Here is a 72,089-nt window from a genome sequence, read left to right on the forward strand (position 1 = left end):
AATTCCATTTCACCTAAGAATGATGTCAATGTCTTTAGTTTTAAATATTTGTTAATGTGTAATTCTCAGCTAGAATCCATCAAGATGTATATAATGAAGTGAATCCTAGATGGAATGTGAATTACTTTAATTCTAGTGGAAATGGCGCGCGTTAAACCATATGATTTAAAAAAAAATAAACTTCGTATATGCTTCTTATTTGCATGATAGCTCACTCATTTTACACGTAAAAAACTTGTAACAGCACTCATTTTAAAGCTTATGTTGAGCACTATAAAACCCAATTTTACCGAAATGCATAAAATGTAAAACCTCGACACTAGATGGCTTTAAATACAACAATTAAATCTTGAACAAAATAAAAAACGACTTTGCTCTTTCAAATCTTGCTTAATATTTTTCCTAGAACACTTTATGTAATCCGATTTATTAAGATTTTTATTGACATTATTTTGTTCATTACATGATTTTTGTTAAAATGTATATTTTAGGAGATATTTGCAAAAAAACGAAGAAAAACGCCAAAAATATATGAATCTTTAGTGGCCAGTAACTTGAAAAGTATTAGTTTTTTTGAAAAACTTTAAAAGACATTTTTTTCTTATAATTAGTTATTCTATCGATTTCCGACGTTATTTTGAAAAAATGTAATTACACAATTGGGAAGGGGTGTCATCCCCCCCGGGGTGATGACGAATTGTTTTCACTTTTGAACTTGAGGGTAAGATGAACCTAATTCCAAAATTTCATTCAATTCGGAGCACAGTAAAAAAATTCAGAGGTTATACCCTTTTTCCTCTCCGTTTACTGCACTAAATATCTAGTTTAGGTAGATAATTTGGTATAGGCGGAAATACAAATCCATTAAATTTACACAAAGTGGGAATTTTACCCGAATTTAATGCCTTTCGACAAGTTTGACATCCAACCTGATTATTTGAATCAATATTCAGAAAACCATTATTAAGAATTTGTTTTTGAGCTTCATTTAATTTTTCAGTCACTTTGAAACCAAAGTCTATCACACACAAAACATACATAGCCAAAACTATCATTTGCGAATGTTTTTCAAACAATTTTCGTGCATTCCTAAACAAATTGAAGTCTTTATATGGAAGTTCGAATACTTCATTTGACTCTTGCAAAAGATCAGTTCTTGTCACATTATTAGTCAAATTATATGAAGAATCATTAAATTGCAATTGACGTGATGTAGTTGTTGTATCAGAAAAAGTTACAGCCATAGATAAATAAACATTACAGTTACGGTACAACAGTACTTTCATCTAAAAAGATAACACAATAATATGTTTAAATCTAAATTGATACATGGCTCAAGATTTTCTAATAAATTGGCAGTAACCGACTATTTTCCTGCAGTTGTTTTCTTTGACGATGTAATCCTGATCTTTCAGAGTTTGTAAGAGGCTTTGAACCTGCATCAATAAATTAAAATTAGCTTTCATAGCCACCATAAAAGAGAAACATGTAAACGTTCTCTAAATTTCCAATAAAGAAATATTGTTTTTATAATTTCACTTATCATGTAATTGAGTTATTGATTGCTTGTTTGTTTTGACAATTTCGCTTGCGATACAGTTTCATTCTTTGAGCAAATGTAGTATCTGTCTTGCCTATAAAAATATTTTCCATTTTAGTAATAACCTCAATGTTATATAGTTATCGAAAAACTCGAATAATACAAATTACTTCAATAAACTTGCATTTCTTACGCAGCGCAGATTTTTCATTTGTTTCATTATTTGCACTACAATTATTTATGGGGGACGGGATAAAATATTCTTCCGATCATGATATTTTTATTAACTCACGATTTATACTATTATTTAGCCTTAAAATGTTTTGACATAAAACACCGGAAATTGACCAATATGCTTCACTATTTCGGTGACGTACGCCCGTATAAAGTCACGCTTTCGGTGACGTACGCACGTATAAAGTCACGCATACCAAGAAGCCTTGCACAAATACGACCAATCAGAATCAACCCGTATAGAAAGCATATCATCAAGAGCGAATGACTCTCACTTGACCTTGCCGTAACAATTTCCGTTGCATTTGTACGGATTTACAACCATGTCGCGCCTAAAGAAATTTACTTCAATAAAAAATATTGCTCTGCCATATTTATTAATATCAAAAAGCATTAGCAAGGTTTGGCATCACGGTTTGGTCTATAAAATATCAATGTTCAATGTCTATCACATGAACTATCATCTTTACTGAAGTCCTACTTATCGAACAGATATTTCAGGGTCAGAGTGCAGGATGAATCATCTTATATAGAAACAATGAAAGCTGTTGTTCCTCAGAGTAGTGTACTCGGACCAATCCTGTACCTAATCTTCACTAATAATATACCAACGGATCCCAAAATATCCCTTGAAACATTCGCAGATGACACCATGGTTTTATAAACTCATGAAGACACCACAAAGGCCTCGGTACAGCTGCAAAATTATATACACAAATAAGAAAAGTACACTCAGGAAAATTACTATTAACTCAACTAAGTCAGTCCACATCACATTCACCAAAAGAAAGGGAGTTTGACAAATATAAAAATCGACAATGTAGAAATTCCAATAAGCAACTTTGTAAAATACTTAGGACTTCACCTCGATAGAGGACTCACATGAAGTACCCACATCAGAGCAAAGCGTAAGCAAATAAACAAAAAAATTCATGAACTCTATTGGGTAATTAGAAGAAGCCTTAAGATGTCATATGAGAGCATGATCCTAATATATAAAGCTTTATTAGTACCAATATGGAAATACGGTATCGAGCTATGGGCATGTGCGAGCGCGTCCAATATAAAAACCATTCAAAGAGCACAGTCAAAAATACTACGAGCTATAGTGAACGCGCCCTGGTATGTCTCCAACAAAACAATTCATCGAGATCTAAACATCAAATATGTACAGGAGGTTATCAAGGAGAGAAGTACGAAATATCATCAAAAGAGCGCATACCATCCAAACACTCTAATAAAAGACCTCCAAAAACAAGTTCCTATGAGAAGATTAAAAAGAAAGGGACCGCAAGATTTAATAAATTAACAATCTATATATTTATGTAAGGAAATTCTCCACAAGGGGAATCAGCAAGTAACCTCATTGAACCCAAGGTTCAGATTGGCTATAAGAAATAAATAAAAAGAAGAAAAAAAGAAAAAAAAGAAAAAAAAACTATGGTTTACAATATTGTCTCAGGTAATTTTGCGATAAAACTGACTATTTAGCTAAAAATCGCAAAAGGGTCATTTTGTGACCTTTGACCTGGTGCCATTTTTTTTAGCTCCCTTCGGATCGATGAAGACTTTTGTGATTTCTCTTATAATTGTATTTTACACAATTTTGCCAGGTTACGCTAATTGTATTTTAAACAATTTTGCCCATTATGAATTATAGTTTATAATTATAGACCAGGCTCAAAAGGAAAATACCTCGAGATTTATTATAGTTTATTTTTATATTTATATTTTTTTCCTCTATATTTGTCTTTAGTTTTTTTTTTTTTATATATTAACTATAGTAGATACACCACTGGGCGTATGTGCTAATTTGTAAACAACCAATTGTAAACACTTGTCAGCATTCTCTGCTAAATATAATTATTTTTATAGATTGCAGAATAAAAATAAAATAAAAAAAAAAAAATGAATTATAGTAAACCTTAGCCCTGATTTTAGGTTTAAATTTACAGGGCTTTTAATATTGTCATGGAATGGCAATGCGGCCACATAACGTTCGTCAGAGTTGCGTACAGTGGTGCACTCATGGACCTATGCGTAATAATCACTTATAGAAACAATCAAGTCCGGTACATCTTCTACTCCAAAAAAGTCTTAATTTGTTAAGACAAGGAATCATATGCATTTCTCAAATTTGAATCGGCGATGAAACGCTGAGAATAGATCCCATTATTACATAACCCATTTTATATCCATTAGTATAAGTGAATCAACTGTTTTGATGTAATTTGATAAAAATATTGCATTAAATGCATCACAACCTAAACTTTCGTCCGTTGTTTGTAGACTAAAAAAAATATCCGGTGTAAGGATAAGAATTTGAGAATGCAATCGAAGAAAATTTTAATAGTTGGTTGTAGTTCGGCAATTTCACGTTTGGCATAGGCACATACAGGTATTTGAAAGAAACAATAATTAGACATATTAGTTGAATTTGCCATGTCCGTTATTTTTTGTGAGGAGTTACCTATATAGACGAAGTGTTTCGGTCACAAAGTTTCGATCGCTTGGGGCATAAGTTATCAAGCAAGAGACTAGTTTTAATATTTTAATATCTCCTACCTAAACGTAAACATTTCCGATCGGCCTAAAGCATAGATAAAGTTTATACAATGTGATAAATTATTTGACTAGGAAATATCATACTGCATCGAATCTTTGGAATATCGGTTTGAAACTGTTTTGTTTTGCAAGCATTTATGTTGGAATGTAATAAAGTGTGATATTTGGCTTTACAAGATAGACCAGTGTTTTTGAATGGCACGGACTATTGCGTTTGCTACCTAAACAATTGGTACAAAAATTGGCTTAATTGTAGGAATTGTGAACAGTTGAAAACATTATGATGCACAAATGACAATTACAGAATTTGATAAAGCTGGAGACGAATAAGTGGGAAGTGTTGGGTTTTAGTAAATCCAATAAAATTGATTTTAATTTTTGACAGTAGGTAGTATTGTATTATTAATGATTATAAGTACATGACCTTCCAATGCGCCCATTGGAAAGCGAATGGAATTCGGACATAGAATCGATCTCGGGATTATCAAGAGTAAGCGTTTCAAATGTTTCGTAAAACAGCGGCCTTTTTTTAAATCGCCCGCTCGTTTTGGTATTTATATGGTAAGAAGACGGGATTTTGAAATGTATTTCAATGTGGAATCTTTACTTTTATTAATTGAAGATGTTGTATTTATTTCTACAAAAATAACCGATATATTGAATATTCATTTAAATATTATTTAATTTGAAGAAAAAATTATTTTGAAATATTTTGGAAATTCAGAACTTTTTAACATCCCGTAGGGTAAGTTATTGTGATCGTCCAAAAATCGAAATCAAAAATGTTTGCATTTCTCGACGTTTCGAAGGTTTCTGAACATTTTGGCATACTTAAGAAAAAATGGATGTGTGTGTGTGTATGTATGTATGGATACAATTTTTCGTCCACGTTTTCAGGCGCACGGATCAACCGATTTGAATGGTTCAAAAAACATTCGATTCCTATCGATAGGGAAATGTCCTGATTAGTTTTTGGCAGAGGAAGGTCCAGCAGTTACGGAGATAAAGAGCAAAGAGTGCAGAAAATAGAAATCGAGTTTTTGAGAGAACGGAGCATCCGATTTGAATGATCTAAAATCATTCAATTAGTAATGATTGGGAGAAGTGTTTATTAGTTTTTGGCAAAGGCAGGCCCGGCCATTTCGAAGATACGGAGCTAAATGTGCAAAAAATGGCAGTTTTTGAGAGAACTAAGCGTCCCATTTGAATGGTTCAAAGAACTTTCTGCTTGTTTTAACAAAATAATCGATTTTAGTAAAAAAAAATTTTTGTTTCAAAAATTTTTTTTTTTAATTTTTTTTTTTGTATATCGAAAATAAATCAGATTTTTATTTTAATTTTTTTCTAATGTACTTTAAACAAATAATTTCAACTTTCCAATTCAGTTTATATAATTCTTATAAATATTAGACAAATTTGCCTTAAGGCATGATGCCATACACCCACTAGTTTTCAAAGCAATCGTACTGAAGAAAGGGTAAATCTGTCAGAATAGGACTCTAACCATAAAATGATAAAAATCATAGAATTTTTCCAAAACCAAATGCCTTATTGATCCGGCCTACCGAAAAAGTTAATTATTCCGAAATCTTACGTTGTATCAAACATGATGTCCCTGATGACCAGGTGAATACGACAGTAGACAAAATAAATAAAACCAGAAATGGAGACTTGTTGATAACCATTTCCAAGAAAAGTGGGGACAAAGGCCAAGGACTACAACAGATTATTGCAGGTGTGTTAAAGGATGAGGCCGAAGTTATCTATAACGGGCACCCAGTAACTATAAAAATAAGGGATATTGATGATGAAACCTCAAAAATTGATATCTAGTCAGCACTACAAAAAGCAACCGGAGGAGCCTGCAACGCACCAGCATAAGCAATTAAGATTCGTAAGGCATACAGAGGTACCCATATTGATACAACAGCTCTACCAGCGCAAATTGTACACGATCTGCTCAGAACAAGTAGCAAAATACAAATTAGATGGGTCAACTGTCGAATTAAATCCATCAATAAACCAATCCGGTGCTTTAAATGCTGGCTATTTGGACATTATGGATCACAGTGCAAGAGCGATGTGAATCGGATCAATCTATGCATTAGATGTGGACAAGAAGGTCACCAAATAGCAAACTGTATAAATGCAGCAAAATGTGCCAAGCCAACCTTTGTCAAGGGCAGTGCAAGTTCAATAATAGACCTTACTTTTGTTAGCAATAGCCTCGTCAGAGGAAATTGCGATTGGGAGGTATTACATATCTATACTGCTAGTGACCATAATGCATTCACCTGGGCAATATCAACGAATAGAAACATTAGAAGACATGTGAAGATATCTAAAGCCATTGGGTGAAAAATAAAATCTTTTGATGAAAGCGCCATGAGAGTTGCCTTAAATTGCAAACCTATAATTTCAGAATACACAGATGAGCATACTAGAGAGCTGATGGAGAGAATAACCGAAGCCTGTGTATCAGTATGAGTTCTTAAGCATGGCATAAATCAAAGATAATGTGCACTGGTGGACTGAAGAAATCAGTTCTCTTCGTAAAGTGTGCCAAAAGAAAAAAAGGATCCCTCAGCGAGAATATAGTCTCACAAATTCTGCACAACTAGTAGTGGAATACAAGCAGGCACGTCGGCAACTAAATAAAGCTATCAAAGAAAGTAAAGTTGGGTGCTGGAAAGAACTTCTGGATGAAGTCGCGGAAAACCCATGGGAAAGGCCTTATAAGATTGTAATGTCTCGCCTCTAATTTGAACAATCAGATGTCACATGTAAAACTGAATAATATTCCACCTATAACACTGCAAGAACTGATGGAAGCTTGTCATCGGGTTGAAAATAGTAAGGCACCGGGATTAGATGGAATTCCTAATATTGCCTTAAAAACATCAATTATCACATCACCGACAATGTTTCTTAATGCCTATAACACATATCTGAAAGAAGGGGTTTTTCCACGAGAATGGAAACAGCAAAGATTAGTACTTCTTCCCAAAGAAAAAAAAACACCAGATGAACCATCATCGTACCGTTCGATATGCCATCGTACCATTCGCTGGATACAACGGGTAAAATTTTTGAAAGAATAATTTACCAAAGAATAGATGCAGTAGTTGACCCAATCATTGCAGATAATCAGTATGGTTTTCGTAAAGGGCGATCAACTATCAATGCTATAAACTGAAACCGTCATAAAAGAAGCTGATTGTGAACAGCTAGGTAGATTAATTCAGCAATATCTGCACAAACTGGCACTAGGCTGACTTTCGAATCCTATTAGACTCGAAGCAGGCTGACTAGGAAGAACAACTCTAAACTCAACCAAATACGTCAACAAGACCGAATTCGTCCGAAGACTAATTGAGACCGAACTCGGATACAAATTATTTGAAATTAATTAATAATCACATGAAAATTGCAGAATGATTGAAATTAATTAAAACCAATATAAGAAAATATAAGAATTGTAATTAAAACCAATATGAAAGTTGTGATATTAATTGAAATTATTTATAAACCTTAATGAAAATGCTGAAAGATGCAAGGCCATTCAAATTACTTAAAATTCATGAAAATGATAAAATCTTAGTTAAAATTAATTAAAAGCCATATGGTAAATGGAATTGAAATCAACTAAAACTCATATAAAAACTTATGAAAACTGCAAGATTATTAAAATTAATTGAAAATCATGATACATGCAAGATAATTCATGTTAATTAAATCCTATATTGAAACTAATGAAAAAGACAAAGTCATTTAAATTAAATAAAAACCATATGAAAACTTGGAAATTACAGAACCATATTTTAATTATTTAAAATTTAGTTTAATGCTTAAATTTGCAGGGTCCTTGAAAATTAAACCAAATGAAAATTGAAAACCTGAATCAAAACAAACCTCATATCAAAGCATGAGTCAAACAATTTTTTGCGAGGAAAGAGACAGGTAACCTGGATTAAAAAGAAATAGTTTTGTTGATACATTGCAAACCTGAGGTAGCAACTTGATTAATATCGAAACACAATAATCCTCAATGTGGAGTTACCAGAATTTATTTGTTGTAAGTGTTATAGCAAATGACTGAATAAAGTGAATTGAGTGTACTTTTTAAGTAAGGAAGATTCTTTTATATACCTTAAAAACTATGTAAACCCTAAAATTAAAAAGTATTTCAAGTTTAAAATCTACTTTTATTTGGAAAATAGTACGGCAATATCACAAGGTAATAAAAAATTCATATAAGGCAACAGTTTACAATTTAACAAGAATATATTTAATATTCAGTAACAGGACGTTTGGCCACCCATTCCTTAACTTTTGGTAGAGCGAGTACATTATCTACAACTGCTTTGAGGTTTGGATGTTTTGCTAGTAAGTCCAGCCTGGCCATGGCATTCATATAATCGATCATTCCAGCCCAAGCAAAATCAGCCCATGTTAACTAAATATAAAATAAGACCATGTACAATGTAATATAAATTGTTAATATCAATTGTGCACAAGATATGAACATGGAATATAAAGAACATGATATGTGCATTATATGAATATATATATATATATATATATATATATATATATATATATATATATAAACAATAGTAAATGAACAGAGTAAAGTTGATACCTTTTTCAAAGCTAGATGGCCATCATTGGATTTAGCAACAGCATCTAATTTATCCAAATAATAAGGAATAACATCTGCTAAAACTTGCTGGTATTTTTTTTCTTTTACTGCCTCATCTGCCTCGTAATGTGCTGCAGCTAGCTCTACAACATAATTTCAACAAATTACACCAGGATAACAAAATACTTTGAGAAATAAATTTTCAAAGTATGAAAGCACATTTCAAATTAAAACCAGACATATCTCTGTAAGTGTGATTTACAGGTTCTTTTAATATTTGAAGATGCGTACTTTTTTAAACTCGCTTTTTATTTTAACAGTAAAAAAAATATATGGAAAATAACATATATTCAAAATTGCCTGAACTATAATTTAGAGCAAATAATCTCGAATGATCTGTACATAAAGTTAAATCAATTTTTAGTTTAGTTTCCTGGTAAGTTGCAAATATTCATGTGGTACAACACAAAAAATTGCTCGAGTACCTTGTATGCAAGACAAATAATTCCACTGTAACTATTCAGAGAAATGTAAATCATTTTAAAATATCAACATACTTGCTCTAAAATCATGAACTGTGTCCACAATAGCATCAATTTCAAGATTCTCAAGATCAGTACTTCCTGCAAGATTGTATTTCTTTCCTAGGTAACGACACAAGGCAACACTTTGGTTCATTTTACGGCCATCCCATTCAAGAACTGGCACTTGACCAAAAGGCATAGCTGTAAACACAGTTTAGCATATAATGAATCCATTAGAAACATTATTAGTTGTTTTATAAGCACTATTATGTAACTTTAAACTATTTAATATCAGTAATTACACATTGCATGTTGTGTACATAAATGTATGTATTGTGTAAAATAAACATATATTGAATAAAAAATTTAAATCTATGTTAGAACAATTAAGAATTGGCTTTTGAAAATAATATATCTGTACAAATATCTAATTTAATTCATACTTGGTTTGATTGAAGGCCAATCTTCACGATTGAATCGGTAATCTTCAAAATCTTCTCCTCCATAAGAAATTAGCATACGTAAAGGTTCAGCAAGAGCCTTCACAGGGAAATAAGTTAACTTGTAGGCTGGCATTGTTAACAATCTGTGAATGTAAGATATTTTATACAAAATTCTTATAAATAACAAATATAGATATAGATTAAAGACACTAATTAAACACTATTGTAATAATGTACACAAAAAAAAAACATATCATTCATACATTTATATCCATATAAAAGAGAAAACAATTGCGTGACCTCTAAGTGATATAAAAAGAGATAAGATCCCTAATCTTTTAGGACATCTTGTTAGATATCTTTTAAATTGAATTTATTATTATAGCTATACAACATATATGACAAATATCGAGTAAAACATTATTAATTTGCAATTATCAGTATTGTTTGATAACGTTTGCAATCACAATACCACTTAATTGAAAGTAGTACCGAACAAAATTGGCAAGGGTACGCACAATGAATAATCAAAGCAATAATATTGTGCAATAAAATATCATTATTATAAAATATAGAACATAAATACCTTTAATATGTAGCAATGTATCGAAAAATAAAAGGTCACACAGGCCGACAAATGAATCGACTGAACTGGACTGAATCAACAAGCTAATTTGATTTAGCGATATCAATGAGTATCCAACTAAAACAAACATCAGGTCCATAGATAAGAAAAATATAATAGATAGCAATGTCTGTAGCTCCACAATTTTAATTCTCCATACTGGTCATAGGGGCGCGACATAAGTAGCACGTGAATTTACCACTTCTTGACAAAGTTTTTATCTATTGTATTTATATTTTGGAAAATATATTATTATTATTATATATTATATTATATATATATATATATATATATATATATATTTATATATATATATATATATATATATATTATATTATAAAATATATTTATCATGATATGATATGTAATAAGCAAAAATCGGAATAATTTTATATGATCAAACATTCAAAGCATACAAGAATAAACTTTTAACTAGTTGAAAGTGGCATTTAGCCTTAAGGCAAGTGCATGAACCGAAATGTGCAATATATAATTAACTTAATCGACCAAAATTTAAATTTAGATATTTAGACAAATGATTTGATATATCTCAAACACATTTAAATTAACTGTAATTATATTAATTGTAGTGCACAGACATATGCTTGTATGTAGCAAAATTTTAACTTTGTTGGCTTGGCGTTCTTTTTGCAAATCTGATCGCGGCTCTTCCTCTTCGAATTCATTCCAATAACTTATTTTAAATTTGTGAAACACAAATATTGACTTATCACATCACAAAAGCGAATTTTGATTCATATCAATAATATTTTTTCAAACTTTGACGAATTTTTAAAATCAAACGACTTGTCGTAGGACCAAAATATTTTAGAATGATCTATAAGACTATGATATCTATCGATAAAATTGATTCAGAATTGTGAGCTAAAATGTGGACGAAAAATTTCACATTTTTGCTAATCACAAAGAAACGGCTTGGCCGATCGTCGCGCAAAATTGAGAAACGTTAGTCCTCATCGAAATACATGGAATGGCTTTTAAAATTTTGCAATTGGTTCAGCTGTTTTTGAGAAAACGTTAGACATCCATCCCCAGACAATATTAGAATACCCCGTGTTCGTGGCCATGGCGCTGCATCTATCCATTCATACATACACACACATCACATACACATACTTTTATCAAATTTGGTCTCATTCGATTCAGAATGGCTTGCAGCTCGAGAAAAATAAAATAGCAAATCGGATTTTGTCGCGAAAAATAATCTTCCCTTTTTCGAAGTTAACAATATTACAAATAAATATTTATGAAGTTTTAAAATGATATTAAGATGGTAAAAACTAAAGTCAAAAAATCGCAACGATAAGCATTAATCTAACTAAGTAAGCAATGACTTTTTTATCATAACTTAAATTAAAATGCTTCAATGTTGTTTAGTAATATTCTAAACAAAAAATAATTTTAAAATTTTATGAAATTAAGAGTAAAAGTGAGATTTGATTTGATTTGATTTGTCAAAAGAACAAATAATTCATGTACAATAAAACCATATGAACCTGAAATTTATATTGATATAAAAAATTAAATATAACAAAATCTCGATGTAAAATTTTCGAATTTAGGATTAAGTATAAGTATAGCTTATTTACGAGACTGCCTTTTTTGTTAACTATATATAGTTATAAAAGATTTTAATGAATTCGAGAACATTCTTTTAAAAAAGCAGAATATTTTATGTAAATTGCAGAATCTCAATTCGATATTTGGACGATTACAATAACGAAGAATCAATGATTAATTTATGAAAAACGATTGCATATGATGTATATATGATATGTATATGATATGCAATCTATGCGTTAACTATAGTTAGCTTATTTATGGGACTGCCTTTTCTGTTAACTATATATAGTTATAAAAGATTTTAATGAATTCGAAAACATTCTTTTCAAAAAGCAGAATATTTTATGTAAATTGCAGAATCTCAATTCGATATTTGGACGATTACAATAACGAGTAGTTAACGCATAGATTGCATATCATATATACATGATATGCAATCGTTTTTCACAAATTAATCATTGATTCTTCGTTATTGTAATCGTCCAAATATCGAATTGAGATTCTGCAATTTACATAAAATATTCTGCTTTTTTAAAAGAATGTTTTCGAATTCATTAAAATCATTTATCAATAGGATTTCCAATTGATGACTTTGAAGCATACTTCATATATAATATCTGTAATTGTATATATATAATAAATTAATCTGTTCAACACATTTCTAATAAAATGTATTTTATTTAATGGTGGACGTCAAACTGTAATCCTAGGAAATACAAAAAACGTATATGGCTCAGCACAGATTCTGATCAGAATCGATCATGCTCGAGGCGAAATTAAAAACTTTGGTGAATTTTTTTACGCTGAAAGAACTGAACCAATAACTATAATGTATTTTGCATTCTCATTCTTTCCTATTTTATTCATCGTTATTCCTTTTTTTTATTTGTAAAATTTATTTAAAAGTTCGAAGCCGGCAAGTCTTCAAATTGCATATTTTTGAGTCGTTGAGGCTTACCATATAGTTTTAAATATAATAACATTGAATGAAATACTGAGAAAAATAAAGAGCATCATGACCACTGAGGGATGTTTTAATAATTACGCGGAGTGTTAAATTTCAACAGCATAAAATCAAGGTTGAATAATTTTAAACAGCATTACATATAAGTATATATAAAATGTAATAAGTGTTCACACAAACTATACATTTTTCTAACTGTTTCTAAAATAATAATTTATTAACTTCCCGTAGGGTAAGTTATTGTAATGGGCCGAAAATCGGAATTGAAAATTTTTACATTTCTCGACGTTTTGAAGGTTTCTGAACGTTTTGGCATACCTCAGAAAAAATGGATGTGTGTGTGTGTGTGTGTGTGTATGTATGTATGGATACAAATTTCCAGTCACGTTTTAGGGCGCACGGATCAACCGATTTGAATGGTTCAAAAAACATTCGATTCCTATTGATAGGGAAAAGAGCTGATTAGTTTTTGGCAAAGGCAGGTCCAGCCGTTTCGGAGATACAGAGCAAAGAGTGCAGAAAATAAAAATCGAATTTTTGAGAGAACGGAGTATCCGATTTGAATGAGCTAAAAAACATTCAATAAGTAATGATTGGGAGAAGTGTTTATTAGTTTTTGGCAAAGGCAGGCCCAGTCATTTCGAAGATACGGAGCTAAATATGTAAAAAATGGCAGTTTTTGAGAGAACTAAGCGTCCGATTTAAATGATTTAAAGAACTTTCTGCTTGTCTTAATAAAAAAATTGATTTTGGAAAAAAAAAATTTTCCTCTTTTTTTTTTTTTTTTTTTTTTTTACTTTTTTGTATATCGAAAATATTTCAGATTTTATTTTTAATTCTGACTATAGTTCTAATATACTTCACAATTAGTTTCAACTCTGCAATTCAGTTTATATAATTCTTATAAATATTAGACAATGTTACAATATTTATAATATTTGTTACGGTACGGGAAGTTCCAGCAATTTGCCTTAAGGCACGATGCCACCCACCCCACTAGTTTTATGTTAAATTTTTCTTTATATTGGTAATAAGATATACTAGACAATCTGGGCATGACAATGTGGTACTATATGTATCTACATTAATTTACAAAAAATACCATTCAACATAAAGACAAATTACTTATTTTTGGGTGACCTTATATAATTCGAAACATGCTTGCCAAGTTAGTTTACGCCCAAAATTCAATATTATAATTACATGATATTTAATTTAAACATAATCAAAATAATAACATATTTATGTTAAAATATTATATTTTAACATAATCAAAATATCATTTGAATCACTTTCTAATATGTGTTGAAATCATTCAATTGACCAAGTCAGTTTTGTATTTAATTAATTTTAAATATTTCATTGGCATCAAGATCCAACTAGAGCAAATGGAAACGCCCAACATGGTTATATTTGAATGATTATAATTTTCTAGTTACTCTTATTATCATATTTATTAAATGTATATTCAGTAAATTTTTCTTTTATTTTCTTAATAATTTTATTTCCCCACTACCCCCTCTATAAAAATGTTTAAATTTTGAATATCTAAAATAAAAAACTGATATTTTTAATTATTTATTCTGATCATAAAAATAGCACAGAATAATTTATGTCGAGAAAAATTTCATCAAATTTGCAACTAGTTTTGTGATACATATATGTAATTAATTCCTTATGTGCAGCAGATGATCATAAAGTTTCACCATGATAAGTCAGTCCTAAACTTTTGGCAATAAAACTATAGATATCTGTTATTTCTTCTATCTGAAAATAAATATAGTACATGTTTCATCATTTATGAAAACAAACTAGCTACATATTTTACTAACATTCAAAATCTTCAAAGCAACCCATGGCTTCATATAAAAAAAGCACTTTTCTTGCTACCTTTCCTATAGGATTACTATACTAATCATTATAGCTTCAATAATTAATTTTTTAATCGAATAGTAACAATAGACGAGAAGTGAAAATTATAGACAAGAATAATAATTTATCAATTAAAAGGTTATGATTTTTTTATAAATTAATTAATTTGGCAAATATATAAATAAGTAAGATTTAAAATTCATGAAAAGGTATAATGTTTACTTGCAAAGACTACAATTTAATAAAAACTTAATGATTCTTTCAGTGGAAGTTAGGTGATTATTAATTTATCAAATGTTTGAGAAAATCATACCATTTGGTCATTTGCAAGAAAGCTTTGACCCTATGCCCTTCCTGATTTGAAATATGTGTTATGTTGTATAACATGTATAATAATAGGGCCAAAAACGATAAAATATAAAGAGTTATTTATGTAAAAAGCTATTATCGATTCCAAAACATAAAATATTTGAATAATTTTTGGTAATATATAATCGTTCATCACTTACCACTTTAGTGGTAGGTTTTCCACCCCCGTGACCGGCACGTGTAGAAATCAAAGCCATGAGCGGCTTCTGTTGTATTGGAGAGTCACGAACAGCATGTTGCAGTGTTGCAATATACTTGAGCGTATGCAGCGGCACAACCCGGTCGTCATGGTCAGCAGTTAGCACCAGCGTTGCTGGATATTGCTTGTTCACTTGAACGAAAAAAATTATAAACAAATTAACTCATACATAAAAATATTAAATAAAATAAAATAAAGTAAAATTGCAGATAATCTCTTCCACCTTAAACTAAGAATTAAGAATATAAAAATTAACTCAATAGGTTAATATACTAATAAACATTCTTAACAATGATATAAACATACAAATAATATAAAAAATTTTAATGTAACGTTTACTTTTAATGATTTTTGGCACAAAAATATATATATGAAGCGTTCATATTTTTATTTTATTATTTATCTATGAAAAGCCTCTAACAGAATAATAAAATCACTGAAGTTATAATATATTTATATATAATTAATCATAGAATGAAAACAAGTTCAGCCTAATTCTCTCAAAGCAAAAGTTTATAATTCTCCCATAAGATCAGACATGCTAATTTTGGCTGCACTAATTTCAAAAATTAAAAAGCTAATCAATAAAACTCAATGAGAACCCACATTGTCTGGTCTTTCATGACGATCTTTTGAATAATACTTAGTAGAGTAGTGTAAAATTTTTCATCCATTAAACTTTTTATAAAATAATTTTTAAATATAAATATTTATAATTTAATATACAAAATTTAAAAGCCATTTGATGCAACTCATCGAGGACTAACTTATAGTTTTGCGCAACCATCGGTTAAGCTGTTTCTTTGTAATTATCAAAACTTTGTAATCACAGTCCCAAAGAACATACTAAAATATTAAAGTCGACCAGCTTTGAAACTTTTAAATTCGTAGTTCAACAAAAAGTCTAGATTTTTTATTGATCCAGATTTCGAAAACCTGGGACAATTATGTCATTATTTTTGACTGTGGTCCTAGAAATATCATTCAAGGTCACAGTTCCAAAGCTTAAATAAACAAAAATATTTTTTTTTTTTTAATTTTTTTCATGATATTCTGATAGTACCACTCCATTTTGGCTTAACTTTGAGTTCTGGGACACCTTGTATTATATATATATATATATATATATATATATATATATATCAGTAAAATATATGAGTCTTATTTGTGATGCAATCAAGCATCTTTTTGTTGATGTTTATAGTTGAAAAATTTTAAAATTGTTGGTAAAAAAATTATAATTGTCTATTTTAAAAATTATTGAACGATATATAAATTTCATTGGAATCCAAGATGAATAATTTAGAAAACTATATGATACTATGAAACTATATAGAAATAAATGTGAAGATCTTCTCCAAAAATATTTCATATTAAAACTATTTCATACTCTTAGATATTGATTACATAGCCATAAGAACTATCTTTTTTAATAATAATATTACTAACCATCAGTTGGTGTTTTAATATTATGCAGTGGAGAGTAGCTCAACAAATTGTGAAAATGTTTCTCTTCATCAGAAGTTCCATAATCAGATGACCAGGCATAACCAATTGTGAATTTATGGTATCTCAGCATATCCATCACACTTTAGAAGATAATTAAATTTAGCACCATGAATGCAAGTATGATAATTTTTCGATTAAAATACAGTTTTCAAATAAAATACTAGTTAATGATTAAATAAATAAGCATCAACAAAATAGTTATTATTCTTATGTTCCGGATTTTTTTATTCTATGATTTCAATATTTATCAAGAAGTAATAATGTCAATAATTATCAAAAAAATAGCAAATGTGTGTGCATGTAGCTGCACTTATATGCATTTATATGAGATTTAATGAATTTTAATGAGAGACTAACCCAACTTCGGCAATTGCTGCTCCAAACAGTTCTGGTCTCTGATTAATACATGCCCCAACTAGCAAACCACCATTCGAACCACCTTGAATAGTTAGCTTATTTGCACTGGTATATTCATTTTGTACTAGATATTCAGCGGCAGCACAAAAATCATCAAAAACATTTTGTTTATTGTGTAATCGACCAGCATTATGCCACTTTTCACCATATTCTCTGCACAGAAAACAAATTTTATACATGCATTTTAAAGGCCATGTCCAATTGCAATCTGATTTTACCCGCCACCTCTAAGATTAGGTACTGCTATAATTCCATTGAAACAGTGCATAAATATAGCACGACTGACACTGAAAGTGGGGGTCAAACTAACATTGAAACCACCATATCCATATAGCAAACATGGTGTAGATCCACAACGAGGACTGCTCTGTGAAAAAATAATTAGTATTAAAGAAATCATCTTTATGTATATATGATTACATTAATAAAGAATCTGCAGCTATCTCCTAATATTTTGCTAAGAATGTTAACTATATACACACACACACACACACAACTCTCTCTCTATATATATATATAATATTAATTAACTACTTTAACATATATGAAATATATATCATACCTTCTTCGAGCATATAAACATAGGGATTTTTGTACCATCCTTGCTGGTATAAAATACTTGTTCCATTTTATATTTTGAGGAATCAAATCCCTGGAGCTTTGTTTCTCTAAAAATCTGTAAAAGAATTCAAGTTAAATTATTACATATATAGAAGAACAAATCATATTAGTGATTCACAATTGTTTAATTAGACTAACTAACTAACTAATCTTGGAATATAATAGGTATAAGAAGCATTAAGCTTAAAGCAATTTGAATAAACTTGTTAATATAAGTGATTTATAACTATGTAGGACTTTATAAATTTAAAAGCTACAAAGTTTATTTATTAGTTTGTTAATTTTGAAGTAGCCAAATAATATATATCATTGAACAAAAAAAGTTTTTTATATTTTTGACCGTTGATGCAAGATCGATATTGGCTCAGATATGCACACATCAATTTTGGTGTAAAATAATTCAGAATTAATCAAATGTCGAGAAAACAAAATAAGCAAATTAGATTTTCAGGCAACAAAACTTTCCATTAGAAAATTTGTAATCATAAAATATATAACAAATGCAATACTTAATGCAACTACTAATTTAATGGAATACTTACTGTTGGTATTATTTCAGGTTCTGTTAAATCACATCGATAAATAATAGGTGGGGTCACATTTGAAGCAAATTGATAAAATATCTCGGATTGATTTTTTTTTGCAGAACAATTAATCACTGTACCAACATCTAGAGGAAACTTTGATAGAATTTTTTTCTCAGGTATCGACCATAACAGTAAAATGTTCTGCAGAAGACAGATGTAATTAAATTTTCAGTATTTGAATTAAAAATGTCCACTCATGTAAACAATACCTTTACATCCTGCATATAACACAAAACAAGTTTATCTTCATTAGCACAAGTAGCCCAATCTAAAACATCAGCTGGATGTTCCTAGAGAATAGTAAAAAAAAACACTATTGACATATAATAAAGGCAAACATATATATATTAGATGGTGGAGTCTTAGATTTGTAAATATTTTGTAGAGCTTCGAACAAAGAATCCAAAAATGATAAGATTTAAGCAATCATATGTTTAAGAAAAGCAGAAGATAGTGGATTTTTTTATATAAAGTGAATAAAATTGTGGAAAGAATAATTTACAGAAATATGACAATATAATCAAAATTAAAATGATAAAAATAAATGAGTGGATTATATAACAAAATATTAAAAATGTTAAAAACTTAGATAGTTTCAAGAAAAGGTTACTGAAAAAACAGAATTATTTACCTATATAATTAGTTATAAACTAACACTTTTTCACTAAAAAAGATTTTATCAAAAAAAGTGATTTTATAAATTTCTTTTCAAACAAAGAAACAAATTTTGTATTTCAAAATTTATGTAAATTATGTCTTTTTTGAGTTTGTTATGTAAGACAAAAAGTATTATTCCCTCGATGTTATGGGATGACTATTGGTAAGAAACTGATTATTGAACACATGGATTTTCAAGAAGAAAATAATAAATTGAAAAAAAAAATTATATTTAGAAAGTATTTAAAATTTTCAATTGTGCTTATGGGTTATGTCTCTTAACTTATTTAGAGGAATTTTTATATGAATTTGCAGATGAAAAGTTCAAATATAAATTACTACATACAGGTAGCAATGTTATCCAGTTTTTCTCCTCGGGATGTTCCAGATCAATTTGAATCAGCCTATAGTTAGGTGAATCCTTATTTGTTTTAAAAATGCATCGTGATCCCTCATTTGTAATAAACTAAAATGAATTTTATATTAAAAATTAAGAATCTAAAGAAAGCGTGATAAAATACTTACATGGTAGTCTGCTTCAAAAACTTTTACAACAGAAATTATGTTTAATTTTCCAGTTATATTATCATATTGTTTCAAATCGCAAAAATAGACGAGATTATCTCGAGTTTCTTTATATATGTATATAAATAAATATCGTCCACAATCGGATATCTCAGTCGATCTGAAATTTTTTAAAATGTTCAAACTTGGACACATTTATTATTTTTAGTTGTAAAATTTATTTTGAATACATTCTCCAAAGAGGTTCCTCAGGAAATTCTACTACTACAACATCTTCACTTTGATTGGAACCTAATACATGGTAAAAGAGTTGTTGATGGCCAAGAATATTTGTTTCACTGCCAGTAGATTCTTTAAATTCTTGTGGATAACCCTGTTTTGAGTAGAAAAAGAATAAAAACTTGAAAAAAAATTAAATATTAAATAACATTGTTCAACAAACACTGTAAAAAATTCCTTTGTTGTCAAATGTCCATGTCAAGGAAGAAAATTTAATTCTTTCTAATATATCAGGATAGTCGTGATCTGAAAATGAACAAGCTTTTAATAATATTATCAATAACAATAGTTTATATAATGAGTAATTTATGTGTGTATTTGAAAAAAAAAAACAAATTTCAAGAAAAGCAATAATAAAATATTCAAATCATTCAATTATTTAAATTTATTTGCACCTAGTAGGGCTAGTTATTGCAATCAAACAAACATTACAAAAATGATTGTTCTTTAAATTTTTACATTTCATACATTTTATCAAGTTTGTTCAATGGATTAACCACTTTGAATGGTTCAAGAAATAGTGTGCAGAAAGAACTAGTTAGTATATTTGGAAACTTGCATTCCTATTGCATTTAATTTAGAGTTGTTACAAATTATTACTTAGTAATACCTATTTATATTTCAATATAGTTTACGCAACGTATTTTTATATTAGAAGAAGGTTACTAGATTATACAATGCAAAATTTATGAAAAATATAATCAATAGTAATTTTTACATACTAGTTTCAACATCTTTAAAGTGGGCGGTGAACCAATCACTTCCACTTTTAGAAAGCCCATAAGCAAACTTTGATCCATCTTCAGAGAAACTTGTTCTTGCAAAGCTAGTTGTACCATCATCTGACAAAATATTAGGATCTATAAATACTACTGGCTCATCCGTTAATGACTCTTGTTTATACAAAACACTGAAAAAAAAAAAGATCTATATAATAGAAGCATTAAATCCGAAATATAAACTGTGTAAACACATATTAATATCATTGGCAATAATTGGTAATATGAAAAAATTTAAAAAAAAATCTTTTCACAAATTTCAAATATGAAAAATAAAAAAGAAACTAAAACATAGCTTTTTCATTACAAATGATCTAGAATACATGTGATATATTAAAAACATCAAATTTCAAAATATAAATAAAAAGGTGTAATATCAAGTATAAAAGTAAAAGTTTTTAAACTATCATTATTTTTTATAAATGGATATGAATAATTTCTAAAGCAAGCATAAAAAAGATAATTATTAAAAGAATGTTAAATACATCTTAGACACATAACACAAAAACTGTGTGTGTTTGTGGAATATTTTCTGATATCAATAAATTAATCATAGATTTACAAAAATATATTAAGAAATAAATATTAAAAGATAAAGAGCAATCAATTTTAAAATAATTCTTTTAAATCCTAGTTTTATTCAGATAGGATTGGAAAACAAAATAATAAAGTATCCTATATACTGAAACTTTTGGATTTAGATTTGTTAGTACAGCAACCAATAATGACATGTATGCACATGGTCTTGTTACAATTATTTTAAAATTCTTAATCACACTTAAAAAGTAAGATAAAGAATAATAAATTAGTACACTTCGGATTTGTTTAACCACTTCAGTGCCAGGAGCCAATATATAGGCTCTTGCTACACTTGCTAAAAGTGCCAGGGACGATATATAGACTCGAGCCTTGCAGCTGTTTACTACTCATGTTGCGGGACAATTCTATCCCAAACTAGGCTTTCTACCTAGATATCTCAAATTCATTTCATTTACAAGCGTTTAAACATTTGTTTATAATTTTCATATGAGTTCGAAAAAACTTATGTCTCAATTTTATTATCCACAATATGCAGCTCTTTGAATCGCAAGCATTTTCCAAACCCATGTAAAACTGAAAACGTTGAACAATAAATAAGTTGCCATACCTTTGATTTTGAAGACCCGTATTTTTGTAAAAGAAGTATCTTGTCCCCCTTTTATATGGCACAGAATACTTAGGGTAATTCCAAAGATTTGTAAGTTTTTCTTTAATAAATTGACGATATTTATAATCATCTATATATGGACGAGTAATAGAATTTTGTGCGTCAACAAAATCCTTTGTTTCATTTGAATCAGGATTTTCCAACCATCTGTAAGGATCGCTAACCTGTAAAACAAATTTTGGTTTAATAAAATATTATATTGTCGGAATACTATTTGAAATTTACAGTTTTTCCGTGAAAGTTGTCTTGAATTGATTCATCGCGCCTTGCTTCGGGATATTGAAACCCGCCCATGGCCTATATAAATTTGATGATAAATAAAATATTTAGGTAAGTATAAAATGCTCATAAACATACTGACCAAATCTGTTCTTGCTGATTGTTTACAAATCTTTTAAAATATTAGAAGGACACTTTGATATTGTTATTGATTAACCAAGAATTAGATGACTTGACAGTTTGACAGAAACGCCAAAACATTTCTTATCAACATGCACTCGACCCGATTAGGTCTATTTACAAATTTACATAGAACCAAATCGAAGTTGAGTGTTTCTTGTACCACCCACGAAGCGCTGATGAACTCTTTGCAAGTTGCAGGCCAGAACAGTAATAGATAATGGAAGAGTACCATAAGAGTACAATGTAGAAGTTTCGAAATTGCTGCGGATAAGTAAAGCATTGAAGTTGACACCATAGGGATCGTTCAAGTATTACGTAAGCAGATTTATTACAAATATTTACCCCCCCATCCCCCGTGTCAGCAAAAGTAAGCAAAGCTCTTACCCCCTACCTCCATGCTTACGTAAACATTTTGCAATCGAATGAACTTGCCGACTTGAACGATTGCGCAATTAAAATAATCAAAAAGTGCTCATGCCAACTCGCTTGCACCAGTCTGTCAAGTTGCGCAAAAAACCCCCACAGACGCTACAGAATACATGTTCAGTCGCAGGTTGCGCAGTTATACAGTTACGTCTGTGGCCGGCTTAAGCAAAGCTCTTACCCCCTACCTCCATGCTTACGTAAACTTTTGCAATTAATGTAAAAAAATAAAAATACTACTTATGACGTAATCATCATCCAGACTTCAAAAATCTCATCTGAGTGAACTAATGGAAAGATCTCTTGAAGTTTTATGTAATTGCGCACATATGAGCAAATCAAAGTTAAAATCGTTGAGTACTACCAATTAAGGCACAAAATAGTAAGAAGAAAGCTGATTGTGATCTACCGGAGTGATCGACAGCTGAGAAGTAAAGGAAATGAACATACAGATGATACTAGAGACTAGACAATTTAGAATATAATATACGACGAAGCTCAATTTGAAATAGGAATATTGAAAATATCTGCGAAATGTTGAACCGGAGCCCTACGGGAAAAGTCTACAAGTCTACGGAGCGGTTATAAAAGATTTTATCAGAGCCGTCAGAAAAATATTCAAAGTAATGTGAAGTTTCTAAAAAATAGGTAGAAAATATGGACTGGATGAAAGAAACGTTCGGTGAAATATGCTGTTCGACTTATGGTGAAAAAAACTCATGATTACAAACGAAAATACGGAAAATTCTGCAAACCGATATCGTAATCTTCAATCTACAAGCAATTATTAGACCGATATCGTAATCTACTCTACAAGCAATTATTAGATGGATATTAAAAAAATATGAATAATATTGTAAAGATTGTTTATTTATAAGTAACTTTTGAAAATAATAGGTTCATAGTATGGTGATCATATGTACCGCTTTGGCCGGGACAGACCCGCATTTCTACATTGTGTCCCGGGTTTTTCTAAAAGCAATTTTTGTCACCGATTTAGATTTTTTGTCTCGGATTGTCCCGGATTTTCAAAAATTAATAGGTAATTTAAGAAAAATTATCAAAATAAATGAACATGTGCTAGTTTTTTCAAATTTTTCATGAAGAAAATTGAATAGAATATATCATACAAGGCTCACAAGCAAAAAAGACATATAAATCGAAAAATATAAGATATGATATAATATTAAAGATAAAGCAAATTACATATAATCGAATAATAAAGTTCCGCAATTCTGATTGAAAAAATGAATCATAGAAAAACACTATTTTTAATAGCATTGTTATTTTAAAGCATTCTTACCACACACCCCCAAATATTAAATTTTTTCGTTTAAAAATAATAGTAGAAATATAATAAAAATCGTTTAATTATTATTAATAATAAATAACTGCACTCTTAAATGTGTAAAAATACTCATTCTCAGGTTTAAATTATAATAAATTATTTTACTCAAAATGATTTTTTTAGATTTCGTCAGAATCATATTATAGAATAGACTTTATTTATACAATTATTGAATTTATTGTTTTTTGATAATTTTAGAATTTATCTAAAATATTTACTTAAATAATTTTAATATTATTGTAATTTGGTTATTCTCGAATATATTGTATTGATAATCAGTAAATAGTTCAAATTTACAAAAAAAATTAAGTGTTTTCAATGTTCTAAAATTTCTTTCAAACAAAGCGATTTAAGAGGCATAAATCATAGTTACTATAATTTGCAGCATTTTAAAGTTGTATATGTATGTTACAATTCTATTCATTGATTTATTATTCTAATATTTATAAGAATTAGAATAGTAATATATATTAAGTTGGGGCAATTCAATGCCTTCTCTACCTTTACATATCGATCATTCTAGCAATATTTTAGCACGATTTAAAATTTATGTTGGCTTTATTTAAAAAATTATTATTATGATTTTGGAAATATATTTTACAACTTATTAAATGCAACACTTGAAAAATCTGACACGTATCTAGCAATCCAACAAAGCATTTGTTTTACTTGCGCTAATATTATTGTTCAATAGGATTTTGGAAAAAATTCTATCAACATGTATAAACCCTTTAAGAATGGTTGCTATGCTATCACGAACGGGGCTAATAAGCGGTGCGAAGGAATTGCACGTTGCGACAAAACTGAATAAACTGGCGAAAGGTGACTATATTCCAGAAGGTTACACAAGACTTAAACTCAAACAAGCCAAATTTCAGGTTAGTTACAGATTTGTAAAATTGGTTTAGATAATTGAAACGTTATAAATAATTCATAGTTTTACTCTTACTATTTTTTATATTTAATAGAGTTTTACGGGTAAAAGTAGTGTAGTTAAAAAAATTTCAAAAATTTACCAATAGTGGCATTGTGATTTTTTTTTGCATAGATTTATTGCCGATCAAAATATTATAATTTTTTTAAGACAATATGCTGGGTGTAAATGCATTTAAGAGATTATCTCCTATGAGATATCCCTTTTTTGACATTTTATTTAAGATCGTATGGCCATTTTTTTCAATCTTCGAGTAAGAAATTTCTCGCTCAATTCTTTTAAATGATTGTTTGGGTCACTTGGGTAATTTTTGCTCCTTTCTTTTATCATTTCATAATTTTAATTTTCAAGTCTTTATGTAGAGTGTCATTTGTAATATACCAGGGTGCGTTCACAATGCATCTTAAAATTTTCGATTACGCTCTTTGTATTATTTTTATATTTGAATTGATTGCGCACGCCCATAGCTCAATTCCGTATGTCCAGATTGGGATGATTATTGTTTTATACAAGAGGCAAATTGCTGGAAATTTCCGACACAAATTCATCAATGATTGATAACAATTTTTTTAATGCTTTCAAATGAATTATTATGAATTCTATGGTGTAATGTCGTCGAACGCGCGGACCCGTGCGGACCGGATCGTGCGTTCGAATATTGCTTTAAACAACCTATCGGGTCCTTTTCAGTTGAAAATATATATGAAAAATATGTTCCGAACTGAAAATAATCTATTTCAGTGGATTGGCAATAAAAAATCTCAAACCATACATAAACCATATTCGACAGTGAAATTTGGGAAACTGTTAGGTATATCCGCGGTAAGGTTTTGCGGAATTTTGATTGAAACTAAGTAGAGGTTGGCCGCCTGACGTTCTTTTATTTCATTTTTTCCATCATTTTTCTTTTAGTATTTACAATGCGTATATAAAAAACATATATAACCATAAATTTTCATCCTTCTACCTATACGTAAGAAATTTTTAGTATTTTATATTTTTTTTATAAACCATAACAACGTCCAATGAATGAAAATTTGGGAAACAGGTATAACCCTGACAGGTTTTTGAATATATAGATTGCCACTAAAAGGTAATGGTTGAAGAGAAAGAAGTGGACGAAAACGACAAGGGACCGTGCATATTGAAAAGCGAAGTCGAGAGAGCAATAAATGAGATGAGAAGAGAGAAAGCAACGGGAGATGACGACATACCGGCGGACCTACTAAAAGAGCTGCGCAACAATGGATTAAGGAAATTGACCAAATTGCTGAATCGAATATATCGAACGGGTGAATGGCCAAAGGACTTTTTAGTTATCACGATGATAGCTCTTCAGAAAAAGTCCAAAGCGAATAAATGCAGCGACCACCGGAAAGGTTCTGGCCAAAATCCTTACGAGGCGACTCGAAAATAAGATTGAGCAGCACATGAGCGAAGACCAGTTTGGTTTCAGAAAAGAAAGAGGCACCAGGGACGCTATTGGAATACTGAGAATAATGTCGGACAGATGTCTCGACGTTAACGAGGACATATGCTTCTGTTTTATAGATTGGCAGAAAGCTTTTGACAGAGTCAACTGGAGTATGCTAATGCTAATTTTAAAATCTATTAACGTCGATTGGAGGGATCGCAGGCTGATCCAGAATCTGTATATGGGTCAGAAAGTAAAGTTTCGAATGAACCAGGGAGATATAAACAGCGTTGAAATAGGTAGGGGAGTGCGGCAAGGATGCTGTATGTCACCGATCCTTTTCAACCTGCACGGAGAATGGCTCGTCAACGAGGCACTTGAGGGCGCAGGAGATTTTTCGATTGGAGGAAGAAGAATCACCACCATAAAGTACGCTGATGATCTAGTAGTGATATCGAAAAACCAAACCGAGCTGCAAAACATGATGAACAGAATCGTCGAAGTGGGTAGTACATAGACAAGTCGAAAGTGATGAGAATCACAAAAACAAATAACCCCATGAGGATAACAGTAGAAAATCGAGAATTGGAAGACGTGGATCACTTCAAATACCTGGGAAGCATACTAACCAGAGACGGATACTGCACGAAAGAGATCAGGACAAGGATCGCAAGCGCCAAGGCAGCATTCACAAAGAAGAGAATGCTACTGACGAGCAAACTGAGTCTTGACTTACGGAAGAGACTAATAAAGTGCTACGTCTGGAGCATAGCTCTGAACGGATCGAAGACAGGGACTCTGAGAAAAGTCGATAAAAACTACCTCGAGAGTTTTGAAATGTGGTGCTGGAGGCGAATGGAAAAGATAAAGTGGACAGACAAAGTAACAAATGAAGAAGTCCTGAGGAGAGTGGGCGAAGAAAGGACTCTACTGAGCACAATTCTGAGAAGGAAAGGAAACTGGATCGGACCTTTTTTGCAAAAAGAGTGCCTCCTACACGACGTCGTCGAGGGTAAAATAGAAGGAACAAAAGGAATGGGAAGAAAAAGAATGCAGACGATTGACGACGATTTGTTGTGGTGACCCTCACACCATGGACCTGCCTTCGGGCAGACTACCATTTATTATTATTATTATTATTAAGGTAGAGCTGAAGTTAAAGATCCGCAAATAATTTAAATTCATAGATATTCCTACTCTGCTGGCTGATGAATATTTAGTAAGGCGGGTCGATTTAAAGGTAACTTGATAAAATAAGATACTTGCCTGAAATGAATTCCTCTAAAATAAATTCCGATGTCCCGTGCATTGACCCAAAGATAAGGATTAAATTTTGAATATCCTCTGAGGGGGCGGGGGGAAAACTATGGGCATGGGTGGATCGGCCATCCAAAGTTAGTGGGGGTCGGTCATACATTTGATTGCGATTGGGTCACTCTAAATGGATCATAATAAAAATATTCAAATTTTAACCCTTATTTTTGCGTCAATGCACGCGACATCAGAATTCATTTTAGTGGTATGGTTTCTTCAGCAAAGTATCTTATTTTGATTTCTAGAATCCGAAAATCATATGTGCCTAAGCGACTTTTTTTGATCCATACAAGTCCGCTCTAATATTTAGGTATAACCTTTGTATAAAATTATTTGGCATTGGGTAAATAATTAGCTTTTAGTTTGGAAAATCCCTTATAATTAAAAATAATAGTGAGTACTGATGGAAATTGTTAGAAAAAAAGCAAATAAACATATTTCTATATTTAGCCAATAACTGTAAAATTTTCTGAACTTATTTGGTTGTTTGATATGTGGCGGTGTGCCCTGTGCTTTGATGTAGGGTAGGACAGACAATTCACTTTAAAGTGAAATTTATATTTTGAAACACTAAAAGATATTCATTAATAAAATATATAATTAGTAATATTATATTGATAAAGTTTGACTTTGGAATTATATGTTGTAAAAACCAAACCAATTATATCACAACAAATGAAACAATGAAACACAAGTATCTTACTATATGTTCAGTAAAAATCACAGCTAATTCATTATTGGAGAAATGTCTGTCTTTTCCAAAAATTTGTAACTTGGTCCTTTTTACACAACAGGCGGTGTAAATTAGGGCGGCCATTGGGCAAGCAGACCAATGCAAAATATAAATATAAATTTCATGGGTGTTTTTTTACAGAGATAACACATGACCTTGTATTTCGTCAGAAATATTCATTAGCAGGAGATATGCGAAAAAACAGTAAAGTTAAGAATTATTAAACCACAATATTTGAAAGTAGAGGGAAAAAGATGTATAACCAGCCATCACATTGATTCTTACGTCGTTGCTATCGGGAGAGTAGAATCTAAAATATATATTTTTAGGTTGGATTTTTTGTTAATTTATATGTACATCTATTATATTGGTTACTATCATTATGAATGAAAGAAAGTCAAATCTCTGTAGAAATATAAGAAAGGCTAAAACTGTCATGGTATTAAAGGAATAAATCGTGTACCAAACATCTTATATTAATTTTTAATTATATTGAAATAATAAAAACTATAATTATAATTTTTCGATAAAGTTAAAAACTGAAAATAAAAGCAAATAAAATGAAAATGCAAAGAGTTTTTGAAAAGTGCACGCATAGTTAGTATATAAACATTTAAGTTTTTATGATATTGTATTAAGCGTTATTATTTCAGATGGATGATGGACTGCCAGTATTTTTGAAGGGAGGTCCACGCGATATGTTTTTGTATAAAACAACAATGGTGTTAGCAGTTATAGGAGTTGTATGGGGATTGGCATTCGTAGTGAAATTGATAGGAGAAAGTATTCCTCCCAAAGAAGGCCAACAATATGCAGCAGATGCAGCAAATGCACCCCCTAAGGATTGTTAGAATAAAATTCTAATTATTTATTTTACACTAAATTTATTTGTAATTGTTCACTTTAAACTAAATTTATTTGTAATTGCTCAACATTAAATATTTAGTTCAATGTATTAATATTATTGAAATATATTGATTTAACGACTTAAATATTTTAGTAAATAATTTTAAAACACACTCATACACCTTACAATTATTGGCTTATATTATTATTTGTTTTTATAATATTTGGTTCTTCAATCAAATTAGAAAAATACAATTTATTAACAAATATATTTGAGAAGTAAAAAATATTCAACTGAACCTGAAATCTTAGAGTGCTATATGTGAGCTCGGACAGCCCGATATCAAACAGTATTGGCATATACTTAAAAATATAAATTTCAGTAAGTTTCTAACAATAAATAAAAAAGCCTTTCGGGGCATTGGCAACATACCAATTGAAAAGGTGACCGTGTTGCCTTCTAATACCGTTCATATTGAATCCATATAATCAATGTGGAGTGCCTCCTAAGAAAGTCGTTTTTAGACATAAGCAATGCTCAATCCAGCTTATAGAGCATGTAATAATTCTGATTACTGTAAATTATATTAATAGAAAAAGACTTCATGTTAGTCAATAATGAATAGAATCAGGCTATTAAATAACAATGTTGATTTACTTTAAAATAAACTAACGGCTTTTTAAATTAACATCAGCGTCAAATTACTTTATACAAAGAAGCTCAAGAATTTTAGCAAGTGATTATTTTTTGATAAAAGTATTGAATTCTGAATTAGTATCGGGTATTTCAGTTTAATCAAAAATACTCAACAATTATGCAATTTGTGAACAATATTGGATTTAAAATTAGAAGCTGATAAATTATTGTTTTGAATAACCCGTTAAGATAAAAAAGTTAGATAGTTAGCAAAGTTAAAATTATTTATTTAAAGTATATAAGTGAGCTTTAGAACTTAAGCGAAAATTAAAATTAAAATCTGAATTATTTTTGACATACAAAAAAAAATTTTTTTTCAAAGAATTAAAATATTTTTTTTCCAAAAGCAATTGTTTTCCCAACAAAAGCGGAAAGTTTTTTAAATCATTCAAATCGTACGGTTAGTTCTTTCAAAAACTGCCATTTTCTGCACATTTAGCTCTATATACCCGAAACGGCTGGACCTGGCTTTACCAAAAACTAAATCACTTCTTCTCCCCATCATTACAAATTGAATGTTTTTTGGATCATTCAAATCGGTTAATCCGTTCTCTCAAAAACTGTCATTTTTAGCACTTTTTGCTCCATATCTCCAAAGCCGCTGGACCCGCCTTTGGTAAAAACTAATCAGCACGTCTCCTTATCAACAGGAATTGAATATTTTTTGAACCATTCAAATCGGATAATCCGTACCCCGAAATCGTCGGCGAACAATTATCTCCACACATACACCCACACGCGTACACACACACACATTCTTTTTTTCTAAGGCACGCCAATATGTTCAGAATCCTCTTAAACGTGAGGATATGCAAAAATTTTAATTTTCGATTTGTGGCCTATTACTATAACTTACCCTACGGGAAGTTAATTTGTATACATATACAAAATCGTTATTACTCTCATTTACTTTATTATACAGTTAATATCTATTCAATATTTCAATGCGGTGTACGGAAAGTTCAAGCAATTTGCCTCATTGTACGATGCCATACACCACTAGTTATTTCACTAATTATCAAATAAATTTTAACAGAAATTATTTAACAATGTAGTAATTATTTTACAAAAGATTGGAAAGAATTTTAATACAAACTTATACTGAATATGATTTGAAACACATAGTAATTAACACTTTTGGTTTTACGTATTTGTTGGTCGTCTGCTTTAATTTACATGTCGCCGATGTGTTTAAAATTTATATACATATACACACACGCATATATATATATATTTCAAAGATTTATATAGTTGTATGAATTTTTATTTTAAACCATATGTTTCAATAACATACATCTCGAGCAGTTGATGTTAAAAAAATGATTAATATTTTGAGGGCGTAGCATTAAGTAAAATTAAAAAAAAAATAGTGAGGTGCATGGCATCGTCTCTTAAGGCAAATTGCTGGAACTTTGCGTACCGTAACTAAAAATCTTGATACGGAACCCAAAAAAAATTACACAAAATGTGTACATATTATAAAAATCTCTATAAATATCTAATAATTTGATATGCATAAGACCAACAAACGTTTTTGACCGCCCAATGACATTTTTTAACTTATTTTTATTGAGAGTTCATAACCGCTAGACCTGCCATCCCAAAAATTTAATCAGTTCTTCTTGTCAATACAATAAAATGTTTTTTGAATTAATAAAATCGGACGCTCCGTTCTCTTAAAAACTGAGTTATCGTTTTTTAGCACTTTTTGCCCCGTATCTTTGGAAGGGCTAGACCTGCCTCCGCCAAAAGTTAATCAGCACGTCCCCTTATCAATACGAATCGAATGTTTTATAAATTATCCAAATCGGTTATTCCATACTGTCGAAATGTCGAGAACATTTGTTTGAACCATATAAATAATCTTCAAAATTAAAAATCTTAGTACGGAATCCAAAAAATTTACACAAAATGTGTACAGATTATAAAAATTTCTATAAATTATCTGATAATTTGATGTGCATTTGATGTCCTAGCCGTTTCGATAATACGGTGCAAAAAAGCCAAAAATGGCAATTTAGTTTTTGAGAGAACGGAGCATCCGATTTGAATAATATGAAAAACATTTCACTTGTATTGAAAGTACGAAGGATTAAAGGATTGTCTTAATTTTTAAAAGCGGTTTCGATGATAGAATACAAAAGGCTAAAACAGGTTACTTGGTGCTTCAATAATTCTTCCATAAATTCAATGTAGAACTAATTGATGCACAATATTTTGAACAAAACTAAACCATAGATGAAAAGAATAAAAGTAAAACTCCTTCAGAAATTTGTTGGCTGTTTTATGCATTCTGTATTTGGTTTCGTTACTATTAGTACCTAGTGGTGTCGCAATCAGGAGTACAGAATTGGATACACAACGTTTTCCACCTGTTGATTTAATCGAGAATCAAGCATTACGCCAAGGTAAAATAGCAAATGAATATATTTCTAAATTTAGGCAATGACTGGGAAATTTTCTAAACTCATTTTGATAGTTAGTTGTTTGATATGTGTTATGTGCTGTGATGTATGTTGTTCGGATTTTACAGTTTGATTACTGCTGATATACCTTTGCTAGAAATTAGTATGCTGAATAGGATATTTAAGATGCGTCTAGTACAGCTCAACAATCATCTTGATAACCAGATGTAACAGAATCGTACTTTTGTTTTGATTTTCAGAACTCAGCAGCACGTGATAGGGTACCGCTAGTAGCTGTATAAATGTATGACATTACCAAATTCAGCATTGCTATTGTGAACGGCGTTCTGGAAACCAAATTTGCCATAGGAGCAAATAACAGCTTTGGTGGGACTACCTATTTCCCACGGCCAATCAGTTAGTTGTTTTTAGGTTCTGATAAAAGGGCAATATCAATTTTCATTTTGCTTACCGTCTACATAAGCAAGTCATGTGCAGTCTCACAATGATTTATGTTTAGCTGCATTATCTTCATGTTTTTTTTTTGTTCATTATTTTCTCCAAGGTCTTCCTGTATACAGGACATCCTGTATCCGAATAGTCTGCATTTGAAGAACTGAATTGGTCTCTTGATGGTTTTAATTTGACAGTTTATTTATTCAATTCAAATTTTGCTACTTACCCTGAGCATAATGTGTACCATTGCCGCTGGTAGCAATCCGTATATCTATGTATGCCTTACAAATTTTAATTGCTTCTGCTGGTGTGTCGCAGGTTCCGGTTGCTTTTTGCAGCGCCGCCTGGGTCAATTTTTTAGGTTAGCAAAATCCTACCAAAACATGAAAGCTAGCAACATTTTTTTTTTACTTAGCATCTTAGGTAAAAGAATGCCATTCTTTTGGCATTTTGGCTTTCATATTATGCATACTAGATGCCCTATAGCGCCTATACTACTACGGGAAGTTAAAAACCGTTTGAAAGATATTGCTGGTGAGAATCAACCGGGCCATTTTCTTGTAATTAACTGTTGAAAAATATCGACAATTTTATGAAACATTCTCAAGTGATAGATATCATGGTCTTATTGAACATACTAAAATATTATGGCTCTATGCCAAGTCGTTTAATTTTAAGAATTCATAAAAAGTAAGAAAAAATGACCCGTTTTTTATTTACTTTTAAAAATAACAGTTTTCATCGACGTTCTTTTAAAAACTGCTGAATTGTTTTCAAAAACCATTCGATGTATTTCTACAAGGACTATTGTTGTTTAGTGTTGTGCGCCAATCGGCCAGCCGTTTCTTTGTAATTAGCAGAAACGTGAAAAACTTTTGTCCACGCTTTAGTCAAAAGTTCTAAATTGATTTTAAAAATTCAAAAACTGTACGAAAGATTTTATTTAGGAATAGTGCTGATTAGTTTTTATACAAAATCGACCAAACCGTTTCTTCGTAATTAACGGTTGAATTTTTTTTATAAACTTTTTATGTTGATAGATATAATGGTCCTAAAGAATATACTAAAATATTAAGTTCCTACGACAAATCGTTTTATTTTAAAAACCCATCGAAATTTGAAAAAATATGATAGTCAGAATTTGTGTCACAAAGTCGCTTCTTTGATGTGATAAGTCAAAATTTCAATTTCACAAATTTAAAAATCATTGGAATCAACATGTTAAGGAGGTGCCGCAATTAGATTTGCGAGAAGATTGGCTAAGCCATTTCTTTGATCTTAAGTTTATAAATTAGTAAATTGTTGACAAAAATAGATTCTCCATATCGGTATCACTAGCAAATCTAGTCGTTTCAAAAATGTTAACAATAATTTAAATGATTAAATAATATCAAGAACTAAGTATATGATACGTATGTAGCGTGCCAGTATTTTGTTGTAGCAGATGCTTAAATTTCACAAAATAATTTAGTAGGTTTTTTAAAAAATGTTTTGACGTGCGGTAAAGTTCATGCACTAAACAGTCCTACGAATATTGTCAGAATTATGTATAGAATGAAATAAAATTTCGAATAATATACTTCACTTTTAGGACATACAAGCTGTACTTTTAGGACATATAATTACAAATTTTAAAATTGTGTCAATGGGAAATCGCAATGTTTGTTTAGATTTAAGTGAAAGCAAAAACTTTATTTTCGAAAAGCAATTGAAAATTTTATCTACATATCTAAATCTCAAATTCAGTTGATTAGATCAATTATTACACATTTCGGAAAATTCATGTATCTTGTCTAACAATACCACTTTTGCCTAGTTCATTTCATTTCATTGCTATAAGTTTTAATATTCGATGGCTTAAAACCGTGCGCATTCTTTTAGAACAAGGTGTGCAATATTTTATTTGTGTCTGATTGTAAACACTTCTATTGAGAAATGTAACAACTGTCACATTATAATAATGAAAACAATTTATATCTGTAAACAAAAATGGGCAATAGCACTTCATTTGGCAATAATAATGTATTAGCTCGCCATCATGCTTTAAATGTAAAATCGAAGAATGAATATTTTTAAATTACATGTTTTTAAATATATACAATTAATAAAAAAAGATGTGGTGTATATCATCGTGCCTTAAGGCAAATTGCTGGAACTTCAAGTTCCGTAATGAAATATTTGAAGAATATTCAATGTTTTCAATTATATTATTATAAATACTCTAAACTTTTATTATTCGTATTTTATAGACAAAATAGAAGAGCTTATAAATTGGATGATGACGTTTATATAAGTTTGCATGTTAAACAAAACTTAATCAAGCGGGGTGAGTATGAAGAATCTTATCTCATATTTCTAAAAATTATATGAACTGAATTCCAAAGTTTAAATTATTTATCTCAAGTATATAAGTGAGCTTTAGAATTTTAGCTAAAACTAAAATTAAATCCGAATCATTTTCAATATTCAAAAAAATTCTTTTTTTTTTAATTAAAAAAAAGCAAAGAACAATTTCTGCTTTTCCCAAAAATAATCGTTTCGTCAATTCAAAAATAAGGATGTTGAGCCATTCAAATCTGATGCTTAGTTTACTCAAAAAATGTCATTTTTTGCACATTTAGCTCAGTATCTCCGTAACGGCTGTACCTATCTATCTTTGCCAAAAACTAATCACCACTGCTCCCCATTATTACAAATTGAATAATGTTTTCAATTCAAATCGGATGCTCTGTAATCTCAGAAACTCTATTTCTATTTTCTGCACTCTTTGCTTCGTATCTTCAAAACGACCGGACCGATTTTTGCCAAAAAGTGATTAGCACGTCTCCTTATCAAATCTATTGACCGGTCCTCCCGGAAACTAAGGTGACCATATTTTTTCAAATCAAAATCGGGATGGCAATTTTTATTTATGCTTATCCAGGACGGGACGAGGGTCTTTAAAATAGCAAATTCTATACGATACAATAAAATACAATACAATAAAAACAGTATTTTTATATGAATCAATTTTTTCTTACAGATTTGCGGACTTTTAGTAAGAACTCTATTATTCGATTATACGTTATATTTTTAAATCTATGATATATCATGTCTCAAATTTATCGATTTATATGTTTTTTTGCTTTTGAGCCTTATGTAAAATTCTATTCAGTTGTTTTAACTTCCCGAAGAAGAAGTTTATGTTTTCATCAAAAAATCCGATTCTCTAATTTTATGTTTTCTCGACGTTTCAAGCCATTCTGAATCGAATGAGACCAAATTGGAAAAAGTAAGTGTATGTGTGTGTGAACAGTTTTTTTTTCGTAAATCGACGTTATCTCGAAAACGGCTGGACCGATTTCAAAAATTTAAAAGCCATTCGATGTATCGCGATGAGGACTAGCGTTTGCGCGACGATCAGCCAAGCCGTTTTTTGTAAGTAACAGGCAAGTGAAAAAAATTTCGTCTACGTTTTAGCCCGCAGTTCTGAATCGATTTTAAAATTTCGAAAACGTTCAAAAGATATTGGTTGGGAATCGTGCTGATGAGCTTTTGGTAGAGATCGGCCGGGCCGTTTTCTTGTAATAAAGTGTTGAAATTTTTTTTCGACGATTTTTATTATTATTATTTTGACAGTAGATACCAAAGTCTTCTAAATCATACTAAAATATTACGGTCCTACGACCACTCGTTTAGTTTTAAAAATTCGTCAAAGTTTGCAAAAATTAGTATCGTTTTTTTGGCATTTGTCAATATTAGACCTTTCATCGACGATTGCTCAAAAACGCCTGAACTGATTTCAGAAATTTAAAAACTATTTGATGTGTCTCAATGAGGACTATCGCTTCGTGTGACAATCGGCCGTTTCTTTGAAATTGGAAAAAAGTGTTAAACCTTTCGTCCACATTTAAGCACATTACCAAATCGATTTTAAAAAATCAAAAACTGTTCGAAAGTTATTAGTTAGGAATGATACTGATTAGTTTTAGGTGAAAATCTACCGAGTCGTTTTCTTGTAATTCGTTGTTGAAAAAAAAAATTGAGCCGATTTTTATTGAACTTTTTTGATGATATATATCATGGTCTTTTACAACATATTGAAATATTACGGCCTTACGATAAGTAGTTTAATTTTAAAAATTCATCCAAATTTGAGAAAATGGGTAGTTTTTTTGGCGTTGTTAAAATTAAAATTGGACGCTTTACTTGGTATAACGTTAGTACTTGGTCTTAATGAGCATACTAAACCATCAAAGTCCTACGGCAACTGGTTCAATTATAAAAAGTATTGATTTTTGAAAATTTGCCTTTAGAAAATATTCCGTGTTTTTTTGTTTTCAATTATGTGTAATATTGTAAATCTGCTGGGAATACTTTTAATACCAATGAATTTATTTTTATTGATTAAGTCGATTATTTACACATATCGGGAAAGTTCATGTAACTTGCCTTAACGTAAAATACCATACGTTCAAAATTGTTATATGAAGTATTTATTTTTACTTAAATGACATCCTGTACAGTAGCAAATAAGTTTTACTTCAATCGCGTGTGAACCTTATGCGAACCCTTTTTTTTAACTTTCGGTAGGGTCAGTTATATTAATCGCAAAAAAATCGAAAACGAAGATTTATTAACTTCCCGAAGGAGATGTTTATGTTTTCTGAATCAAATGAGACCAAATTTGGAAAAAGTATGTGTGTGTGTATGTAAACAGATTTTTCGTAATTAATTTGATAAAATTAGTACTTGTTTATTTGTTTTTATAATTTCTAATTTTTGAAAACCAAAACCGAGACAAAATATCTAAATCCGGGACAGATAGTGGTTTTTGAAAACCTCGGGACGCATGGTCGAATTCCGGGACTGTTTCGGCCAAACCGGAACGTATGGTCACTTTACGAAAACGTCAACAAAAAATTGTATCCATACATACATACATACTACATACATACTAAAGTATGCCAAAAAGTTCAAAAACATCTGAAACGTGAAGATATGCAAAAATTATATTTTCGATTTTTGTTCAATAATTACTATAACCTACCGTATGGAAAGTTAATAATGAATAATTCTTTGAATGATGTAATATTTAATTGAAGTGATCAAAATATTTAAATATTCTTTTCGACCGATTATTAAAAAATGCGACATGAAAAAAAAATATTCAGAACAATATGTTTGTTAACTTTTTTTTAGTGTCTACTTTCATGACAAACGGTTTATATTCAATATTTTGTTTCTAACATTTGTCCAAATACAAGTCGTTTTGTATAAATATTATTTTTTGTGTCACTATACATTATGAATCCATATTAAATCAAGACAATTAGCAGTTTGCGTTCGCCTTCGCGTCGAGCGAGACAGATACTCTTTTGCGTTCAGGTACAGTCGGAAGTGGGATAATACATGCACACTGAATTATGTATGCAATACTGTTACCTGTAGCAGAACGAGCATTCGACGTACGTCATTGGAAAGTTGAAAAATGTATGAATGAAATATAATATCGAACGTCGGTCTTTCGATTATTGTTAATGAGCGTTAGTCAGCCAGCAGTGACGACGTCGAAGCGTGAGCGCTCAGTCATACGGTCGCGGTAGTTGAGTCGATGCCATCGATAATGGCGGAGTACATCGAATACGACTGGGGCTTGCGAAATAGTTTAATACGCGATTTACAACAACCGATGCAGGCAGCTGACAAAAAGGTTGCCCTACAAAATTTGAAGGATTTGATCGGAGCTAGCATTGACTTTGCCCTCAAAGACAAATCGTGTGGGCAAGATGATGCCTTTTTAACGCGCTTTTTATATGCCAGAAAATTTAATGTTGCAGAAAGCTTCGAATTAATTCTCAGTTACTACTCATACCGTCAACGAAATCCTGTGCTTTTCAATGATTTGAACTGCTTAGATGAATCGGTTCAACTGGCTCTGCGTGACGGTTGTCCTGGAGTTCTACCAGAGCGCGACCGACGAGGAAGAAAAGTTTTGGTATTGTTCACATCAGATTGGGATTATTGTGCTTATGGTTTAGTAGCAGTATATCGAGCATTGCTGCTAACATTGGAGAAGCTTTTAGAAGATAAACAAAACCAAGCATCAGGATTTGTTGTGGTTGTTGATTGGACTGATTTCTCATTTCGCCAGTCAGCACACTTGAATCCTCGAATGCTAAAACTTATGATAGAAGGACTTCAAGACTGTTTTTCCGGCACGGTTTAAAGGCGTTCATTTCATTGGACAACCGTGGTACGTTGAGATGGCTCTATCCGCAATAAAGCCATTTCTAAAAGATAAAACTAGAGAACGAATTTATATGCATGGGAACAATTTATCTACATTACACAAATATGTGACTAAAGATATTTTACCAGCAGAGTTAGGTGGAGAAGGTCCAAGTTTCAATCCCTCTGTTTGGCTGCAAACTTTAGTGCAATCTGGTAGTAGTGATATGCAAACTAAGAAAGATCTGACATACCCGAATGCATTTAGTCATAATAATGATCCTGATGTTAAAAATCATTCAACCGAACTATCGAACCCGATTCAACCGGACACCGAAATTAAAGACAATGATCAATTGTTAACGGATAACTCTCAATTAATGTGATATTACTTGCATAGTGAAAAGGTGTGTTCGTATGCAGTGTGACTGAATATTACCTATATGAATCATCTAAATATATTTATATTATATATGTATATAAATATATTATATATATATATATATATATATATATATATTAGGGTGGTCCTTAAAATTGTCATTTTCGAATTTCCTTGCTCCCAGGGGCTCAAATGGTTCCAAATTGATAAAAAACAATTCTCTGAAAGTTTTAGCTCTTAATATTAACGTTTAGATAGAGCGCAATTCCATCAAAGTTTGTATGGAAAGAGCATGAAAAAAATTTTGAAAATTAAAAAAAAATGTTTTAGGTAAAACTTAGCGACAAATGAATGAGTTTTAATTATTCATTTGTTTGCTAAATTACATCTAAAAAACATTTTTTAAAATTTTTGAAAAATTTTCCATGCCATTTCCATACAAAACTTTGATTGAATTGCGCTCTATCTAAACGTTAATTTTAAGAGCTAAAACTTTCAGAGAATTGTTTTTTATCAATTTGGAACCATTTGAGCCCCAGGGAGCAAGGAAATTCGAAAATGATCATTTTAAGGACCACCCTAATATATATATATATTTATATATATATAATAATATATATATTATTATATATATAAATATATATAATAAATATATATTTATATACCTATATATATGAAATGTAAAGTTTATATATTATATATAAGCTTTATAGTTTATATTGTAATATAAATTACTTATATTTATAGTTTTATATAGTTTATATATATTACACGTTAACCTTATTTATCTTATTTCAGTGATCTCATTGGCACAATTATAAAACAACGCGATTTACCATTTCGCATAAAAATGCGCTTTACCAAAGTCTTTATTGAACAACTTGTGGTGGGTGTGATTGAACATAATTATTACTGTTTTTATCAATTTTATAATTTGGCCAGCTAGAATCTGTGTGGCTTTTTTAATGAAAAATCTGTGTGTACATGCATTTGCAAATATGAATACCAAAGTCAAATAAAATATAACTTGAGATTAAACTTTGTAATGTTCGTTATATGAAATGCGAATGTAACAACATATATTTTAACAAAATTTCGGGTCAATCTGGGTCTGGGTCAATCTCAAATAAAATATAACAAAAATGATGAAAATGCGGTATGAGATTAAACTTTGTAATGTTCGTTATATGAGATGCGAATGTAACAACATATATTTTTAACAAAATTTCGGGTCAATCTGGCACTGTATTCCTTTTATCATGCAAACTTTCAACATACTTATTCCAAGTCGAATATTGAGACAATAATTTTGATGTCTCTTTCTCGATTCGAACTGACAACATAGACATTCCTGTAATGTGAGGTCTCTAAAATAAAAACACATTTCTGAAATTGCCTGGCCATATTATGCGATAGAGTTTGTTCGAGTCTGATTTCAGTTTTTTTTATTTAGTTATTCAATGCAGTTCAAGTATGAAGTGCTGAGAATTTATATTCCAAAAATTTAATGTACGTTTGCTATCAAACAACAATTAATTGATTGCAATTTTTATTTGAAGTTGTTATATGTAATACAAGTTCACATTTAGATGTTTTAAATACTGATCATAGGCCCATTGTTTCATTTTATGATAGGCTTCTTCTTGGAAAATATTTAGTTTTAATCATAGTTTCCTTAGCACGTAAAAAGTTAGCTTATATATACATATATATGATGTTAGATAAATATTAAATTTCTATGTATTTTACATATTTATATATACATGCATACATCTATGTATGTAAGTATTTCATGTATTTATATATACATGCATACATCTATGTATGTATGTATTATATATATATTGATATATACATGCATATATCTATGTATGTATGTATATATATTAACTTTGCAATATGAGCATTCAATACTTTTTTTGCACTATTTATTAAATATTTCAATTTTTACAACTATTCTAAGACTCAGTTTCGATTCAAATTTATATTGTAGAATATAAAAAAATTATTGTCTCAATATACAGTATAAAATATATTACACTAATGATGAGACAAACCGAGTCTCGAAACGTTTGTAAAATTCAAAATATTTAATAAATAGTGTAAAAAAGAGTGCTGTAGGTTCATATTTCATAGTTAGTTTATTATTCCATTCACTCATTTTACTTTTGATAAATATATTTATAAATATAAATATATATTGTTTATATAAATATAAACAAATATATATATGTATATATATATATATATATATATATAATATATATATATATATATATATAATATATACTATATATATATACTATATATATATATATATATATATATATATATATATATTTTAAAACATAAATCTGAATGTATATATACATGGTGTAATACCAAGTTATTCAAAAGTAATTTTATTTAATGCATATTTTGATGTATTCCATATTATTAATTTTTTGTATAATTAATTATGGAATATGTTGCAATATGTCAAGTTATATTAATGTTAATTAATAACAAAAATATATTTCGTAGTTTATTATTCTACAGTATCATATATAAAAGGCTAACATTTCAAATTCTTCCAAAATATTTTAACAACAATAATATTTTATATGATGATATTGAATACCTCGAATAAAATAATTATATTTAATTAATTAAACCTTATTATAATAATATAAAATTGAATTTTGTAATCATATTTTTATAACTATATACATATTTTTTAAAAAAAAAAAAAAATCTTACTTGTTTTTTAAAAGTTTATGTATTTACAAATTACAGTCAAGTGTGTGTTGGTTTCGCAAAACATGGGTCCCGCATGAATATGAAAATTAGTCACGGTTTGTGATAACCATGAAAGTAACATATCAAATATAAACGTTACAGTACAAAAGAAAATCAGCTAATCTTATTATTAGTATTTGCAGATATTAAAATCAGGGGCGTAGTCGTAGCTCGTAGAGCCCTCAGGCTCTACGAGCAACGGAGGCGAACAAAATTTATTAAATACTTTCCGAATTTTGTTTTATTTCACAATTAATAAAAGGTAAATTAATCATAAAAACTTTGTAACTACATTTAGTTAAAAAAAGTAAGAAAAGTATTAATATAATTTTAGAGAGTAATAATTATTCCGGGCCAGCGGGCCCTCAAAGTGCTTGAGCAAATATTAATAAAATCTTTTTAATTTTGTTTTTTGCATAAATAACAAAAATTAAATTGATCATTAAAACTTTGTTCCAACTAAATTTAATTTCAATGAAATGTTATTTTGCGTGCCGCGGATTTGACGCGGCTCGCCGAAATGGCTGTGGTACCGCCATTTTTAATTTTTTTTTACAATTATATTTTATTTTGTTACTTTAAAGTACAATAAATAACTATCTTTAATATCATGATTTTAATACTTTTCCTTCCGTCCGAAAAAAATGGCAAAAACATACGTTTTTTTTACTGCAACAGTGGTGTAACCTTTTAAGAAATCAAAGTTCATTCAATAATTTGCTAAATGAGTCCAAAGATTTAGCAAAAGAACAATTGGTAAACCTGCTTTTAAAAAGTAATAATACATTATTACTGATCAAATATATTATTTTCTAAAACCAAATAATGATTTCAGGGCCTGTGAAAATTGATTAGTAATATTACAACCAGTGCCGGCTTTAGGGTAGGGCGAGTTGGGCGACCGCCCTGGGCGCCGGCAAAAAGGGGCGCCGCAGGCGCCCTCCGTTTTGTGCTCATAATTCGAGGTCTGCTTAGTCGTAAAATCCCTAAATTAAGGGGCTTGTTCTTTTTTTCTTACAAAAAATGCAAGGTATTTGTTTTTGTTTTTCTCGACTAGGTATTGCAGTGGTGAACAAATTAAAAAAAAAATGCAAGTCGATCCGACTTGTATTTTTTTTTAAATTTGTGGCACCGCATTGAAAAAAGTCAATTTGAGAAAAACGTATTTAGAATTTTTAATATAATGTACTAAATACATCATTTAATTTAATGTGCTAAATACACCATGGTGTTCAAAGATGCTGACACATTAAAAAGTTCATGTGCATGAGGTATTATAATGAAAAAGAGGCAGCTGACATACAATAGCTCGCGGAGCGATAAAAAAACGCTTTCAGAGGATCATACATATAGAGATATATATATCTATAACTTCATCAAAAAATAGATATTGAAATGATTTTTTTTTAAATAATTCTAAGGTTTTTAGCTTTCATAATATCAAAAAATCTCATAACCGAAACAAAAAATAAAATAAAAACTCGGTTTTTTTGTCTATCGTCAAAACACATTGTCTATCTCCTTTCAACGTTTTGGTTAAAAAAGGCTAGCGTTATTGTAGCGAAGCGTAACAAACTCAGCTCATTCGCATTGGCCAGCGAACTTGGCCACTTGGCCAGTCACTCGAAATGGCAAAATCATTGATTACTAGTGGTCTGTACTAGTGGCCCAGTGCAAACTCACATTGATTATTATCCGAAGAATGATACAGGCCGACATTTCTCTAAATCTCATTTCACAAAAATTCTTGCAAACAATGAAACAATTCAGCGCCGTTGGTTAATTTACGTTTTTAAGGATCGAGTTTATTGTTTTTGTTGTAGACTATTTGATAGTAGCTCAACGTCGAATTTAGTATCTGAAGGGTATAACAACTGGAAATACTTGACTGAAATATTAAAAAATTATGAAAATAGCACTTTTCATAAGAAGTTTTACCTTTCATGAATTGAAGCTGAACTACGATTAAAAATAGGAAAAACAATAGACTGCCAAGAGCAACACTTGATTAGAAAGGAAACTACAAGATGGAATAATGTTTTGTCTAGATTTATGCATATTACACTTTATTTAGCCGAAAACAATATGGCGTTCAGAGGCACTTCTGACTAACTATATACGCCAAATAATGAAAAGTTCTTAGGCTTAGTACAACTACTAGCCAAATTTGATCTAGTCATGCAGGAGCACTTGCGATTAGCTATGAAGGGTGATATTTCAGACCACTCAGCTTCTGTTCATCGATGGAAAATTCTAACCGATCACTTGGGACTATATACTATAAAAAAGCACAGTGACACTCATTGGGAAGCAAGAATAAGTAGTGTTAAAGCAGTCCGTCATCAAGTTAGTACTATCCATGATGCTTTGATTACTTTGGCTCTTAAAACTCAGAAAACTGATGTTCAAATGTTTCATGAGGCTACTACCGTAGCCGAACAACTAAAAGATTTCAGCTTCATAGTTTCATTGGTTGCTTGGTATGACATACTTAATCAAATAAATGTTGTAAGTAAATCTCTACAGTCAACAGATATGTACACAAATGTTGAAAAAATGCTGAAATTTTTTGGAAGACTACAGAAATACGGGCTTTAAAAGCGCTATTTTAACTGCGAAAGAATTGGCCGAAGAAATAGAAATTAAATCTGAATTTTGGGCTACAACAAGAATTCGACGTATTATGCTTCAAGCTGGTGAAATTGCACGCAATGACCATATAACTTCTCCAAAAAATGAGGTTGAATTTTTCAACTGTCTTTTGGACACTATATTAATTTCAATCAATGACTCTAAATCAGACATACATGGTTGTACGTTGTGTGATGAACTTATAAGTCTGGCATCCTTTTTACCTAATAAAAATGTGGTTACTCCAATTTTTGTTTTAAATTTCATTAACGATTTCAACTTACAAGAACTGTATCCCAATGTATGGATATCATTGCGAATTTTATTAACTGTTAATAACTTGTTAATAACTTTATTAACTTTTAATACCTGTAACGGTTGCTAGTGGGGAGCGGAGCTTTTCGAAGCTGAAGCTGATAAAAACCTATCTTTGATCAGCGATTTCTCAATCTAGATTGACAAACTTAGCAACTTTGTCAATTGAAAACGAAATTGCTGAAAAAATCGACTTCGACAACCTTATAAAAGAGTTCGCTGATAGAAAGGCCAGAAAAGTAAAATTCTATTAGTGTTTATGTAATAAATGGTTATCTTTTATAATAAATATTTTTTTTTTTAAATAACGGTTATTTCATTAGATGTTTTTCTTTTTTCCAAATGGGTTTAAATTGCAGGTGGAGAGCGCCGTAGAAATCTCGCCCAGGGCGCTGGTAGTGTTAAAGCCGGCCCTGATTACAACTTTAGTAAACTCCTGTTTCCTTCAAAGAAAATAATCCAGAAAACTGTCCCCTATTTACAGTAAGATCATTTCATATAATCAATTGAATTTTCAAATATTTAGTTATATTCAATAATTGAATTCAATATTTATTTATATTGCTGAAAAAATTTAATAGTTTTGCAAAGCATAGCAACCCGTAATCTTATTTCAAACTCAACTTTTTGCTAATATATTAATTTCTCATACTAAACATAGATTTCAGAGACTTTGACTCAATTATTATGTTCGAAAAATTACAACTGGGGTCATTTCGCAAACCACTACAGTAAGATACAGTGGAGTCATCTCTTTTAATTTTTATAACACATTATAGAGTTTTACAATGCATTGTTTACAATAGTTTTGCATACAATTTTCCCAAAGTAATTATTGCATACCATTTACCCAGTTGCAATCGCAAATGATGAAGTTTTCAAAGATATCTATAATAATATAATGTTCATCGAAATTCGTTTTATCAAGAAACTCAATAAAAAACTATAGCCATTGTAGAAATTTTGGAAAAGGACTAGATGAATATTGATGATAAGTGAAGATTTATTAAATTTATTTATTTATTTATTTATTCAACGCCCAAGGCAATTGTTTTAATTTTTAACTTCCCGAAGGAGAAGTTTATGTTTTCATCAAAAAATCCGAATTGCTAATTTTATGTTTTCTCGACGTTTCAAGCCATTCTGAATCGAATGAGACCAACTTTGGAAAAAGTATGTGTGTGTGTGTGTGCGTGTATGTGAACAGATTTTTTGCCGTAAATCGACGTTTTCTCGAAAACGGCTGGACCGATTTCAAAAATTTAAAAGCCACTCAATGTATCTCGATGAGGACTATTGTTTGTTAATTTTATGCGACGATCGGCCAGGCCGATTCTTTATAAATCGCAGAAAGTGAAAAAAAATTTGTCTACGTTTTAGCCCGCAATTCTGAATCGATTTCGAAAATTCAAAAACCGTTCGAAAGATATTGGTTGGAAATCGTGCTGATTAGTTTTTTGGTAGAGATCGGCCGGGCCGTTTTCTTGTAATAAAGTTTTCAAAAAAAAAATTCGACGATTTTTATGATTATTTTTTTGACGGTAGATACCATAGTCTTCTAGATCATACTAAAATATTACGGTCCTACGACAATTGGTTTAGCTTTAAAAATTCGTCAAAGTTTGAAAAAATTAGTATGGTCTTTTTGTCATTTGTCAAAATTAGAACTTTCATCGACGTTTGCTCAAAAACGGCCGGACCGATTTCAGATATTTAAAAAGCATTTGATGTATCTAGATAAGTGTTATCGTTTCTCAGTTTTGTGCGACGATCGGCCGAGCTCTTTCTTTGTAATTTGGAAAAAAGTGTTAAACCTTTCGTCCACATTTAAGCTTATACTACCGAACCGATTTTAAAAAATCAAAAACTGTTCGAAAGATATTAGTTGGGAATGATACTGATTAGTTTTAGGTGAGAATCTACCGAGCCGTTTTCTTGTAATTAACTGTTGAGAAAAAGTGTTAAACTTTTCGTCCACATTTAAGCTCATCGATTTTAAAAAATCAAAAACTGTTCGAAAGATAATAGTTGGGAATGGTACTGATTAATTTTAGGTGAAAATCTACCGAGCCGTTTCTTTTCATGGAACTTTTTTTGGCGATATATATCATGGTCTTATAGAACTTACTGTAATATTACGGCCTTACGACAAGTAGTTTAATTTTAAAATTCGTCAAACTTTGCTAAAATTATTATCGTTTTTTTTTAAAGTAGGATTGATGAAGTATATTATTTACACTTTTTTTTATTAAGTCGATTATTTACACATATCGGGAAGTTAATGTAACTTGCCTCAAGGCTAAATACCAAACCAACTAGTTTTTTATGTGAGAAAATTTTGCCCTACCTGAGGGGGGCGCCAAAAAAATTTTGATATCTGGAGTAGTTATAAATACCAAAATGGTTTATAACTACGTTTAGCTATTAAAATATATAATAAAACATATTTTTTCAATTAAAGTTAACGATAAGAAAACTTTGTGAAATCTCTTTTCTTGTATTGAATTTTTTGTATTGACAAGAAATACATGTCACAACCGTACCCACAAAATTTGTCATAATCGTACCCATCGCACACTTTTGAAAACAAATCATCGTTATGACTGAGCTCAATTATTTACGCAAAAGCTAATTGCTGGTAATTAATTACTAATGCTACGTATTACAGCAAAATAACAAACAAAGTGATCTATTTGTATACAAGTAAAGCTATTAGTAAAAGAAATCGAACAAAGAAACTTTTATGACTTTAAAAACAATGCGGTCTACAAATCCTGCTAATGTAGGGACCGACTGCAATAATATCCGATATGTGCAAATAATCGACTTTGTTAATAAGAATTTAGATTTAGCAACTTAAAAAAAATATGTTAGAATTTTGAAATTTTAATTCTGGGCATTTTCAAATTTTGTTGAATTTTTAATATGTTCTTTAAGTGTACAAAGTAACATATCAAATATAAACGTTACAGTACAAAAGAAAATTAGCTAATCTTAGTAATTAACTTCCCGTAGGATAAGTTACAGTAATCGCAAAAAATCGAAAACGAAATTTTTTATATATCTTTACGTTTCAGAGGTTTCTGAACATTTGGCATATCTTAGAAGAAATGAATGTGTGTGTGCATGTGTGTGCGGATACAAATTTTCGTCGACGATTTCGGGAACAGGGCTCAACCGATTTGAATGATTCGAAAAACATTTGATTCGTATTGATGAGGAGACGTGCTGATTAGTTTTTGGCGATGGCAGGTCTAGCCGTTCCGAAGATACGGGACAAAAAGTGCCAAAAACGGTACCTCCGTTTTTAAGAGAACGGAGCGTCCGATTTGAATAATTCAAAAAACATTTTACTTGTATTGACATTTCGTCTCTATGCAGTTCAAGCAGTGCGATTGCTTTGAGAAAAAGTTCAGAATTTCCAAAATATGTCAAAATAAAGAAAACCTATAGATAATCTCTATGATCATATTTTTTTTATCAAAATCGTTAATTTTTCTTTTCAACAACTTATCGCAAATAACGTCCCGGCCGATATTTACCAAAAAACTAGCTGTAAGTGGAATTCTGTCTTAAGGCAATTAGGGCATCGTGCCTTAAGGCAAATTGCTGGAACTTCCCGTACCAAAAATTATTATTTTTTTTAAAAACGATTAACATTTTGAAAAAATTTTACTTCGAAAAAAAATAGATTTTTGAGAAACTAAAAATTGACAAAAAATTACTTTTTTTGAAAAAAAAAATTTTTATTTGAAAAAAAAATGTTGAGAAAAAATACGGGTACGGGAAGTTCCAGCAATTTGCCTTAAGGCACGATACCATGCGCCCCACTAGTTTTATGAGAAATTTTTGCCCTTCGTGATGACTTCCTAGGAAATGTTGATACGAGACCCTGCCAATGCATACCGCGCCACTGATTAAAATGCACTGTAAAGTACTTTATTTATACTTACATTCAACACTATGGACACATGATAATTTTAGTATTAACATTTGAGTTTTACACTAGACAATATTAGAATATAATGTATTCATATGATTTTTACTTAAACCCTTTTCGAAAGAACTTGTTAAAATGTAAGAAATATATTTATGAATCATATATGCGATTCATTGGTTTTATACTTCTGCATGTATGTTGACCATAAAAAGTGCATAATTTATAAGCATATAAAAACGCTAAATAATAGTTGATTAGCTGTGTTATCTTTCAGTCCATCTGTTTGAAAAAGCATCTACGTTAAAAGCAATGTTAGTATTTGTTCATTTTCCGCATTATTGCGCAGCTTCTGCGGCTACTGAACGCGATGATGCATTTCATTATATATATGACCATGATGTGATCTTTCAAATCTACCGAAATTTATGAAATCAAATTGGTTTTGAATGAATTACGCAATATCTAGTATTTATATTAAAATGAGTTATTTCATTGAAAACTTACGCAAAGCAAAACTTTGTTCAAACATATAGTTCTTAAAACAGCGAGAATATTTTATTGAAATAGATTTGAAATGTATATAAATTAAAGGAAACTAATATATTAAAACTAATTAAAGAAAACGTATATTAAAACTAAAGGAAAATTAAGTTACCTTAATTAAACTTTCGAAGAACAAAAATAATCAATAATCAATAAAAATTGATCAATGATTAATAACAATTTTATTAAATGTTTTCAAATAGATTATTATAAATACTGTAAGTTTCATCATTCGTATTTTTGATATAAGCGCTTATAAATTAGGCGTCGAATGGTTCGACGAACGATAAACATAATAATTATTGGTACGGAACTCACAGAAATGACAACAAAATTTGTACTTGTTATTAAAATCTCTATAAAATATCTGAAAGTTCGATGTGCTAATGTATAATGATAATTTTTGACTACCAAATGTCGGTTTTTGTGCTTTTTACTGCATGTATATAACCGCTGGACTTTTCTTACCAAAGTATTTTAAGAATTTTTTGCGCAGTATCTTCGAATCGGCTTGATTTGCCTTTGCCAAGAACTAATTAGCAAAACTTACTATCAATAAAAATCGAATGTTCTTTAAATCATCCAAATCGGTTCATCCGTGCTCTCGAAATTGTCGACAGAAAATAGTATCAGAACATACATAGGAGAGCTTGGGGTTGGTTGTAACAGTTTTTTTTGCTTAATATATCTTGAGATCCATTGATTATGATTCTACGAAATAAAGATGGATAGTTGCTGAAGCTTTTCCTATAACCAATCAAGAAAAAATAATTTAATTAATTTTTATTAACTAGCCTCAAAGTTTTGTTTCAACTAACCCCAGATGCAATGTTTTACAATAATCAAGATAACTATTTTAACAAGTTAGAAATCACCGAAATAGTTATCACATTATCAAATATTGATATATTTGTTAAGAATTAATTTATATAGAATTTAAAAAAAGTTGATAATAATAACGAAAACCGAAAATTTTCGTCAATTTTATGTCAAAAATGACGGATCTGCACAGTTCTGTATATTGCGTTGTCTTGCGGGACAGTAGCTATGCGTTTAATATGCAGGATCATTCACATGTCCAATCGGGACAAAAAATATTTTATTATTATCCTGTTATTATATTTTATTACTATCCTGTTGAAAACGCCTGTTACTAGTTAACCCTGTTACATTATATCCTCTAGCTGCTCAAATATACACAATACATCTATTTTTTTAGTATATAGTACATTCATTTTTAAGTATATAGTACATTTATTTTAGATTTTTGCGACTCTACGGAAAGTTAATTAAACTATTTGTAAGTCTTATCTTTTCAAAGTTACGTGGCATATTATTTTCATTGACGAAGCAGTTTAAATGAATTAACAGAGCGGAATCGATTCTGCCGATTTGTTTCGCAAGATTAAGCAATGTGTGTAAGTGATCTATACAAGCGGGTGCGACCATTGTAGAATTTTTTTTCTTAATAAAAATATTTCTCTACAGACATACAAAAAGATTAAAAGAAAAAGTTTCAGCACAATTTTCAATCACATATAACATTTTACTAAAATAATAATATTTTGAGTCACAAAAAATATGAAATGTAAGTTTTATATAAAGCCAGAGTGCATCAAACGTATATTTGATAATTATATAATTTATGAGTATAGGGTACAGCTGTTCTTAAAGGTCTGCTGATAAAAAGGTCACCACCGACATCTTGAAAACAAGTGAAGTTACAAGAAATTTTAACAACAATATTTGTAAGAAGAGGGAAAAAATGTACACCAGCCATAACCTCTATAAAAGCTTAATCCTAGGTGGGGTAAAAACATCAACTGAACCTTTATCCTGACAAAGGTGTGAATAACAAATAATAGTAAATAAATAAAAATTAAGTTAAAAAAAGCTTTTTTCAAAGAGATAAATTAAATAAATAGTTATTCCAATTCTGCTGATAAATATGTAGCGGGTTGCCAACACGCATAGCGGCAAAATACCAGATTAAGGTTATATACAGAGTTATATTTATATTTTGCATTGGCAAAATAATGTAGCTATTATTTCTAAAATTCCTTTAAAATTTAAAATATGACAATGAACCTGATTGCCCCCAATTTACCACGAATATGGGGTAAAAAGGACAAGATGACAAATTGTTGAAAAACAGCAAAATAAAATGTCTAAAATAAATGTTTCCGAATTTGCTTTCTACTGACTATGTACGGAGATCCTAACAAAACAACTTGCTTAGATAAGTTTTGATACGCGTGTTTCTTTAAAAATACTCCCAATAAAAAACAAGTACAATTAGCTTATCTTCCTTCAACCTCAATAGCTGCCTATCAAGATCTTTTTCGGGTATATTACCAAGTTCAAGTATGGTTTGGTAATCAGCTGGACCCAAAAGACTGGGGTTTGAAGTTGGTCGACAACGCATTGGAGCCAGTACAAACATTACTTCTTCCAGCGACAGAGAAACTTCTTAATACATTATTTTGCAACAAAAGATGTAATGTCAAATGTGGTTGCAAAAATGGACTTATTTGTTTCCTAATGACCGTGTTCTAATGTTGGGCAACTTTAGAAGAGTGCTATGATACCAACGAGGAATCGCTATTGGGTCAATTTACTTATACTCAAAGAGAAGAAGAAGAACATGAAGAAGAAGAGGAAGTAGAAACATTTGAAAATTATGACTTCGGCAAATAAATTTAGCTGTTTTTTTATAATTACCACCTTTATTTTTACCAACCGAAATTTATACAAAATATTATTTTGAAATAGTTCCAAAGCAAACAAAATCACAACAAAACCATAAAATAGGCCTACTGCGGAAAACACTTAAAAAACGCGTTAAGCACACAACCTCATAGGTGAATTGTGGGGCTGTGCAAGCAAATCCAACATAGCGTTAATGCAACGTGCCCAATCGAAAATATTAAGGCAGATTACTGATGCTCCGTGGTTTGTTAGTAATAAAACTTTACACGACGATCTTCATATTGATTTTATAAAACAGAATAATACAAGAAGAAGCTGCCCAAAGATAATATGGAGGACCCTTAGTAGAATCACTTATTGACATATATGTATCAATACTTTATGTATACAAATATATATCACTTCGAAAAGTACGTTTAAATGCCACCTATGAGTTAATAATTTTGTCGATAATTTTATGCTCTACAATTTTGTCTCAGGTGATTTTGCGATAAAACTGGCCATTTAGCTGAAAATCGCAAAAAAACTAATTTTTTTATCTTTGACCTTGTGCCAGTTTTTTAGCTCGTAACGATGAGGACTTTTCTTTATCTTTTCGCTATAGAGTACAGGACTACAATCCGAGTACCTTTTTCATGGAAGTGGTATGTTGCTACTACAACTAGGCCCACAAAAAGTTCTTTTTTACTTGAGATCATATTTGAAATCAATGACTATCAATAACCGTTGGGATTGCACCCGGTACTAGAATTTACCAGCCACGTTTTTACCACAGTTTCGTTTTGCTTGAATTGACTGATACATCTATCAAAAATATTTATGCAACATTCAGAACAAGGATGAGCAACCCGCCGGATGTTTTTCTGCGGCCCGCCAAGTAGAGGAAAGTTCCGTAACGTTGGACGGCACATAACTCCGGACACTCTATTAACACGAATTATTTAAGCGAGTATAAATCTATTCATTTTAAAATAAACGTAAAAGGGGTACAAGATCAAACGCCAAGCCTCGCATGTGACACATACGACCACGGCGCGAGCAACCGTTTGCTGTTTTAGGCGCAAAATCTCGGCGTCACCTAAATATCAATGGAAGTAATTCTAGTATATTTATGCTTTACATTTGTGTGTTATGCTAAGATAAAATAGTACTTGATTGTTATCCGTAAAATGATAGAATATTATTAAATCTTTTAAACAATTTTAGTAGGCACCACCAAATAAACGAAAATGTCTGTCGTCCCTTAGTCGTCCCTTAGCGCCAGACATAAACATAATATTTTGTGGATGAATAGTGTTTTTTTTTGCAATATCTAAGAATAGTCGTCAAACACTTCAGAGTGTGGAAATGGCTACATATGAGTTCAACGCAGGTTTATTTTAAAATGTCCGTTTTAAAATTGTTTTAAAATGTTTTAAAAAAGTGGTACTAGGTGCCACTTTTAAAATCATTTTTTTTGTCATCAAAGTTTGATTGATGGTATTAATTTCGGATATTTTGATTGAAGCCAAGTGGTAGAAGTTAGCCGTCACGACATTTTTTTTATATTTCTGAAGTAAAACTTTTTTAGGCGAGACAACGGTGTAAATCCATACAAATACAACGGAAAAGCGTTGCGGCAGAACTGTGCGTCAATCGCTTTCGATGAAATCATTTCTATACGGGTCGATTGTGATAAGTCGTCGTGTATGTGAATAGAGATATAAACCTTAAGTATTTCTTCATTCACATTATTAAGGATTTTCATATCCGTGCAAGACGGTACAATTAACAATTGATCATATCTCTAATTTTTACAATTAGCAGTTTACTTTCGGGTTAAAAGGATGGTTATTGTACCTGATCTATTGTTAAATAACATAATACTTTCATCACAAAACGATACTATTTTAAAATTATTGATTATTTTTCTTTTTGATATAAATTATTTGATACTAAATTCATAAATAAATACTTTCGTCACAAAACGATACTATCTTATAATTATTGAGTATTTTTCTTTTTGATATAAATCAGCCGATACTAAATTCATGAATGAATACTTTTGTCACAAAACGATACTATTTTATAATTATTGAGTATTTTTTTTTTTGATATAAATTAGTCGATAGTAAATTCATAAATGAATACTTTCATCACTAAACGATACTATTTTATAATTATTCAGTATTTTTCTTTTTGATATAAATTAGCCGAGACTAAATTCATAAATGAATACTTTCGTCACAAAACGATACTATTTTATAATTTTTTGAGTATTTTTCTTTCTGATATAAATTAGTCGATACTAAATTCATAAATGAATACTTTTGTCACAAAACGATACTATTTTATAATTGTTAAGTATTTTTCTTTTTGAAGTGAATCGAATTTGAAATTAGTATAAAAAATTATTGTTTTAAACTTCTCAAAATATGGAAAATGATGCTGATTTAAAAGCATCAAATATAGGCAATAGAATTTATCATAATATCTTTTTTGCACTTATGTTTGATTTGGATGAAAAGTACTCAATATTCGATACTGAGTAGTATCGATACTTTTGCCACGATACTTTTTTGTATCGATATTTTGGCTCGATTCTTTTTTCAGTACTCAGTATCGATACTTTGCCTTAATATTTCTAACACTATACAGTAGGCGCCAGATTTTTGGGGGCGGCAAAATTTGGATAGTGAGAAAAAAATACTATACAATGTAATTAACTAATATTTTTTAATAACATTATTTATTTCAAGAAATATAATTAACAAAACATGATACGATTGCAAAGCAAAATTTGGGTCCAAATAACCGATTATTAAAATTTATTATTTTGCCTTGCCTCCTTTTTCGAACGTAGATTATCAAATAACAGTTAATAAGTTATTATCAAATGTGGCAATTTGGCTAAAATAAAGTTTCGTAAATGAGCTGAAAGTTTAAGAAATATATGCTTTTCAGATCACGAACCCTCTTAAGACGACAAATTTGTGCACTTCCAAGGTTATAGCGCAAAAAAAATTAAACTAGTGACTAGTGGCGTTGTTCGTTAAGCCAAATTACTGGAACTTCTAGTACTGAAAATTGCATTTTATAAAAAGCTTTAAAATTTTTAGAAAAATGAAAAAAATGCCCTTTAAAAAACTTTTTTTATATGTATGTTGAAATTTTCTGAAAATTATGAACTTTTTTTCAAAGCTTATATTATATTATAAATTTAATTTCCGAAACTCGTTTTGGCGCCCCCTAAGGATTGTGCCCGCATTTTTTGCATGCATCGCATGCAAGGCAGGACCGGCCCTGTATATATTTATATATTATATATATAATATTATATATATATACAGTGGTGTTGTCGAGCCGGAACGCACCGGAACGTCGCTCTGGCAAATCATTTTTGAGCCGGCAAAAAGGTTTTAAAATAATTGCTACATTCAAAATTGATTTAATAAGTGAATTTTATAAATTTTAATTTAACTAATTTTTATTAAACGTTCCTATTATTGTAATAAACATACATATATGTGCACAAAATGGATTTTGTAATGATTTTTTATTTCTTCCTTTTCGAAAGGAATCGGAACAAACATGGAAACCGGTTTTTGAACCGTTTTCTAATTTTAGCGTTCCGGCAAAAAAATATTAGCACAACACACCACTGTATATATATATATATATATATATATATATATATGCAGGGCCGGTCCTGGGTCCTCAGCGCCCGCATGCAAGATTTGTTCTTGCGCCCCCCCCCCTAATAATTTAACTGTTTAATAGTTTATCATTAAAAGTATATAAATATTTACGTACATTGTTCAATTAATTTTCAATCGTAATAAAAAATTAGATAAAATTTAAAAGCGTATAAAATACACGATTTTAAATTTATTTAGAAAATCGAGGCAATTTGCGGGTTGATGGTAATCAAACATTTTAAAATTTTCAAGTATTTCTAACATATGAGTAATATAAGTGTTTGGGTTTTGAACATTATTAACATTTGAACTTACTACTTATTTATTATGCGATTTATTCGATTAAGTAAATCGTGCCAAAAGTGCAAAAAAAACTAGCCTTTCATTTTTAAACATAACACATCGTATTATACGCAGGATTTTCTAAATTTTATTTTGATTTTCAGTATTTACAATAAAAAAAAGTGCATCGTAAACCTCTCCTTATTGGGATCGAATTGATAATGGGATATTAAGGGTCGAATTGATTCATCTTTATATTCACTATCTTTATATTCACTACACTATGAGATTCAGATTGTTGTTTTAAAGTTAAATTTTTAACAAATTTTAAAAGTATTAATCAAAGATCTGTAAAAGATGCAAAGAAATTACATATTTCCTGAATATTAAAAAAAAACTGATTGTATTTGTATCTGTATTATTTTTGCATAGTTAATAATTAAATTTAGAGTATAGGCACCATTAGGTATGAAAATGGCTCAACAATTTTTGTTCCAAAGTCATTTTTGGATTTTTTTATAACCATAACCACGCATGTCTTCAACGTTCAAAGTTCATCAGATACGAACATTTGAAACAAAAACAAAAGTTACAATTCAATTTCTCGGATAAACAATCCATTTTCTAAGCACTGACTTCCATTTTCCACTTTTCTCTATTATAATTTGTATCTATTTTTTAACAAGTTCCGTTCAAACTAATTCAGCTCGCAATTTTCGTCAATAATGCCCAATAATTAATTTAATCTTTCGCAGGTTTGAGCTTATGGGAATGAACACTAGATCATTTCTTTTTCGATTACACGGTAACTTCAAACGAAGAAAAATTTAATAAGTACATTAAACACAAGCAGAACAATAATTTACTAATTTGCAGAATAATGAATTGTTTCTACTGATATCACATTGCAAACTAAATATGCTTTTTGTGTCTCATCCGTAATCATAGAAGTTAAATTGTTTATTGTAATGTATTAAGTATTCTAGATTTTATATTAAAAAAAATGTGAATATATTATAAATTTCACTTCCGAATCTCGTTTTGGCGCCCCCTAAGGCGTGCGCCCGCATTTTTTGCATGATTCGCATGCAAGGCAGGACCGGCCCTGTATATATATATATATATATCATATGTGTGTGTGTGTGTGTAATATAGGGTAGGGCAGGGCACAAAAGTCCAATTTGACTTTGAGCAATTATATTGCAAAAACCAAACCAATTTCAACACAACATATATCGCATGTCAAACGAACAATTCTCTGACTATGTCTATCTCTTATAAAATTGCTTTTTTACACTTAATTTTCAGTTTTATTTACTATTTTTCATTTTTACACCTTCAGTTGGTCTCTTTTACCTCACCCAAAAAATGTTGAATCTAATTCAAAATTAACAACACATCTAATTAAATAACGTATAGTTAGAAATTATATCAAGGACTCGTAAACTAAACAACAGTGCCAGAAAAACTAACAACGAAGGAAAATACTTTTGTTATGGATTTTGTTGTACATGTTTTTATCCTCTACTTTTAAATATTGTAGACAAATTTTTTTCAACTTTATTAATTTATATTATATATATATATATATATATATATATATATATATATATATATAATATATATAAGTGTGTGTGTGTGTTGATGTTTATATGTAAACTTAAATTTAACAATTTATCCATCTGATTTACTGGCAATATTTCTATTTATTTTTAATTTTTTATTTCATCATTATCAAGCGTTTTATATATGATTAGATGAATTGACGCACAAGGTCATGGTTAGCCTTTGCACTTTTTACTGTGACTACTATACGTCCTGATTCGTATTGATTTCAGTTCTAATAACGCTTTCATTCAGATAAGACCGTTTTGGTCTATAGTAATTATTTCCAAAAATGTTGAAAGTTGCTTTTTTGAACATCGGTAGAAAGTGAATGTAATTACTCAATAAGTATTATATCATTTAAGAGTCGTTGTTACAACTTTGATTCACGTGAAGTGCAGTATACCAGTTATAAATTACTAGTCATTCCAGTGTGTTGAAATTAATCAGATTTTGTTTGAATAATCACGAGTACACATTCAATTAATTGATTATAACTTAATAATATATTTTATTACAAATAACAAAATGGCGAATTCTTGTGTTGTTAAAATTTTACATGTGCTGATTATGTTACACTATTATTTTGGAATTATTTATGATCAACTTTATGTTCGATTCCCAAAAGAAATAAAGTTTGGGAACAAGCACCTTTTAAAGGGCGCAGTATATTCCTAACTCAATGGTGTCTTGTAAGTATTTAATAATTTTATATCATAAATGCAAGCTATATTTAATTTTTTTAAGTTTTTAATTCATGACTATAGTCAGTTAGTGTTCAGTTACATAATGGAAACGCTTGTGTACCTTTGTGCCATAATCTTATCCACAAAACAAAAAACTGGATAGTAGATGCAAAACGCGATACTTGAAAATTTAAATGATTTTTGTTGACATCATTGTGGTCATTTTTGATTTTAATTTAGGGAAGTTGAAAAGGAGATATAAGTTATGATAAAGGAGATATAATTATGATATAAATAAAGAGAATCACGCTAAATGTTTATGTTACTGTAAGGGAAAGAGATGGGGGCGGTTTTCTATCGTTTTCTATTCCTTATGATTAAGTAAAATTCTATAAGTTATAGTTCTTGAAAAGGAATAGTTTTATAAGTTAATATCTATACTTCCTGAATTGTAAAATAAATATATGAAAATTAAATAAAAAATTAAAACAGAAGTTTTTTTCGGAAAATTAAATCATATTTAATAGCAGCAGCAGATATCTGTAAAAAACTTAAACAATTAAATGGGTTATAGTACACTTTTAAACAATGCATTTACTTATATTAATTATTTATTTAGCCTGAATTAATTTATACATCGGCTACTTTTACAGAGCATGCCAATTAAAGATGAAATGATGGAAATATGTTGATTATGTTTGTAAACTTTGATTAAGGTATATCTTGAAAGATTTTGATGGTTTGGGTTGTTTTCGCCAAAAAATGCCCAAAAAATGCAATACACTTAAAGTACTAATATTAGTCCATTTATATCATTATAGTGACAAAAAAAATTAACCATGATGGTGACATGATGGCAAATCTCAGACTGCATCATAGACAAGACAATATAATAATCTCTGGTTGCGTCTGTAGACAATTGTATTTCCGCCACGTGGTTATAAAATTTATTAAAACTCTCTTTCGATAACTCAGGTAGTGACGTTGTAATTTAACCCTTGTAGCTATGGACTGTATTAAACACTATTAATTTTTATTACACATGTTGTTTCGCGGGCTTGGCTTTTAGAAGTGAACTATTAATCCCATCAAGAACTCCGCTACTTCCTTTACCAGGGGTAGCAACCATCCCGTATAAAAGCTAAATGTCATGGTGATCGTCACCTTCATAGCCAATATAATAAAATAAAAATACGTCCGAACAACAATATAATAATATCAAGCAGCACCATGGCTTCAACTGTAACTAGCCCAGTAAACCACAAAAGTTAAAATAAAATAGCGCAGAAAAAAGTCGTTACCATGTGATGGTTACATACATGGGGGTGTGTATACTGTTTACTATGGTTACATACATAGATAAGTAACAATAACATACATACATACTTGTTTATCTATGGTTAAATAGATAATAAGCATGATGGTAGTTAGTAAAACGTTCAACACTTTTAGTTGTAAACTTAATAACTTGAACGTTGACTTTGGTTTGTTTATTACGTGGTAGTGCATAACATGTTTTGCTAGGGCTTGGCTTATAAGTTAGCGATTTAATTTTTCTTCAAATGAATATCCCCTGCTTAACAAAACAACGTCTATAATTAAAGTAATGCGCTAATCTATGATTTTTCAAGTCGATCAAATTCAATAGTTTCTTATATATTACATTCTAAAGGATATAATAATGAATTATTAATAAATTTCTTTTGCATTAATCAACAATAGATAACACTTTCAGTTTTATGTCAAATATTTGACTTGTCCGTTTCGGGACAGCTGTAAAAATTATTAAAATAAAAAAATATAGGGTTTAGGGGGATATGTTTTGTCTTTATGTTTATTTATGTATGTGATTTTTACGTTATGTTTACTTATCTATGGTTATTCCCTTATCTATGCTCTTTCTTATCTATGGAACAGTAAGTCGAAGCCATAGATAAATAATCACAAAAATCAAAGATCATAAGATGAAAAAATATGTCTAGTCAATATAGTCATAGGGTCTATGCAAAGATAAAAGAAGGGTCTATGTTGGTAACGTCAAATTCGTTTTGTATTCAACTTCAAAATGTTTTGTTTCGGGTCAATGCATGGTCAAGATGCTATGCGTACAAATAGTAGTGGCAAATAAAATGATTGAGAATCGTTGATTAAAGCATAAATGCGTATAGTTTGTTAATTTTTTGTACGTGGACTTGCGTTTTAACGTCACGACGATCTCATTTTCATTGTACAATAAAATCGTGATTGGTTAACATTAGCAAGTTAAAAATATCTGAGTCTTGTCTTTAAAATGACAGTTTGTATTGGTGCTGGTACGTGGGGCCAAAGTGTTTATGGTGCAATGCGCACGTTAATCCATTTTATTGCGGCAACACAATATTGGTTTGCTTGTTACTATGATTGGAATTTTGTACACGTCCCGCAAAGCGTTCATGTCATGGGTAATCCGTTCGGTGGAAAATTCAAATATCTGACATTTATTGATGCCGTTAGTATTGTCATTTAAATAATCTATTGAATTACGTTTGATTCGTATTTTGTTTCAGGTTCTGCAAGCCTTATATTTCACGTTTGTGTATTAAATGACTTTGCTGGTTCAAATGAAACTCGTGTAAGGCATAAATCCTTTCTGCGAGGCCTGAAAGACTACATGATGGAGCATTTGCATTTCCTGTTGCAATGAATGTTGGAATTACATTTTGGACATTATGGCTATTGACAGGGAGCTCGTGTTTCCCAAAAGCTTTGATGCTTTTTTCCAAGCTGGTTGAATCATGTAATGCACACAAATATAATGATTTTCATTTTATTAGAAATGTATTGACATTTAGAAGAAATCCTTCTCGAAAATCAGGTTTAACTGGTTCACTCATATTCATGTTGACTTATTTAATTTGGCTGCATATTATAAAATATTATTCGGGTGTTTGGGTATATCCAGTTTTAACAGTTTTGAATGTTGACTTATTTAATTTGGCTACATATTATAAAATATTATTCGGGTGTTTGGTATATCCAGTTTTAACAGTTTTGAATTTACCACAACAGAATCATATTTTTTGCAGTTAGCTTTGCATTTTCAGTATTTATACATATTAGGAGAGAAAATAAATAACTTCATATGGAGAAAAGAATTAAGAGCATTGAAAAGCACTAAACAATAAGTAGTAAGTGTTTAATTGATATACTGTAGCCTTTTGATACAAGTGCATTATTCTTACTAAATGTAAATAGAACATAAATATAGATTGTGCTGCTATCACTCTGTGATGTACTATAATATTGTGTATTGAAATATGGTTTGTTATTTATATGAAAATAAATCTTTTCCATTTTGTGTTTAAACGTTCGTTTTCAATTGTTTAAAATTTTTGTATGTTAATAATGTTATTGAATTAACTTACAATTAATATTGAACAAAAGAATAGTTTCAGCACTTCAGTTTAACAACTTCAATAATTACTCTCTGCAATATGCTTAAAAATCCAAGCATATACTTATACAAAATCAATTTGCAATTCTCACACCCACCAAAAGAAAATGCATTCAATCAAGCTTGTCGGGAGAAATAGTAATTTCTCTTAACAATTATTATTTGCTTTAACGCTGCACTTCTAAATTTAAGATTAACATAATCTAAAAATGTGAAATAAAATCTTCTTCCATTTGGCAAATGCTATTGTATCAAATTTTTGCCTGTTTTATCTACTAAAAGGTCAAAATGGGACTTGAATTATAAACAAAAGCTTTTTTGTTTTTAATAATATATCTTTTACCATGTGAAAAACCATAATATATATAACATATATATTAATAGTTTTGTTGACGTTAATACATGTTGAAGTATCTTCTTTTAATTCAACGATTGGGATTTATAAAATACTTCAAATATACATATATGTATATATATATATAAAAATGATATCTTAAAAGTTATGAAGTTTATGATAAATAGCTTCCAGCAATTTGTAGTTTTTCATTATATAAATTAATATTTTATATTATGTTTAAAATACATTTTATTTATGAATAAACTTTGTTAATATTCAGTATAAAAATAATGTGTATTTACAGTTTTCAGTTCTATAAATTGTTTTGACATGATATGTAATGAATTATTAATTATAAATAATATATGTAATGAGTATCCAAATATAAAAATACAATATATAAAATATATATATATATATATATATATATATATATATATACTTTTTTATCAATAGATGTATCTACATTCACCTATTTCAATTACCAGTCATGGAAAATACATATTTATTTAGCAGGCAATAACAAAAGTTTTAATTTGTCAGTTTCACTTTGTCCAATATTTGAAATGGTATCATGCTTCTTTTTTGCACTATAACAGGTTTTGTCGATGGTAACAATAAATGAGTACATTCTGATTCACTTTCAACATTAACACTATTTTTTCTATTATTTGACTTCTTTGTATGAGAGTATTTTGAAGCTTCATCTTACTAATTATCTCTAGAGATCCATGTAAATCTTCAACTGACTTATATATTATTTCTGTATGTGATCCATTTTCTTTCATAGAAGACATAGTTTGTGTGGCAATTTCATGAGCATTTGCTTGAATACCTACATCACAACTTAACTTACTGTTTCTAGAGTTTGTTTTACCCACAGATATACCAGAAAAAGAACTCTGAACAGCTAATGGCGAAAGTTCTGAACAGTACGAATCTGATGATGAAATAGAACTTGATTTTTTTATAGACTTAGGTGCTCTAGATTCACATAGATCATGATCAGCACCACTTTCACTCTCTATTGGTTTATTAGAACGTGAAACCTTATCATTCAAACTCTTTCTGTTCTTTCTAAGGTTTATTAATTTTTATTTCTAATATACTTTGAAGTACTTTTAGTAATTTTTCCTTCTTCTCTTTTCGATCTTTATGAGAACTACTCATTATACATTTTTCATTGGCAGGATCACTTTTTCATAATTTTTAGAACATTTATCATCACTACTGTGGTATTCTTCAATATTGATGCTGACTTGATTTAAGTTATCATCACTCGAAATGTGAGATTTCCGCCTTAAAACAACATCCAAACGACTATCTTTAATAGTTAATGAAGTAACTGAATGGCATTCATCATCACTTGTTGTTAATCCCTGATTGTGCAGAAAAGGCAAAACTAATTTGCCATCACACAATAAACTATTTATATTATCTGAATCTAATCCAGCATTTCCAGTTCGTCTCTTGAGGCTTGGTCTTGAATTATGATCAGCATTTAAAACTTTAATAATTTGTGCACCAATTTGAGTTTCTAAACTAGTTGAACTTTCTCGACGCATGACAACTGAACTGTTTCTGTTACTCCTCTTACTGAAAAAATCTCGTTTTCTTATGCGTTTTCCTTTGGAGCATCTTCGACTTGCAACTTTCGTCTTCATTTCCGCAATTTTGAATGATATCTGTTAATATTTATCCATGAATAAATTATGTAAAATCAGTTATTTTTAAATCTTAAGTAATTAGGATTTTAAATCTTAAGTAATTAAACAATGCTTAAAACTAAATTAATACCTGACTATCAAGTGAATTTCTTCGAGATTCAACAGAAACATGACGCACGCTAAAGCTTATTTCAGAATCTAAGGAATTTCTTCTGTGATTTCCACAATGACTAGATGATGCAGATCCAGTATTTGGACCACATGTTAAGGCGCATCGTCGATTCACAAATCTTGGTAAATTATTAGCCCATGTAGAGCTAAAGTCATGGCTTGCAACAGAATTTAATTCAAAATTTAAACCCAAGGGATCAGTATGTGTATTATGAAAGGTTATTGAAAGCCTGCCAGCATCATGAAATTCCTTTCTCTTTGCAAATGCTTGGGCTATAACTTTATGCTTCTGAAGTTTCAATGGTTCTTCGATTTCACAATCAAATTTTCTGCAAAAAACCCGCAATAATTATAATTATGGTATGCTAAATCTCAATTCCGATTGATTAAGTCAATTATTACACATTTAGAAGTTCATGCAACTTGCCTTAAGGCAAAATTTTTCCTAAGACGTGTCAAAATGTTCAAAAACGTTTGAAACATAAAAGATATGTGAATATGTTCATTTTCGAGGCTGGACAGATTTTAATGATTTAAAAATTATTCGAAATAACTTAATTAATTGAAGTCTGGATTAATCGGCCGCGCTTTCAGAAAATACTCCGTGTATGTGTTAGTCGCGTGTTCTAGGCTTACTAGGCTTGTACAGAATATTCGGTGACTATTCGGTATTCGGCACCATTATTAATATTCGGCGATTATTATATTTTTTAACCGAATAGTTAAAATCAAAGGCGCCGCCGCCGCCGCTCAGCGACAGCATTGTTAGTGTTCTATCTTTTATGCCATAAAGAACTCGCGATGGATCTGTCTTTGAAAGTGTTTTGTTTATATAATATGATATGAAGAAATGATTTCGTTATTGTATATATAATAATTTAAACTTTATCGACTTTTGACATTATCAATGAACACATGAAGAACTTTTTTCTGAATATTCACAAGATACTTTATTGTTACATGTTTAAATTATTTAATATGAATCATTCAATTGTTACACACATGTGTTATCAATATATCAATATAATGTATCAATACTTTAAAGTCATTCATTATAATCAATCTAAGCATTTTCAAACAAAGAATTATAATTGTTTTTTTATCGCAAAATATACAAACTATATTTTTGATCATTTTTATTTATTTTGTTATATATAATTTTGTAATATATAAGAAATAATATTGAGTTTATAAAACAAAATATTAAAAGTTTATGAAAGAAATAATTGGAAATACATTTACATATATGCATAGCTGGGCACCGTTAATCAAAAAGTTAACTTCGTTAATCGTTAATCCGCTACAAAAAAAGTTAGCTTTGTTAAACGTTAAAGCGTTACATTTCGGAATAATTAACGCAAGTTAACGTTAATCGTTAATCCGTTAATATGTGTAAAATTACATTTTTATATCGTTGCGTTAGTGAACTTAAAAAACTTATTGGTTTAGGTTCTGGAAGTTAATAGGTTATGAATAAAACAAAATACTTGTATAATTCAAATGTGTAATTCAACCCCTTAATGGCGCGACGCGCTTTATGCACACATCGTGATAATAACGCTATTGGTCAACTTTCTGTTTTTATGATTGCATATTGTTTTTACAAGAATTTTTTTCTAAATAAAGGGAAAGAGTTTTTTTGCAAAAAATAGGAAACGCGCGACAGGTTAAGCGTCGGGTGTTAGGTGCATATTTCTCTTCATGAACATTAACATGTTGAAGTTCTCGTCTGAAAGCGAGGCTCGTTTTGGTGTCAAAATGTCTTTACCCGTGGAAAACAAACGTTCAACTGCAGCGCTTGAGGGTATAGCAGTATTGTATTTAATAAATTGATTTATGAATCGTTGAACAAGTCTTTTGAACATGTTGGCGCACTGTTCATCATTCACGAGTGGTCCAAATCTTTTCTCTATGTCATTTAATAAGGCATTGGCCTAAAGCTGTGCCGTGCGGTAAATAGTAGGCATTGGCAGGGCCGTGCCTGGGTATTTGGCCGCCTGCGTGCGAGCATATAAATGGCCGCCCTTAAAAATAGCATAATAGGAAAATATCCAATATGTTCTCACGAAAAAAATCGTCTTGTAATTTTCAAGTTTTCTCGACATTTTAAGTCATTCTGAATCGTTTGAAAGCCGATTTTTGAATTTTCGACAACGTTTTCTCAAAAACGGTTAAATCCAATTCAAAAGTTTAAAAGTCATTTGATGTAACTAGATAATGACTAGCGCCTGTCAGTTTTGTGCGACGATCGGCCAAGCTGTTTCTAATCAACAGAAAAATATAAAATTTATTGTACACGTTTTAGCCAAAAATTCTGCATCGATTTTAAAAATTCAGGAACTGTTTGAAAGATATCATTTAGGAATCGTGCTGATTAGTTCTAAGAGATCGGTCGGTTCGTTTCTTCGTGTTTAATTGGTGAATATTGCTTTACGATGATATTCATAAAACTTTTTTGGCGCTAGTGATCATGGTCTCTAAGATAACTAAATATTTCGACCCACATTAAGTCATTTTAATTTTTAAAATATGTACTATCAAAGATTGCAAAAATGAGCGGCGCTTTTTTACGTGAGTCAAAATTTCATCTTTAGTCGACCTTTTCTCAAAAATGCACAATCCCATTTGAAAAATCGTCAAAATTCGTAAATTCGATAAGCACTCTTGCTGCTTAGTTTTGCCTTTAGAATTTTCAAAAAGTCTCAAATTTTTAATTAGTGAATTGATTTTAAAAATTCAAAAACCATTACAAATTTTCCATTTGAGAATCTTGTTGATTAAATTTTGTCAATAATCGACGAGTCGTTTTTCAGTTATTGATTAACAAATTGCTTTGGAAATTTGGATCTTGTTTTTAATTTACTACAGTTTGTTTCTTGTTCATAATATGTAATTTTTAACCTATTTATTACACATAACTAATATTTTTAAAAAATTGTACAAAATTGAATAATCTGCGATAGTTTTTCACATTGCAATGTACTCATGAATTAATATATTTTCATTGTTAAGTCGATTATTAACACATGTTGGATACTTCATGCAACTTGATTTAGGCAAGGTTGCCACTTACACCAAGAAGTTTATAACTTATAAATTATTTAGAAACAGAGTCGCATTCAATAGAGCCGCCTTTGGCTGATTTTTACTACGGTAATTTTGGTCTTTTAGATATATACAGCGGACTTTACGGCAGCGAATGAGTTCAGCGGACTTTGAGCTTGGCCGCCTCTTAATCCAACAGTCTTTTAATTTGGCCGCCTTTTAATTCAGTAGACTTTTAATGCAACAGCTATTTATTTCGACCATTTTTTGTTATGGCCGTCTTTGAATTTGTTCTTTTTTTCATTTGGCGGTGCACGCACTGCACGCTGGCCAGGCACGGTCCTGGGCATTGGATTAACGATTAACGGACTTCTGGCATTTTAACGGAAGTTAACGTGTCCGTTAACATTTTCAAAAGTTAACTTAAAAGTTAATCCGTTAATCAAAATGTTAACTTCGTTAATTAACGATTAACGGATTAACGAGTTAATGCCCAGCTATGCATATATGTATAGAATCGCTTTTTCATGATATTACCATTTATTTCACTATCACATGTGGTATTCAAGTATTCGGTATTCGACCAAATAATATAATTGGTGCTAAACATTCCAAATAACAAAGAGTATCCAAATAGTAATTGCAAGTCTAGGCATAAAACTTGAATAAACATGTAGCGCGTTAGTAATATAACAATTACTGATAGTAATTACATTATTACAAACGAGCATAGGCGCCAAAAACCTGCCAAAAATTTGGTATTCGGTCTTTGAAGCATGCCGAATATTCGGTATTCGGCATTTTGCCGAATATACTATTCGTTGCAAGCCTAATTTAAACCATTTGTCAATAATAACATATTTGGAAAATATGTACAAAATATCGCAAAGTTCATGCAACTTGCCATTAGGCAAAATGACACTTACACTTAGTTTCAATCATTTCAATCAGATTTTTTGCAATTTCTATACTTTAACCCAAGAAAAGTTTATAGGGTGGTAACTTATTAAATGAAAGAAAACATCTTCTGCACACTGTCACAAATAAAAAATTTAAGTAAATAATGAAAATAATGAACAGATGTTAATAAAACGTTATTAAAAAGTTAATTTACAATCTGTTCAATTCAAAACCAGTTTAAATGTATAATATATCAATATGCTGTAATCAATCACTATTACATATATTAAATAAATAAAATTATGAATTACATACTTTCTAATATATCTTTTCCAAGCCTCAGCTGATGATTTAGTCCAAACCCAAGATGACATTATAATTCCTGTTGCAAACCAGCATAATAAATGTAGTTGTAATAATGCTACACTGGGTCTACTGGTTAAGCGGCATGATTCAGCAGAATTTGAAGTGTCATATTTATACATGATGAGACAACTGAAAATGATAATTAAATTGCATTATAATTATATAAGAAATATTCTATAATTTTAAAAGTTCAGTTACAGTGAACATTATTATTTCAAGAGAGCAAGGTTTCATTTCAAAACTACTTTTTTAATTTTTGTACGTTATTAGCTATGTACTAATATAGGGTGTATTAGTACATAGCTAATGGGTAAGTTAGAATTTGATCAGGAAATGATTAGTCGTGATACATAAAAATGTGTAATGTAAATTACATACATAATATAATTCTTCAGATCACTTGCCCAAGCTTGTGTACTTTGAAATTCATTGATATGGCAAGAGAATGTTCCAATAATCAAGACCACCATTAGCAAACAACATAGTCCCATTCTGGCAATAGTCTCTCGAATTTTTTTGCTTGCTCGGGCAGATATAATATCTTTACTTGTGATCTTCAAGGTTATCAATGTTAAAAACCCTCGACTAAGAAAATATCCTCCAACAATTATTACTCCACATATAGGTCCTAGCAGCAATCCAGCGCGAATAGAGTGATTTTTGTAACCAAGAAAACAAATTCCTACAATGCTATTACCATCAATTTCACTTAAAGCCATTGTAGTTATTGTCAGAACAAGTGGTAATGAACAAGCTATTAAGTGGAAATATGCTCCTTTTTTATCAATTCGCTCTTGAATTTTACCTGTTTAAAAATATATATTTGTTACTGAATTATATAAACAAATACACATTAAATATATATATATATATATATATATAAAATAAACAGAGGTCTAACAATTTTAAAAAATCAATCAATTTATAGAATTTATAGAGTTTATTGATAAAGTAATTAGAAAATTCAAACGGGAGTTATTTGAAAAAATAATTTCTGTATCATGTTAGTATAGACAATTTAAAAAAAGAGATATGTCATCAAGTAAAACTCATCAACATAATTTAATAAACGAGAAAACTATAACAATATAATCAGAAAATGCTTGAAATATGTTTCAAACAAACATGAATAATTATCATACAGTAAGTACAAAACAGTTGAAAAACTGAAAGAGTATTACAAAACTGAATAAATGAATAATAATAATAAGAAAAGTGTTGAGCGTTGTCTCTAAATAGCTTTCCATTCAAGACCAGCAAAAAAGAAAATTGAAACCTGTCGATAGTGATTGGATTTTAACTTTTACTCCAACTACTTCGTAAAACAGAATAAAGAATCCACTGGTAATAAAATAGATATTTAAAATAAGCATTTAACGCAAAAAACTCTTTGCCGCTCTGAATCAGGCAAAAGTTGGTTACAATATAAGCTTTGTTCCCTTTGGGCTCAAGCTTCATGTCTTGATATCCTAAATAAACAAAACAATTCACTTATGAACTATCTTCTTGAAAATTAGCATTTTAATATGTAATTATTGTCCTAACTATATGAATGTGGGTTATATAATAGGTTGCATTTTTTCTGAATAAATGTTATTGTAGTTCCTATTTAATTGAAAGACTATGTAACTGGAAGCCAATAAACCAAAGATGACTAAAAATCATTGAGACTGATTATATTATCTCTAAATAAATTATTAACATTAAAAAAACAAAACACCATGTCATTTTGACCATACTTCCCCTATAATCTAAATATTTTTTCTCAATTTTTTGTATTAGCTACCCAAAGAGACTTTTTATTTTTTGACCATTCTTTGACAATACATACCTATCGCCTGAAAACTTATATGCCATACATAAGTAAATATGACAAACCAGACCATTGCAGCAATCAGACTATAATATACCACTACAAATACAACGACGCAAGACAGATTCTCCCCTGCACTAGGTTCTGATTGTCTTAAAGTGCCATCTTTACGGCAAACAATATCTTCACGAGCTCCAGGTATAAATTGTGCAATAAACCTGAAATTGTATATTTGTTAATCTGTATGTAAATTAAAAGTATTTCAATCGTAAACCTACCCTAAACATGAAATCAAGAACCAACAATTTATATAAAAGATTACGAGTGCTGGATATTTATTAGCATTTTGCCAATCAATTAAAAATGTTAAAATGGTAAACATATTGCAAAGCAAGCAAATTGTGGCACCCCAAGCTATTAATTTATGAATCTGTTGATGCTCATTCACTGTGTATAAAGCATCATTACATTGAAGCCCACATCCATCAATACCTAAAAGTAATTGGAAACAAATAGATTATGATTTACAACACAATAATAATAGTATATTATATTACCATCATAAAAATGTTTAATTGAATCAGTTTTAACTAGTGGTGGTAAACATTGGCCTGTGATGTTGAATTTCATATCCCTTACATCATTCTTACAGGAGGAAGAATATAATGATGGGTTGCACTTTAAAAAGTCAGGAAAAAAGGTTGTGTTGTACACGAGCCTACAAGGCTCCATTATTATTTTGCACATTTCCAGAGAAGGAATATAAACAATTTCTGTATTGCTAATGTTTTCACATTTGGGAAAATAAGTTGCACATAGGAAAGGCTGGATAACAGCCCAACATTTTGGTATATGAATCAATGTTTGATATTGCTGCAATTGGTCCCACGATTGTTGTTGACTAACAGAATAAGTTAAATCTAAACTTGTATAAGAATATGGTATTTTGGCATTAAAACACATGTTATATTCCAGTTTTTCACATTTTCCAGGTCTGACACAGTAAGACAGAGCAGTGTCACGACTTGAAAACCATGGTTTTTCGTCTTTTCCTTTCAAATTTTGGATTCTATAATTAATTGAATCATTTATTGCTTCCAAAATTTTTTCACTGTTTTCAAATTCTAAAACATTCTGTGTTATGCTTGATACCAAAATTAGGTCTGTTAGAAATACATATAAAATAATACTGGAAATGCATGACCTACAAAAAGAACATATATATTAACTTGAAAGTAGCATTATTCAATTTTAATTAAAAAAACTGAACTTTGAAAGAATTGCTATGGCAATATTACCTAAACATTATTGCTAAATAAATAATTTTATAATAAAATAAAAATGCCTAGTTATAACTATCTGATGTTAGTGATTAATATATTCATGTCGAAAATCATAGTTTTCAAAGAATAACAGAAACAAATAATTGTTTGTAAACAAAAAATAATATGTCTGAAGGCCGAGAAGGCGGCGACTCATAATATG

The 72,089-nt window shown here is 30.0% G+C and overlaps 5 protein-coding genes and 1 pseudogene across 5 annotated transcripts; 3 read left to right on the forward strand and 3 right to left on the reverse strand.

Annotated features, from left to right (window-relative positions):
• Positions 1–8,546: 8,546 nt before the first annotated feature.
• On the reverse strand, positions 8,547–10,667 carry LOC113366366 (glutathione S-transferase-like). Its single transcript, XM_026607967.1, has 5 exons — positions 10,535–10,667; positions 9,949–10,091; positions 9,539–9,706; positions 8,982–9,124; positions 8,547–8,795 (listed from the first exon to the last, which is right to left on the reverse strand). The coding sequence occupies exons 2-5, from the start codon at positions 10,079–10,081 to the stop codon at positions 8,628–8,630; spliced, it is 612 nt and encodes a 203-aa protein (XP_026463752.1). The 5' UTR covers positions 10,082–10,091; positions 10,535–10,667; the 3' UTR covers positions 8,547–8,627.
• A 4,099-nt stretch (positions 10,668–14,766) lies between these two features.
• LOC113366334 (prolyl endopeptidase-like) lies at positions 14,767–22,436 on the reverse strand. The gene is made up of 15 exons (XM_026607922.1): positions 22,368–22,436; positions 22,083–22,306; positions 20,879–21,066; positions 20,320–20,402; positions 20,108–20,250; positions 19,878–20,037; positions 19,699–19,818; positions 18,905–18,985; positions 18,651–18,836; positions 18,050–18,163; positions 17,706–17,854; positions 17,428–17,640; positions 17,011–17,150; positions 15,503–15,693; positions 14,767–14,888 (listed from the first exon to the last, which is right to left on the reverse strand). The coding sequence occupies exons 1-15, from the start codon at positions 22,434–22,436 to the stop codon at positions 14,814–14,816; spliced, it is 2,136 nt and encodes a 711-aa protein (XP_026463707.1). The 3' UTR covers positions 14,767–14,813.
• A 16,232-nt stretch (positions 22,437–38,668) lies between these two features.
• On the forward strand, positions 38,669–40,744 carry LOC113368087 (clavesin-2-like). The gene is given in 3 exon segments (XM_026609651.1): positions 38,669–39,304; positions 39,306–39,731; positions 40,505–40,744. Coding segments are annotated over 2 exon segments (1,002 nt in total). The 5' UTR covers positions 38,669–38,707; the 3' UTR covers positions 39,711–39,731; positions 40,505–40,744.
• Positions 40,745–44,662: 3,918 nt separating this feature from the next.
• On the forward strand, positions 44,663–45,082 carry LOC113367198. The gene has a single exon (XM_026608826.1). It carries the CDS (start codon positions 44,663–44,665, stop codon positions 45,080–45,082), a length of 420 nt encoding a protein of 139 aa, XP_026464611.1.
• Positions 45,083–61,142: 16,060 nt separating this feature from the next.
• On the forward strand, positions 61,143–61,941 carry LOC113367199 (annotated as a pseudogene).
• Positions 61,942–63,147: 1,206 nt separating this feature from the next.
• On the reverse strand, positions 63,148–71,910 carry LOC113367200 (protein smoothened-like). Its single transcript, XM_026608828.1, has 10 exons — positions 71,903–71,910; positions 71,162–71,808; positions 70,883–71,096; positions 70,623–70,822; positions 69,170–69,596; positions 68,741–68,920; positions 64,440–64,809; positions 63,818–64,327; positions 63,393–63,715; positions 63,148–63,232 (listed from the first exon to the last, which is right to left on the reverse strand). Exons 1-10 carry the CDS (start codon positions 71,908–71,910, stop codon positions 63,148–63,150), a joined length of 2,964 nt encoding a protein of 987 aa, XP_026464613.1.
• Positions 71,911–72,089: the final 179 nt, after the last annotated feature.

The sequence above is a fragment of the Ctenocephalides felis genome, unplaced genomic scaffold, assembly GCF_003426905.1.
Source record: "Ctenocephalides felis isolate EL2017-DRISC unplaced genomic scaffold, ASM342690v1 CF-g0.4_SCAFFOLD_01170, whole genome shotgun sequence".
Classification (NCBI taxonomy): domain Eukaryota; kingdom Metazoa; phylum Arthropoda; class Insecta; order Siphonaptera; family Pulicidae; genus Ctenocephalides; species Ctenocephalides felis.

Bases quoted from the DNA above. Each gene is read 5' to 3' on its own strand.
- LOC113366366 (XM_026607967.1), bottom strand. From the start codon at position 10,081: ATGCCAGCCTACAAGTTAACTTATTTCCCTGTGAAGGCTCTTGCTGAA. The intron at 9,125-9,538 runs GTATGTTGATAT...ATTATGTTGTAG, and splicing joins AGTTCATGATTTTAGAGCAA to AGCTAGCTGCAGCACATTAC. The intron at 8,796-8,981 runs GTATCAACTTTA...TTTTATATTTAG, and splicing joins GCCATCTAGCTTTGAAAAAG to TTAACATGGGCTGATTTTGC.
- LOC113366334 (XM_026607922.1), bottom strand. From the start codon at position 22,436: ATGGGCGGGTTTCAATATCCCGAAGCAAGGCGCGATGAATCAATTCAA. The intron at 20,251-20,319 runs GTTTGTTGAACA...TACTCAAAACAG, and splicing joins ACAAAGGAATTTTTTACAGT to GGTTATCCACAAGAATTTAA. The intron at 14,889-15,502 runs GTAAGTGATGAA...ATTTATTTTCAG, and splicing joins GAAAACCTACCACTAAAGTG to ATAGAAGAAATAACAGATAT.
- LOC113367198 (XM_026608826.1), top strand. From the start codon at position 44,663: ATGCAGGAGCACTTGCGATTAGCTATGAAGGGTGATATTTCAGACCAC.
- LOC113367200 (XM_026608828.1), bottom strand. The intron at 68,921-69,169 runs GTATGTAATTTA...TATCATTTTCAG, and splicing joins GATCTGAAGAATTATATTAT to TTGTCTCATCATGTATAAAT. The intron at 64,810-68,740 runs GTATGTAATTCA...GGTTTTTTGCAG, and splicing joins TGGAAAAGATATATTAGAAA to AAAATTTGATTGTGAAATCG.